At 45.1% G+C, this 71,897-nt stretch overlaps 2 protein-coding genes across 7 annotated transcripts; both read right to left on the bottom strand.

The window, feature by feature from the left end:
- Positions 1-1,717: 1,717 nt before the first annotated feature.
- Positions 1,718-13,701, bottom strand: POFUT1 (protein O-fucosyltransferase 1). 2 transcript variants are annotated; one of them, XR_013621268.1, is made up of 8 exons: positions 13,546-13,701; positions 9,831-9,952; positions 8,417-8,599; positions 8,077-8,189; positions 3,199-3,391; positions 2,848-3,090; positions 2,345-2,686; positions 1,718-2,015 (listed from the first exon to the last, which is right to left on the bottom strand). XR_013621268.1 is itself a non-coding variant. In XM_068134817.2 (7 exons), exons 1-7 carry the CDS (start codon positions 13,667-13,669, stop codon positions 2,498-2,500), a joined length of 1,167 nt encoding a protein of 388 aa, XP_067990918.2. In that variant the 5' UTR covers positions 13,670-13,701; the 3' UTR covers positions 1,718-2,497. The 2 variants fall into 2 exon arrangements, 1 of the variants encoding a protein (XP_067990918.2); XM_068134817.2 differs by having other exon boundaries at positions 1,718-2,686.
- Positions 13,702-15,882: 2,181 nt separating this feature from the next.
- Positions 15,883-53,041, bottom strand: LOC137439114 (CYFIP-related Rac1 interactor B). Of its 5 annotated transcripts, XM_078767771.1 has the most exons (13): positions 49,712-49,833; positions 49,206-49,366; positions 46,926-46,985; positions 46,603-46,693; positions 45,558-45,679; positions 45,209-45,314; positions 44,916-45,052; positions 43,867-43,944; positions 43,488-43,601; positions 43,068-43,147; positions 32,370-32,496; positions 26,623-26,693; positions 15,883-17,552 (listed from the first exon to the last, which is right to left on the bottom strand). In XM_078767771.1, exons 4-13 carry the CDS (start codon positions 46,673-46,675, stop codon positions 17,483-17,485), a joined length of 978 nt encoding a protein of 325 aa, XP_078623897.1. In that variant the 5' UTR covers positions 46,676-46,693; positions 46,926-46,985; positions 49,206-49,366; positions 49,712-49,833; the 3' UTR covers positions 15,883-17,482. The 5 variants fall into 5 exon arrangements, with proteins under 5 accessions (XP_078623897.1, XP_067990923.1, XP_067990920.1 ...); XM_068134822.2 differs by lacking the exons at positions 49,206-49,366; positions 49,712-49,833 and adding an exon at positions 52,977-53,041; XM_068134819.2 differs by lacking the exons at positions 49,206-49,366; positions 49,712-49,833 and adding an exon at positions 52,803-53,007.
- Between the last annotated feature and the right edge of the window lie 18,856 nt (positions 53,042-71,897).

Here is a 71,897-nt window from a genome sequence, read left to right on the forward strand (position 1 = left end):
GTATATGTGTCTGTCTGTGTGTCTATGTGTGTATGTGTCTATGTGTGTATGTATGTCTGTATGTATGTATGTCTGTGTATGTGTCTGTGTCTGTCTGTGTGCCTGTGGAAAAGGTTACTCTACCTACTCAAGTCTCTTAATTATGCATTATTTGAATGTCAGGTGCACTGTGACGTCTCTTAAAATGTACCTTTTAAACCTTTGCACTGCTTCGATCCATTTGGACCCTTGACACCCTATAGATCCTTTAAACGCTTTAAGATACCTTATGACCATTGGAACATATTACCCTTTTAGACCCATGATGACTATGGGAAAATATTACCCGTGATTTATCAAAAAGCTCCTCCAGAAGCCAGACATAAAATATGAGATCCCTTTCAAGGCAGGAAAGGTTGGCTTAGTTGGTTGGTTGTTGTTGGTTGGTTGGTTGGAAAGGTTGTTGGCTTAGCGGTTAGGGTGCCGGCTTGGGATCCTAGGATCCTGGGTTCAAATCCCGGTCTGATCGCCGAATTAACGCCAGGGGGGTTGACTCAGCCTGAACCATCCTTCCGAGGTCGGCAAATTGAGTACCAGTTCACTGGTAATTCCCTGTGTGTCGCAAGAGGCGACCAACAAGGTTGGTGGCAGGAAGGGCATCCAGGCCATAAAACATTGCTTCAAAAAGGGGACCACGGTGCCCGAAAAAGGCCAACCCCTGCTCTGTGGGGAAAAATGGCCTCAAAAAGGTTTTTTTTGTTTTTTTTTTGGTTTCAAGGCAGGAGGAGACCATTAGGCCCATTGAGCCTGCACAATGTTTGCCAACCTATGGTTGCTCTTCCGTACTCCCTTTTTAAGTGCCAGTGTGAAACAAAGACGTCGACCGGGGTTCAAACCGCCAACCTCCCAGATGGAGAGCAGACGCTTTAACCATGACCTCACCGAGTCTGGTCGAAATAAAATGGGCAAATCAACACAGGACATGGCATTTGAATCTTGGATCGCAGCACCGTGAGCTTCGCAATGTGTTCTCAGACGGGAACATCGAACAAGACAACCCCAATCAACAAACAGTATACTGCAGCATAAAAAAAGAAGAAAAAAGCATGCACATCTTATATCAACTACATGTAACTTAGGTAAATTGACCCTCTCGTCAAGTTTGTGACTACGCAGTAGTCTCAAACTACCGTATGCACACTCACATCCAGCACAGTGACCGATATCAACTTGATACTCCTCAGGGGAACGCCTTGAGCTTTAGGTCATCTTCTTCCTTTTTCAATCCTAATGCTTGTTGTGTACATTTTCAATCCTAATGCTGCCATACAGCTGTCCTTTTCCCAATATGTGATCATAGTTGTGGGGGAAGAACAAACAGGTAGGAGCGAGGGGAGGGGGAAGGGAAGTTCTTTGTTGGGATTCAGCACAAGGCTGCAGGTCTGATTTCCTGAGTGTGGAATTTGCAATTTGTTCATGGTGTCGCCGATAGCTAGCCTAATGTTTGCAAAGCACCCGTGGCATCTTTAACATCCACCAATGAATGGTGGCACACGGGGGTGACAATTTATAGCTGGGTCGGGATTCCAACACAGGTAGACGGCAGAAGCGAGTGTGCGTACCTCTAGGCCATCCCGTCAGTCCAGGGGGGTAGTGAAAAGTAAAAATCGAAAGCATCGCAAAATGCAAAGCCCGTCTGCATCCGCTTTGTACTCAAACTGAACTGGAATAAAACAGGTTTAAAAAAAATGTACAATTTATTCATCAGTGTTCTTCATATTCTCATAATAAAGGTTTTTTGAAAATTTGATGACAAAAGGTCACATGGTAAAACAAGAAACACGGAAGTGATTACAAAACGCAGCCGTCTCGCACTGCACAGCGGCGGACGGGCTAATAAGGCCTATTTGTAATTACTGTCACTTTGGCATTTTGACACAATTTTTAATTATTTTCTCCACAATCTCATAATAACGGGTTGTCTGAATTTGATGACAAAAGCTCAAATGGTTAAAAAAAAAAGAAAAAGTTATGGCCTGGACAGACAGACAACCACCTTTAGAGGCCATTTTTTCCCCGCAAGCGGGGGTTGGCCTTTTTCGGGAACTGTGGTTGTTGTTGTTTTTCGGTCCCCTTTTTGAAGCAATGTTTTACGGCCGGATGCCCTTCCTGACGCCAACCCTTTTTGCCGCCTTTTAACGACAAGCAGGGAATTACCAGTGAACTGGTACTCAATTAGCCGACCTCGGAAGGATGACAGGCTGAGTCAACCCCCCTGGCGTTAATTCAGCGATTGACCGGGATTCGAACCCAGGATCCTAGGATCCTAAGCCGGCACCCTAGCCGCTAGCCCAACACCAGGGACCTGGACAGACAGACAGACGGACACAAATCTCTTGCGGCGTGGGGAGATGGGCTAACAAAAGGAACCCAAACACAAAATCTCGAGGAACCTGCCATTATACAAAAAGTCACAATTATTTATGTTTTCTGGGCACTACGAGAACAAGATAGAGCTTCAAAGGTCTTCGCGGTCTTGGCGCACATCGTCCATGCCGAAGAAAGACGTCGGCCACCCTGTTACGTCACGATTACGCTTTACAAAGGCCGAAAATGACGAGACGCAGTTCCCGATGAAGTGGTCGGCCTTTCCCAGGACATAGAGGTCTGTCTGCGGCAGCTCTAGTTTCAGAGCCACCACTTTCACCTGAGAATCGAGACACCAATAGTCAGTGTGGTTAAGGTGAAGCTTGCAAATATTTGTGCATCGCGAAACTTGTGAGCAATGGAAAGGACGTTTATGGAGAAAAGGTGTGCACAAAAGCAAGTGTTTATGTACGAGCTAAGGTCGTGAGACGTAGGCCTTACCTTTTCCCCTAGAGTTTCCTGCAACTTCTGTGCATATGTGTGGGAATCCGACGCGATGTATAATGACCGAGCTGCCACTCGCTGGGCCCAGTACCGCGTGGCCCGGAGGATCTCATCCACACTCGGCAAACACATCTCAAGCGTAAGTGGAATCGCCGTGCCCAGATTCCAGCCCACGCACTGTGGCGATGCCATCAGGTGAGAATTCACTTTCCCCTCCTTCAACAAGTCACAAGTGTGCTCCTGAGGACATGAAGGAGAAAATGTCACATTTAGCAAAATATATGGCCCTTTTCAGACAGCGTTTCACTCTTTGCAAGGTGCGATGCAGACAAGGCCGAGGGGACAAACCCAGTCTGAGCCAATTCGTAAATGGATGGCCAGATACGGCCTAACGAGTTGCGATTTGATGACATCCTGCCCCAGCTGCTCCATGGTCTCGGACCACTCCACGTAACGCTGGATACCTTGATGCTCTGGAAGTACCGGGAACTGTGCCGGAGCACCTGGGAAGGCGAGTACAGGATGCTCCGTGGCAGGAAACCTGCAATGTGGTTCACAGGTGAAGAACAGCTATTGTGACGGTTGTGGTTTAAAAGTGTGCAATCGGAACAAACACAATATTGTATAGATAAGGAAGATAGAAGAGAAGAAGAAGAATCAATGTTAAGGTTCAATGTTATTCTCCATGATCACGACATTAAAATAAAATAAAATAAAATAACCTAAATAAAGGACTGACCACAGCGCCCCCTATTGGTATACCATGATAAATGCAAGCGGATTCAAATTCCAAGCATCCGAACTGAGCTAATCCCAGGTCGGATTACCATGTCACTCTCGGATGATCGACAAAACATGGCTGGCTCAACAATGATCGTCAGGGAGGGGTAGTCTGCCTGCCTAGCTTGCCCTATGTCCACACTTCGTGACTGACCCTCATGTAACCTCAAGGTAACCTAGGATGAGCATCAAAATGCAACTGACAAAGGCATTACCGCCGACATTCCTTGAATATAAAAAAATATAAAAACATAATCCTCCTATTGAGGCAGGATACCAAAATCACGTTCCATTTGGTTCAGGACGTTAATGCAGGGCAGTGACTGATGAGTTTCTTCAATTAATTATGAATACAAGTGTTGCAGTGAGTCCGGTGAGTCGTGTCAATACGACCGTTACAGTCGGCCGTCTTAGAAGCCTACTGCCTGATCCCTGCGTCCAGAGCAGCGTTAACCTGCAGATTGAGGTCCTCGAGACGAGCGAGTGCCGCTCTCATACGCGATCAAGTGGTTGATCTTATCAGGGCCGAGCAAAATCTGATCACGTTACGAGGACTTCTGGACCAACTTACCTTTAACACGTTTTACAGAGGCACCAGACTAAACCGTCCAAATGAACGGGATGAACAGGATGAACGGGATCAAGTCAGGCTTGTAAAATGTATTTGTACCAAAAGCACAAGGATCAAGAACAATGTACAAGGAGCAATGAACAATGGATCCAATTATATTTAACTAACTCCCAAAGTTAACCAACCTATGGTTGCTCAACCGGCATACCCGCCCAAGAACAGAACCAGCGATGGATGGCAGATCCATTAAACTATGTCTCCTTATGGGCCATCAGATACACACGCGCAAGACAAGGCAAAGTCACAATACAGCGGAGTTCTGGAGCCAAACCCGGTAAGCTGTAAGCGAACGCCTGGTACAGCTGCAATGGTCCCTACAGGCTCCGAGAGGGGTGGGGGACACGGCCTGATGGTGTGGGAGTGATGCAGCTGGACAGGGCGTGGCTTCTCTTGATTTTCAGCTCTCTCCAAAGCACAGATTTTGTCTTGTGGGTTCCACGGTCTGGCAATCGATCTTTTGTGACCCCCACCTTTATAGCTGATCCCACAAACGTCACAGATGATGATTTAAGCCCTTTGCCTCAGCACTAACATTCGTTCAAACCCTGACAGGTGGGCAGGGCTTATACCTTCCTCCCCTGTGAAGTTGAGTTGCCGTTTTCTGCACCAAGGCTGGATCTAGGTGAGGGTAATGTCGCCATGACGACCACTTGATGACATAGCCTAGTGTGGCGCTAAAAGGGAGCATTTAGACAGAAAACGGAGGGTTAAACCATCAAATAAAGGCTCATATGAATGAGGGATTTTAGACACACAATAGGATGGGTCTGACACTTCGAACTATACGAAGCAGCGGCACAAATACAACTGGCATTTATTTACTTTTATAATAAACTTTTAAAAATAATATTTTTATTAAATATAATTTAATAAGCTTTACACTTATTATAAACACTCAATATGGAAATAACTATGCTATATTAAGCATTTATTACACCCTAAGATATATTTTCTGCAACACAAGTTAAAATTACCATAAAACATTTGCTAAAAAATAATTAACAAATAACAATATGCTTGGCAGCAATGGGGCCAAGGTCAAATGTCAGATTTTGACACTCGGATACTGTTGTATTGCTGTAGTCGTTGGATTTGTCTGGTTGCCCTGCAAACCGTGTCAAAGCTGTCGGGGAGGCCAACTGATTCGGTCGTCCTAGGCTGGATTACAGGCCTAATAGTAATGGTACCAATGAGCTGATCGGTGCCGTAGGCATGCGAGCAGAGCCGCTAGTCGTAGGCACGGCCTTGTTCAGGGTGCTAAATCACCCAAATCCAATGTGTCCTTCAACAGACATGCACAATTGTAATAGCGGTTCACTCTGAGACCAAGTGGCTCTCAAGTTTATTTGAAAGAAAACATGGGGCGGGATACAATTGGAAGCAATACACTCAACAATGACATTTCCTTACCCTTACTAAAGCAAACATACTCTTAGCCCCTACCGAATACATGCACACGACAGACGAAGGGGACCTTAATTATTTATTTACTTAACAGGCCAATTCACACCTCAGGAAGACAAGCTGCACCTCGACAGGATGCAGTTTCACCCAAGCAAAAATGCAACCCAGCATTGCACAGTTCATGGCCGTTGACAGAAGCCGGCACGAAGGGGAGAGTGGGTGCAACTTGCTGTGTGGAGCATAATAATAATAATCTTTATTGTTCCATATCCAGGAAAATTATTGTTACGTTTGTGGGGGTAAACGAAGAAATACCTTAGTCAATATAGAATCGTGTAGATTAGCATGCTCAGTATGCCGCGAAGCCATCTCAATGTATCTAAGTCGTGTCAAATATCCAGGCAAGTGTTTAGGTGTCTCCACACGGAGGAGTGGAGTTGTGCTATCTACGTAGGGTCTGTAAGGTTAAATTCCCCTGTACGTATTCACCTCCTGTGATCTTCCCTCCATCTTTATTACAATTAAAAAGCCCACCAAACAACAACTATAATAAATGGACTCATTTGCTCACAACGCCACCAGGGATAACCACCACCCAGCACATTTGCGGATCGGCACGTAAATCCCACCTCAAGACCGCCGACGTCATCTGAACATTCCCGAAAAGAGGTTGGACTCCATCCCCCGGCGACTCATAACGAGGAAGCCACACCCCGGTTTCGTGATTGGAGGCGCGATGGGATTATTGAGTAGAGCTCGGTGAATGGACAGAGTGTGATGTCAGCATGGAACATTCGAGAGCTGGAGGAAAAGGAACGCGCTCTCGCCATCTTGGTCTCTCTTGTCCCAGGTTTGGTTGTGGGCGGTCGCAGTCTCCTCTTCTGGTCCTGGTCTTGATCGCGGCGGTCACTTAGTTCTTTTGTGTGGGAGGACGACGGGCACTCGTCTGTGTGTGCCAGGGAGACCATCGGAGCCGTATTAGCAAAGAAAGATCCTGCCTGCTTGCCTCACGCCGACGGCTGGCTGCGGGCGCGATTCCGCGCCATCTTGTGCGTTTCCCGCACGGCGGTTCGAGGTGACGACCAGCAAGCCTTACCAGCCATTTGGGGACGCAAAGCTGAGTGCCGTCCGATTACCAAAACATTATTTATTTTCTTTCATTATCTTTTCCCCTTGTTTGTATACGAGTCTGATGGAGACATCTCAATTAGGAATTTTAGTTTTTACCTCACCTTACAATGTTATTTGCATTTATTTTCATTAAATAATTAATTTGTCGAATCTTACTTTTCTTGTATTGTGGATTTTGCTGTCCCGTATTTGTGTTTGTGGGTTCGGATTAACCCCTACACGTGTTTACAATTAGATAAGGCTCGGGCCTTCCCACGCGCGCCAAAGACAATCCCGCCAAGGTTCGGAGTACGCTTCGGAGTGTAAGCTAGTTTTGGCCATTCGTCCTCTTGGGGTCTTAACCCCGGGGACACGACATTAGTATTTGGTGACACCATAAGTTTACCATCATAAAAAACATAAAACACAAAGGGAATAAGAAAACAAAATAAAAACATAGGGGCAATACCCCTGGGTGCTCACCTGGTAGAATAAACAGTATACTGCACTGAGTAAAGGTATTTAAAACCAATTTCAATGGTTGATATGACAGGGCAGCATGTAGAATCATACTAGCATAATCATAAGACTTTAAACAAACAAAAAAATACCTATTTTGGGAATATTTTGAAATATTCCTGTCTGCAATTATTCCCTCCACGCATTTGCACCCACCTGCCTCTGATTTACCATACCCTGTTACGGTTCCCCCTAGGCCTGGATACTCAAACCTATTTCCCTGTCTGATCTCCTTCCCCTCCAACCTGATATTCGTTTCTTTTCTCTGCTGCCCGCACAACCCACATAACCTCAATCTTCTTCATGCTCATTTTCAGCTCATGTTTCTCAAATGCCTCCTTCCACTCCCCCAGTACGCCGAGCAAAAAAGTTCCAAACCACTGGCTTAAAAGAACATAGAACAACAACTTGTACATGAATCGATATTTTGGACAAGGAAATTGGGAGCCAACGGTGTACTTTTCCATGATTTACTCATGAACGTTGTAGATTATGGAAAATTGGCACAGTATTGGGGATTTGAACCTGGTAGATCCGGCATCATGAGCCACGTGCTCAGATGGCAACACAAAATAGGCCAACACCATAACCGAATTTTCTTTGGAACAACTCCAGGAATGCCAAGTTGTGTGCTGCCTCACAAAGGGGCCTACTATGAAGGGTATGTGAGAGTAGTTGCTACGGTACCCAAATGTTTATAAAACCGTGACTTTACTCCAATGTATTGTGCGGAATTCCAAAGTAAAGTTTGCCCTCCATGTTTGTGCAATTATGGACCATACCTTTCCAGCCAATGGAGGACGCCCGATGGATGGTAAGACAGGCTGCTGTAGAGCTCGGATCGATCAAAATCAACGCCAACATGATCCCAAAACGGGCCAAACGGGTTCCCGTCCTGGCTCCAGAACGTCAAGAGGTAGATCGATCAGGGATACCAGAAATTTTAAAATTTCAGGTCATCTACATATAAAACTGGTAGCAACTAAATACTGGTGGAGGAATACAGAAAGTATTGACATATTGTTAAAACAACACAGCACATCACGGAGGTATCCAAATCACCAAATCAAGTTAGGGTCCACTCTATAATGAGAACAAGGGTACATCCAAATGGAGACCGACCTTCATGGGACACGACTTTTTGTCTGCGCTCCGTGCTGCCGCCATTTCGTAGCAGTAAGCAACGTGGGAGCCTGGCTTCCAGTATTTGGGGGCCAACTCTGTCATGAAAGACTCAAGGCTGATGACACGGTGATACCTTTGGAGGGATTCCAACCGGAAGAACTGCGAGTAGGGTACGTGCATCTGGACATGGAGAAACACACGGGACTACGTCAGGCAGGTGGTCTGGCAATCCGACATGTCGTTAAACCAGGGTTCATTAGGAAACTTTGAGCATGGTGAATATACATTCAGAACAACTCGGCCGCAGAACATTTTTGTCCGTTACGGTGAGATTACTGCATTTGTATTAGTGGAATATGACAGTCCCATTAAGACGAACACCTGACAGCCAAATCTCGATAAAGCTGAGCAGCACTTTTCAGTGATCATTTGGTGTGCAGCACGCGGATGCTGGTTTGCGTCGTTGCTGGGAGCGCAGCGGTGCTGCTGATGCAGTTCTCCTTGTAGACAGGAGCTAGTATTTTCAATTTGTTCAAAGTGCTGGCGATAACTCGCCTCCATTTCATAAAAGACCCCATGGAATTTTTAACATCCACCAACTCTCGGAGATAGGTCCTCCGGTGTAACGTCGATGACGGACGGCGAACATATCAATGCCCTGCCCTGCATGCGGAACACCAGGATGACAGTTGGTGGCTGGGTCAAGATTCAAACGCAAGCTAGACAGCTCATAGGTGAGTGTGCATACCTCTAGGGGTCAACTCCAGCAGAAAACAGCCATAAGGTTATCATGCCAGCTCTTATTTGGAACTACCGGATGGAAACGTTGTGGTTTACAGGAATGTATGGAATGACGGTTCTGTTCATTATTTTCCCAGTTGAAGAGGTGATCACCGTGTGCTCGTCCTTTCCCAATACAGTCCTTTGTGCTTTACCTCGTGTGTGTAGTCGGGTCTTCAGTTTTGCAAGAAAAATAAAATGGATCCAAATTTTACCAATCTTTTGCTAAAAAGACCAAGGTGTTGGTTCAGGATTATCAGATTTCCTCGATATCTACATATAATAATAACAATAGCAATAAATATTTAATCAGACACTGTGGTGGAATGGTTAGAGAGTCCGCTCCGAGACTCGGAGGTTGGTGGTTCGAACACTGTGGTGGAATCGTCGGTGGTGGTGGCCGAGCCATACCAAAGACATTAAAATATGGTACGTGCTACTTCCTTGCTCGACACTTAAAAAGGATAGAGCATGGACAAACAACCATAGGTTGGCAACCATAGCACAGACTAACAGGCTTTTATGGGCCTAATGGCCGCCTCCTGGTTTGAAGGTCTTTGTTTGGGACTTTATATTACATATCAATATAAACAGCAATAATAGAACATGCTATGGAACATCATGTACATACATTGGTATATGGTGGCGAATGTTGCCGATACACAACCCAAGGGGGCACGGCAAGGGTCCGGTTCAGGGATTTTGCAAAGGCCAGGGCACCCAGCAGGTGGTCCGCTTGGTTCCCGAACCGTCCTGAGGATACAAATATACAGAATAAACAACATGAGACTTTCAAAATGATGTATGAATGCTCGATGAGGCCTTTTGCGCATGCGCTGTGTGTGCGTGTGTTTACAGCGACTCGCTTCTGCTCGCCGGACACTTGATGAGAGCGCGAAATCTGTGATTAAAATCATCTTTTAAGTACAATTTTCAGCATTTAGACAAAAAAACCACCTTTAGAGGCCATTTTTCCCCGCAAGGTTGGCCTTTTTCGGGGACCGTGGTTGTTGTTGTTTTTTTGGTCCCCTTTTTTTGAAGCAATGTTTTACGGCCGGATGCCCTTCCTGCCGCCAACCCTTTTTGTCGCCTTTTTACGACAAACAGGGAATTACCAGTGAACTGGTACTCAATTAGCCGACCTCGGAAGGATGACAGGCTGAGTCAACCCCCCTGGCGTTAATTCAGCGATCGACCGGGATTTGAACCCAGGATCCTAGGATCCGATCCTGAGCTGGCACCCTAGCCGCTAGCCCACAGAACAGTGGAAATGTAAAAATGGTAAACCAAAATTGTTGTGTCCCGAATGGCAAATCAGACTCGCCAAAATCATCATACTAAAATACACAATTTGGTGTCCGTCTGTCTGTCTGAACAGGATACTGTCGCGTTCCCGGGGTGAACACCCCTGGGGACGGATAGCCGATCGAGCTTAAACTCCGAGGTGTTCAGTCAACAATGGCGAACCTTCCTTATACGCGTGGGGGAGGGCAGCGAAGCTCTTACCTTCACTGACCCCATTGGACGTCTTCGAACCTGGATAATCAATTCAACCGACACTGAATTATAATGTAAAAATACCGGCTTTATTGAAAGAAATGCCGGTATCAAAATAATGCACGGTAAACTAAAATTACTAATCGAGGGACCCTCAACACGGACTTGTATACAACACAAGGGGGAAAATAACTGGAAAATAATGCGTGTGTTTGTGTACTTAGATCTGAGCAGCTCTTGAACCCCGTCAGTCCGTTACCGGGTCCCGGAGGTCCGTAGACGGGAAACGCACTCGCCCTGGTGCGAAGTCCGTGCGCGGTAAGCAGGCCTTAGCGCGCCGTTCATTCACTCCAGCCACACTCGTCCTCGCCGTCTGCTTCACACAGCACCCAGACGACGCACAGCCAGCACCGACGAGCCAATGAAAGGACAATGTGGTGGCTCGAACTGATGAAAGCCAGGGACCATGAAGACAAAATGCACAACTGTGCCCGCCTTTCACGAACACCAGGAAGCGAGGGTGTGGTGTGCGAATACCACCGCCAAGAGCTAGCCCGAACTCCAACCGCACACAACGAGGACCCAACGCAATAGAGCACCGTATATGTGACCGTTCGCTTGCAATGTCCCTGGCGCAAGAGAGAGTCGTATATGCGACCATTCACTTTCAATGCCCATGGCGCAAGAGGACAAAATGTCGGGACTCAAGTCTTTTATTCTTAAGGCTCTGACGATCCCAGTGCATGCTCCTATCAGTGGGTCCCTCTTATCGCTTGACAATACCGGACCAATCACTGCTCTTCGGTGCATGGCCTCACGGACCTGCCTGCTTGATGTTGCGATGTGGCAGGTGGCGGCACCAGCGTTATTGTTCGATGTCCTGTTCCGGTCGGTTTTTATTTACCGTTTTAATGCACGATTGCTTGGCTTGGCTATGTGTGTGTGCTACAATGTCATAAGGAACACATGAAAATATTACAGAGGCACTTACATACAGGGGATTAATTACCCTTAATCCCTAACTAATTAACATAATCCCAACCCTCATCATGGGTACAATTATACACTTACGCTTACGCGACATCCGGTCGAACGGATTCCCTAGTTATGGTACATGGGGGTTCTTCTTCTTCATCACGAGATTAGGAGCATGGCAATCTACACACTTCTACTTGGACTAAGGTATTTAATTGCCTACCCCCCACAAACGTAACAATACATTCAGTCGTTACTTAGCCAATCTCAACAAAACTTGACAGGACTAAGGGTCACACGACGGAGGTTGTAGCGACTTTATTTGTCCCCTCACTTCGGGTTTTTTTTACCCAAGGCAAAATCAATGTTAAAATGTTTCGATAGCTTATCATGGCATTTTATGGGGCACCCCTTCTGGAAATAAAAATATATTATACACCACAAACACATACAATTACCTTTTTAAACAGTCGCTATTGCTGTTTAACATGAAACTGAAAGTGAAGAAACCCGACGTTCTTGAGACATCCTATGCTTATCACGTCCGTCGCAGACCTGAACCTAGATTTAACATTTTAACAAATTTGGGGGCCATTTTGAAAATAATGGCCACTATGGAGAATTTTGGGTTGGCTAATCGACTGAATTTAAAGAGAATCTACATAAGAACATCGTTGCCAAGTTTTATGCTTGTATCCCAATATGAACGGTTTTGAGCTCACCTGGAACGAAGTTCAGGGGAGCTTATGGATGGAGCGTTGTCAGTCCGTCCGTCAGTCAGTTCGTCAGTCCGTAAACGTAAACACTTGAAACTTCTTCTCCGAAACCACTGATGGGATTGTGACCAAATTTGGCACATGATATTTGTTGTGTTGTGACTAAAGTTTGTTCACGGCATAAAAAACGGGGTCTAAGGGGGTCTACCGGGGTCAAAGTGGATCCAGGTTTGACCCCCCCAAATATAGGTATTTGCTTTCTTCTCTGAAACTACACACACTATTTCGATGAAACTTGACCACAACCTTCACCACCCATTCTGTACCAAAGTTTGTTCACGGGATAAAAAAAAAATCTGCCCCTTTGGGGGTGTATGGAGGGGGGGGGGGTTGCCCCCCAAAATAGGTATTTGCTTTCTTCTCTGAAACCACACACACTATTTCGATGAAACTTTACCACAACCTGCATCACCAGTGATGTACCCAAAGAATGTTCACGGCATTTTAAAAAATTCTGCCCCTTTGGGGGTGTATAGAGGGGGGGGTTGCCCCCCAAAATAGGTATTTGCTTTCTTCTCAGAAACTACACACGCAATTTCGATGAAACTTCACCACAACCTTAATCACCCGTGATGTACCCAAGTATGTTCACGGCATTAGAAAAATTGGGGTCTTAGGAGGTATATGGGGTTGGGGTAAGGGGGCTATCCCCCCAAAATAGGTATTTTTTCTTTGCTTGTTTAAAGTCTTATGATAATGCCAGTATGATTCTACATGCTGCCCTGTCTTTTAGCAACCATGGTAATTGGTTTAAAATACCCTTAGGCGGTGCAGTATACTGTTTATTCTACCAGGTGAGCGCCAGGGGTATTGCCCCTGTTTGCGTTTGCCGCCTAGCTATTACAAGGACAGGGTATTGCACGATACATGTCTCGTTCACATATTACGTACAGATTTGACGTTGCCTTTGCATCTTCCTCCGATTTCTCATGAGATCTGATGAGAATCTCCTGAGATTTTCTTGTCCAGGTAGGTTCCACCATAACAAATGAAAGCTTATGCAAGCAATTCATTATATTTATCGATTTCAATTAACTTTGGTGCCAGTTTCAGTTTCGTTTTAAAGTACAAATGAGAGTTCGCGGAAGCACGACTCACCCATGCACGGACAGTACAAAACGTATCCATTGTGATCCCAGCCGTGCGGAGATGCTGAGACCGTGTACGAAATGAGGACGAAAGGCAGGAAGAAAAGCCGATCCGGCAACCAATGCGGCCTCATGAGGAGGAAATGGAACCAACCAATAATCCCGAGTTGTGATTTGCTGGAGAGTATGAATATATTTGAATTCTAGTAATTATATTGCTTTTTAAAATTTACTTATTTTGCGAGATATGTGTTTATTCTTCAAATCGCATATATAATATGATAGCTATATCAGTGTCACACGGTAAATATATAAATTAAATAGTTCAAGAAAAGTTGCGCAAAATTTTCTAGGCTATACACCGCTCAACACCCAATCGACTGACATGCACAACCGAGATTTAGTTATTTTTTTGGTGTGCAACACATGGCTGCAGGTAGCATAATTTTTCCGGGGGCACGGCTATGCCACTGATGCAGTGTTCGCTGTAGGTTAGCGCAGCAATATGACCAGAATGCCGGCGATAGCACGCCTAACCTTCGTGAAGGACACCGTGGGACTGTCAGCGTACACCAACTGATGCTCGCAGACAGGACGCCCAGTTTGACGTCCATTCGAGAGATGGCACACACATTGATGAACCACCCTTATAGCTGGGTCGGGATTCCAACCTGGGCTAGACAGCTCAAAGGTGAGTGTGTGAACCTCAAGGCTATCCTAACCTCCAGTAGGTGGAGTGGAGGACAGACATCCGCATACTGACTAGTAAAAGATCTTTAGAGCATTGATCTGATGCCTAAAACCGATCTGTTTCAATTTTTAAAGCATTTACCTGCGACTGTTCCTTAACCTCAGCCCTTCAAAAAACGACGCCATTTTTTTGTAATGATGTAAGTTTTTCTAAATGTAAACAGTGCAGATTCCATGTTTCAATCACAGGCACAGATTAGTCTCCATTGGGGACTGGACTGCAAGTATCCCCATGTAAGGTGAGCAATACCTTCCCAAGGTATATACACCACGTGACTGCAAAATGCAGGACCTGCATCTGGACAGTTGTCCAAGTTGGCTCGTTTTGAAATAAGGATCTTCTTCCAAGTTAGTTGTGGTTTTTGGCAATCACATGTGACAGCATACTTCATGTGACCATCAAGGTGCTGTTTTTCACCAAAGATCCGTCTTAAAGGAGCACTCCAGGTAAGGGTGTTGCCTCTGATGCCCTGTTCTTATTTCGAAATGATAAAGAGCGAGGTTAACAAGTTCTCTTTCATGGAAGTATTGAAAGCTTTCAGCTCCCTGAATCATTGCCAGCTGTACCACTCCAACCACTTTGATAAGTGGTTGCAAAGCCACTTCACATCCAGGCTTCATTCATATGTTGCACAAGGCTGTGGGGTGGCACCGGTTGCTTGGGTGTCCTCTGCTGGTTAGGCCAAGGATTTGTAATATGGCCATGGTGCCGGCAATAGCTCGCCTACTCTTTGCAGAGTACATTATGGCTTCTTTGACGTCCACCAACTAATGCTGTCAGACAGGATGCTCATTTAACATCCATCCGAGACATGGCACACACATTGCTGAATCACCTTGCCAGCGAAACACCAGCATGGCAGTTGATATCTGGGTTGGGATTCGAACCCAGGCTAGACAGCTTCGAGGGCATCCTATCAGCCACACAACCAGGTCGATTTACAATCGAAGTCACCACCTTGATTTGCATGACCGAATATCAAACAAATCATTCATTTACATATTTGAACGAAAAACTATTGAAAGAACTGAAAAGTTGTCGTCAGTATTCAATAAATAACAAGAAACAAATGGAAAATTTATTTTAAAAACTAGATACACTCTTTGACGTCACAACGTCGACTGATATGCCTCCACCCACATTAATACATCATTATACATACCTGTACCAAGTTTGGTTTAAATCCCTTCAACTGTTCTCAAGTTATCACATTTTCACCTGACATGACCTCTGACCTATTGTCCCCAAAATCTAATCAGTTCATTTTTGCATCATAATACATATTTGTACCAACATCGGTCAGAATCCCATGACTGGCTCACAAGTTATCGTGATAAGATTTTTTTTTTACCTAACATGACCTCTGACCTTTGACCTCGTGACCCCAAAATCTAATCCCAGTTCATCTTTACCTCATTATACATACCTGCATCAAGTTTGACCAACATCCCTTAAGCCGTTCTCAAGTTATCGCGGCAATGAAAACCTATCACGGACACGGACCGTCAGACAACCTGAAAACGGAATGCTTCCGGCGACGAACAAGATCTCAGATCGACAGGCCCAGTTACAAATCAAAAGGACTGATCACACACCTTTGGTCTGCACTTAAGCCAAGATTATTTTTATTTTTGGTTTTAGAAGAAAAATGTCAGTTGAAAAAAAACAAGAACATGACAGCAAACTTCATTATTCTTTGGAACATTTCAAATGGGATGAAAATATTTTCGCATAAAAGGCACAAATTGCTGGGACAATCAAACGGAAATTATACAGATTTGTAATACAAAGATAATTGTACACATTCTAACAATCGATACGAGCGCCTCCGACACTCAGGACAAAGGCGAAGCGGAATGCTCCTACTACTCAAAATATTCAAGTCGTATTTCGTACAAATAAGGCAAACAGCATCGTAAAGCTTGCGGTCCGACGCACAACACAACTCCAGAAAATACGAACGTTTCGATAAACCATTTGTTGAGAATTATGGGCAATAACAACAGACCCAAATATACCAAATCAGGACCGATCCGGTGATGAAACCAGCGTCACTTCCTGAATCAAAAACTGATGTCCAGTTAAAAAAGTAAAAAAAAATTTTCCCTAAATAATCCCACATTCCACTTTGACAATCAAAGCTGTACATCTATTAATATAACTAAATGATGTTGTCACTTTGGTGGGGACGTCACACCTGATGTGAAGGGTGTCCGATGGTCTTTGGCCTGCGTTTTCTTGACGATACGTCTCTCTCTCTCTCTCTCTCTCTCTCTCTCTCTCTCTCTCTCTCTCTCTCTCTCTCTCTCTCTCTCTCTAGTTTATGTAATAATGCCTTCCTTTCCACAACACCACATTTATTGAGAAAGAATACAATTATGTACAGCTTGATGAGGGCACCAAACACATGGCATGTTGTACGAATGATAATATTCTTTAACTGTTCAACAAGCGCCCTTCTTTGTACCGTCAGAGTGAGAACAGCCCAGGAGTGCTTGAAATTGATCAAAAATATTATTACAAGAATAAAATAAAATAAAAACTCAACCAAATGGGAAGAAAGAGATCAGTGAGCACAGGCCCATTATTGGAAATCAAACTCTCGGACTTTAACCACATCCACACCTGTCGGGATCGATCCCCAAAATCATTCAAAATGGTCAACAAATGTTTGTTTTTATTTCTGCAATGGTCTACACTGTCTACAGGATGTTCCGTGTACCTGGATAAATAAGTAGAAGTCGAAGCCAAGGTCACTCCCAGAGCAGCCGCAGTCGCACCAAAAACCTGGCTTGCGGTGCACCAGCAGGTACGCTGTGTCCGCTTGTCATCTCATGCATAAATGCCCAACTTTGGAAAATTGCTTCCGAAGAAATGACACCATTGATCACAAAAAGACAAAACTAACCGATGCAAAACCAATGACTCTGCGGTTTCCCAAACAGATCATATATTTAATACTAGCTTTTACTTTTATACTTCAATCTTCAACAACAACAATTGAACATCACTTCCGGCATGTAGAAGTCAATACGTACAACGCGGTAATCAAGGCAGTCGTTAAAACGATATGCATAGGCTTCAAAATAAATTGGCTTTCTCTGTGGCAAAATTCTCATCTAAATGATAGAAAAAGGGCAGTGTGGACTGAAGGGACAAAAAAAACAACAGGAAGTGGCGAGGCTGGCCTTTAGCTTCAATTGGCTTGTAGCATGGCTCGTAGGTGCTTTGGTGTGGCTTCATCGTTCAAGTGTTTGGTTGTGTACCTGAATGGATAAATAATCCGAAATCAACATAGTCATGGGTATATTACCTCCTTTATAGTCAAATTAACGACCCTTTTTATCGTTGCAAAAACCACTTTGCAAAACCACAGCTTTAATAATAATAATAATAATGCATTTATTTTATATAGCGCTTTTCAGGAAGCCCAAAGACGCTTTGACAGAGTGAAAAACATAATGCATAGCAAAACATAAAAACAATTGCAAAAAAAGAAGAATCAATAGGGAAATATTCAAAGCACAAAGGAGGGAGAAGGAGAGGAGATAGTCAGGGGTTAGATGCTGTGGGTTAAATGTTGAATGCAGTGTTGAACAGGTGGGTCTTGAGTGATGTTTTGAATGTGGTGAGTGAGGAGGAGTCTCTGATGGTGTGAGGTAGCGAGTTCCAGAGGGTGGGAGCAGCGATGGAGAAGGCCCTGTCCCCCCAGGATCTAAATTTGGTCCGGATGGGGGGGGGGGGGGGGGGTCAGGAGGTTGGTACCAGCAGAGCGGAGGTTGCGGGTGGGAGTGTGTCTGGAGAGGAGGTCAGCCAGGTAGGATGGGGCCAGGTTATGGAGGGCTTTGTAGGTCAAGAGGAGGATTTTGTACTGGATTCTCTGGGAGATGGGGGGCCAGTGAAGCTTGTAAAGGACGGGGGTATTGTGGTCACGGGTCCGGGAATGGGTGAGTAGACGGGCAGCGGAGTTCTGAATGTATTGGAGTTTATTGGTGATTGTTGAGGGTGAACCATAAAGGAGGCTATTGCAGTAGTCCAGACGGGAAGTGATGAAGGCGTGGATGAGGGTTTCTGCAGCCACGGAGGAGAGGGATGGACGGAGACGGGCGATGTTTTTCAGGTGAAAGAAGGCTGTCTTTGTGATCTGTTTAGTGTATTTGGCGAAGGAGAGGGTTTGGTCAAAGATGATGCCAAGATTCCGGATGTGAGGGGAGGTGGATACTGGGAAACCGTCGATGTTGAGGGCAAAGTTATGGGTGGACTTGGTGAGCGTTTTTGGGCCAATGATGATTATTTCAGATTTATCACAGTTAAGTTTGAGGAAGTTGATTTGAAGCCAGGATTTTATTTCAGTGTTGCAGTTTGTCAGGATAGAGTGGGTGGCGGTGGAGATGGACTTGGTGGAGATGAAAAGCTGGATGTCATCGGCGAAGCAGTGGAATTGGAGACCATGACGGCGGATTAAGTGACCGAGGGGGGACAGGTAAAGGATGAAGAGGAGGGGGCCAAGAACTGAACCTTGGGGGACACCTTGGGGGAGGGGAGCAGTAGGGGATTTGCAGTTATTGATGGAGATGAACTGACGTCTGTCAGAGAGGTATGATTTAATCCAAGAGAGGGCAGTGCCGGTAATGTTAAAGGTGGTTTCAAGTCGGGTGAGGAGGATGGTGTGATCGATGGTGTCAAAGGCGGCGCTGAGGTCGAGGAGGATGAGAATGTTGAGGTTGCCAGCGTCAGAGGAGAGGAGAAGGTCGTTGGTGATTTTGAGGAGAGCAGTTTCAGTACTGTGGTTGGAGCGGAATCCGGATTGGAATGTTTCATACAGGTTATTGGCAGAGAGGTGATGTTTGAGTTGAGTGGCTACAGCGCGTTCCAAAACCTTTGACAGAAAGGGTAGGTTGGAGATGGGTCTGAAGTTATTTAGGGTGTCAGGGTTTAGTCCAGGTTTTTTCAGAATGGGGGTAACAGCAGCAATTTTGAGGGATGGTGGGACGATGCCTGTAGACAGGGAGGAGTTTATTGTTGCAATGATAAGTGGAGAGAGAGCAGGAAGGGAGGCCTTGACAAAGCTGGAGGGGATGGGGTCAAGAGTGCAGGTGGCAGTTTTCATTCCGATGAGGAGTTCAGAGAGGTCAGTAGGGGAGACTGGGGAGAATTGAGACAGGGGATGGCAGGATAAGGGGGGGCAGGTGGTTTGAGGGGGAGCGGGTGCGGCGGTGGTCAAGCTGTTGTAGATGTTTTCAATTTTGCGTTGGAAGAATGAAAGGAAGGAGATGCAGTTGTCTATTGTGAATGACTGGGTGGTGGTGTTCAGGGGGCTGAGGAGTTTGTTTATTGTAGAGAAGAGTGCTTTTGGGTTTCCGGAGCCAGAGTGGATAATTTGAGAGTAGTAGGCGGAGCGGGCGCGGGAGAGGGCATCTTTATAGTGTTGTATGTGGTCCTTGTAGGCCTGGGAGTGAACTGTGAGACCTGTTTTATTGCGGAGTCTTTCAAGTTGGCGAGCACGAGTTTTCATCAGGCGGAGTTCAGGGGTAAACCAGGGAGCAGAATGGGTGAAAGAAACTGTTTTGGTTTTTATAGGCGCAAGTTGGTCAAGGCAGGAGGAGAGAGTGTGGTTGTAGTAGTCAGTGAGGTCAGAAGGGGTGTGGAGGTCAACGAAGGGAGAAGTGGACATTTTTTCAGAGAGGGTCGATGAGAATGAGGTAGGTGAAAGAGCGTTTAGCTTACGGAAGTTGATAGTGCGATAATGCCTTGGTGCTGGGGTGGGGATGTTGATGGTCAGAGTGATGGCTAGGTGGTCAGAGAGAGTGAGGTCGGAGCCAGAGAGATGGTGCAAAATTAGTCCAGTAGAGCAGACAAGGTCCAAAATGTGACCACGGTTATGGGTAGGAAAGTTGACATGTTGAGTGAGGTTAAAGCAGGTGAGTAAATCAGTGAAGTCAGTGGTTAGCGTGGAGTCAGTGGAGTCCATGTGTATATTGAAATCACCAAGGAGGAGGATTGAGGGGGAGAGGGAACATAGCTGGGTCAGAAAGTAGGAGAAGTCAGACAGGAATGATGGGTGTGGTTTGGGAGGGCGGTAGACAACAGCCATGACTGACTGTGTGTGACCAGAGAGTTTAAAAGCCAGGTGTTCAAATGATGGAGCAGATGAGATGGAGATGAGGTTGGTCTTGATGTCTTGTCGGTGAATAACGGCAATTCCACCACCTCGGCCCTCCGAGCGTGGTTTATTGATGTAAGAATATCCATTGTGGTGAGGTTGAGCGTGTAGTTGTCCAGTGGTTGTTGCCAGGTCTCAGTGAGACAGAGAAAGTCCAGTTTATTTTCCAGGATGTAGTCGTTCAGGATGAGGCATTTGTTGTTGAGGGACCGGGTATTGAACAGGGTGAGCTTGATGTTGTTTTGTACGGCGGGTATGAATCCAGGTGATTTGGCCAGGGTTCGCAGACAGGAGGTGCGATTTTGTGCGTTGTTGTGACCAGGTGTGTTGGGACGATGAGTGGGAGTGCGCTGAGCCGACCAGAGGATGGGGATGGAGTGACCTGATTGTAAATAAACAAACTTACGACCGGAGCCACGGTGAATGTACCTGGGTCGACGCAGGAGTCCATTCGATTTGATTGCAGAGATGCATGATGGGGTGGAGCGGGTTTTAAGCAGGAGAAGCCTTGCGGCGGAGTACCGCAGAGCCATGCCAGCAGGAGCGAAGGGACGAGCACGAGGCCAAGGGTGAGGAGGCGAAACAATCGTCACAACCCACGGGAGTGGGCCCGAGGAAACAGCGAAGGAGCCGAGCAGGTGAAGCCAGGAGCAGAGCCGGGACCATGCAGAGGGCAGACAGGAGCGAAGAGACGAGCACGAGGCCAAGGTTGAGGAGGCAAAGCGGCAAATGCAGCGGCAAACGACCGCCGCCGCTAATCAAGATCACGGCGGCAAACCGCCACCACCGCCGCTGCAAACAATGGGCACAACCCACGAGAGTGAGCCCGAGGAAACAGCGAAGGAGCCGAGCAGGTGAAGCCAGGAGCAGCAGAGCAGAGCCGGAACCGTGCAGAGGGCATTCTCAATGGCCAAAAATCCGCCACGACCACCAGGAAAGCAAGATATGGACAATGGTCCAGTCAGAGAAGCGGCGAGCAAGTGACGCCAGCGTCCTCTCACGACCGGACCGGAAACGGAATGAAGGTGCCAACATGATATTGCTTCACAGGCAGGTTGATTCACCAATGTGTGTGCCATCCCATTAAACTGTGTGTCCAATTTGCCAGCGTTACAGATCCCATGGTGTCTTTCGCAAACAGTAAGTGAGCTATCGCTGGCGCTCTGACCAAATTACAAATTCCTGCCCCAACTACTGCTGGGAAGGCAATGGCGAACCACCCAGTATACCCGTTGCCAAGAAACTGCTTTGGCAGCCCCAACGCTCCATATGAGTATGGCACATCAGAATCAGAATCCAACGGAGACAGCATACCGTCCATGAACCTACATCTAATACGCAACGACATAGTAAAAAGTGTGCCATCGAACCTTTAGACTTCGGCGAACTCGCCACGATATGTAAAATCCTATAGTGTGAGTGTTCAAAATGTGACACCAAGAGAGCTTGATAAAAGCAAACAAGTACGCTGGGAGGGCTCGTGTAACAAACCTGAAAGGGATTATTACAAAGTATACTCCATATTCATCTGGCATCCTTTGGCAGTCAATTCGGTTGAAAGGTAAACAAAGTCACTTAACAGCTGTTTGCAAAGGTAAGCGAGATGCCCATATAGTCTGTTGGGAGCCGTTGGTGAGGTAGGTGGATGGACAAAAGGACCACCGAGGCACTCGGAAACATGGTGATGGGATGAGGTAATTGGAAAGAGGATTGACGAGAAGAGGGAGAAGTTCAAGGAGTGGCAGAAGGCGAAGGGTACGGGAGAAGAAAAAGCAGAGCATGAAAGTTATAAGGCAGCCAAGAAGGCTGCAAAGAAAGAGGTACCAAAGGCGCAGGATGCATGCAGGAAAATGTTCGGAGAAAGCTCGGATTCGGAAGAGGGTCAGAGAGCGGTATTCAGGATTGCAAAGCAGATAGCGAAAGAGAGGTGTGATGTGATGGGGGTGAGTTGCTTGAAGGATGAAGTGGGACAAATCGTTGTGGACCCAGATGGAATTAAAGGAAGATGGAAAAGATATATGGAAATGCTGTTGAATACAGAGAATGAATGGGATGGCAACATAGAGAGTAACCCAGTTTTAGGACCGGCAGAGAAGATAACTGAGAAGGAAGTTGAGGAAGCGATAAAAGCAATGAAGAGTAGAAAAGCGGGAGGGCCGACATGAGTTGTGGGAGATATGTTGAAGGCAGCAGGAAGTTGGGGTGTGAAGAGAATGACAGAGATCTGTAATCTGGTGGTGAAAGAAGGCCGCATTCCAGTGGATGGGGAACCGAGTACCCTCGTCCCTCCATACAAGGGGAAAGGTGACCCTCTGGAGTGTGGCTCGTACCGAGCGATAAAGTTATTGGAGCATGGAATGAAGGTATTGGAAAGGGTGTTGGAGAGGAGGATAAGGATGAAGGTGAAGATCGACGAAATGCAGTTTGGATTTATGCCAGGAAGAGGAACGACAGACGTGCTCTTTATTGTGAGGCAGTTGCAGGAGAAGTACATGGAAAAGAGGAAGAAGTTGTTTCTTGGGTTTGTTGATCTGGAGAAAGCATTCGATAGGGTTCCACGCAAAGTATTGACATGGGCATTGAGGAAGCTAGCAGTGGGGGAATGGTTGATCAGAGTAGTGATGGCAATGTACAAAAGAGCGCGCACAGCTGTAAGGACGAACGACGGGAGCAGTGGTGAGTTTGAGGTGAAGGTGGGAGTGCATCAGGGTTCGGTACTAAGTCCACTACTATTTGTAGTTGTGATGGAGGTGCTGGCTCAGAACGTAAAGGAGGGTTTACCGTGGGAGTTGTTGTATGCAGATGATCTGGTGTTGATTGCGGAAAGTATGGATGTACTGAAGGAAAAGATGAACAAGTGGAAGGAATGTATGGAGACAAAAGGTCTGAAGGTGAATATAGGAAAGACAAAGGTGATGGCAAGTGGTAAAGCATGTGGTGAGGTGGAAAGAACTGGGAAGTGGCCATGTGCTGTGTGCAGAAAGGGTGTCGGAGTGAGCTCCATTCAATGAACAATGTGCGCTGAGTGGGTTCATCAAAAATGTAGTGGTCTGAGAGGGCCATTGACCAGTGTGGCAGCTACATTCAAATGTAAGGTGTGCACAGAGGGAGCTGCAGATGGCGGAAATGTTGAGTTGGATCTTGGAGACGGCGTGAAGCTGGAAGGTGTGAAAACATTTTGCTACCTCGGAGACATGCTGAATGGAGAAGGTGGATCAGACTCGGCAACGGTTGCAAGAGTGAGATGTGCATGGAAGAAGTTTCGGGAACTGAGTGGCGTGCTGATGACGAGGGGAGTGTCGTTGAAGCTGAAGGGAAAGGTGTATGCTGCATGTGTGAGAAGTGTTATGATTTATGGGAGCGAGACATGGGTAATGAACGTAGAGCAGCAACGAAAGCTGGAAAGGGTGGAAATGCGAATGGTTCGGTGGATGTGCGGAGTATCGTTGAGCGAGAGGAAGACAAATGATGAATTGTGAAAGATGATGGGAATAGAGCCTGTGATTGATGCTGTGAAGAGGAACAGGTTGAGATGGTTTGGTCATGTGTTGAGGAAGGATGAAAGTGACTGGTTGAGAAGAGTGATGGAAATGAATGTAGAAGGAAGTAGAGGACCGGGAAGACAGAGAAAGACTTGGCTAAAGATGGTGGAAGAAGAAATGCGGGCAAGGGGGTTAACAAGGAGAGATGCAGAAAATAGGGCAAAATGGAGAAGATCGTCATGGGGACCGCAAGGCTAACCCCCGCTCTAGCAGGGAAAATGGCCTTAAAATGCATGTTGTTGTTGTTGTTTGCCCCATTTGGCATCCCTCAATTTGTTACGCTTTGGGCTACCCGCAGCAGTTTGTTACGCTTTGGCCGCCAGCAGCGTTCGCTGCCCTTGGTTTCGCTCGAAACTAGTCAAATATTTCTTTCCTCTTCAACGAAACTTGTCCTACCAACACGAGGTAGGCCTGGAAAGAGGGAGGAGCGCGAGGACGAGGTGTGGCCGAGTCAAGCAGTGCGTCAAAGGCAGTGACGGTAAGGGCAACAGCCAACCAGAGCTCGGAGGGCGTGGCATGATCGGGCGTGGCAAGAAACGTCTGGTGAGTTCCAGAGGGTTCCAAGGGCATGGCAATAAAACCCTTGGCACGAGGCCCCCACCGGAGATGAGAAAGGGATGCGTGGTGTTGAATTTGGCAGATGAGAAGGGAGAGGCGCTTACGAAGGAGTATATGAGAACCTGAGGAGGACTTGATGAGAACAGGAGCCAAGCGCTGGTATCAAGAGGACTGGTTGGAAAAGGACACGGAGTTGAGGAGGGAGAAGCGCATTGCTCGCGTTGATTGAACCATTACGAACTATTTGTTTATTACGTACGCGGCTGAGCCGCGAGTGTAACCGCCGAAGCCAGCCTACTGTCCGCCCTATAATAATCCCGTGTGCGTCAATTGACACGTGGAGAGCTCCTGGTCGCTGCCGTCTGTTTCATCTGCTTCGCGGTGCGAGTTGGAGACCGGAGAGAGAGCTGCCTGGACGCATCCCTGGACCATCGACCCGTTCGTCTGCAACCCCGTGTGAGTGTGTCTGAGTGTGAGTGTGACGGGCCCGTTTGTCCAGGGATAAGTTAAGACTGTATAAGGCTGCACTGTGTATTCTGCTTCTTCTTTATTGTACAAAGTGTAAATAAATCGTGTTATTCCTTTCTTCCAAATTCGACCGTTTCAGTCATTTCCATCATTGGGTAAGCGTGGCACGATTATGAACCGCTTGGATCGGGTTTAGTCCTTGATAACGGCTCGGGTCACGGGTCGCTACCGCTCGGCGTTTCCACTAACACCCGTGATTTGGGTAGGGCTTATTTCCTCGTTTCTGGGCGGCGTTAGTACTTAGGTAATAGCGAATCCCTAGTCCTAAAACCCTACCTAACGCTGTCCGGGAAGGACGTCATAGGTCCCGGATCCCGTCGGCTAGTAAAAGACAAAGGGACTAATCCCCCCTTGGTAAGGGAAAAGGCCGGCGCTGAGATCCGCAACAATATGATAGTGGCGAGTCCGTTGGTCTATCTGGGCCCATCATCATCAGGCACATCCTTTCATTTTAAGGCCCGGTTACCAATGGTGCTTTTACGCGATGGGTTTTCGATCTGCTTTTGGGGACACGGATCCACTCGCCACTGCACTGTTATTGTCATGTGATCGTTTGACATATGTTGAGACTTACACAAGTGCTGTACCAATCATGATCAACTTGCCCAAACATTTTACAAAGAACCTTTTAGTCAGGTTCACTATGTTAACAAATGTAATTTCATTCAAAATTTTTGGAGATAAGCAAAACTATACATTTTTGGAATATTCAGAGCATGAGGAATCCAAAAATTAATGTTGGCATTTGCGTAGACACCTTTGCGAAAATGACACTCAGGATAGTGATGAAGATAGTCAGGTTCACTATGTTAACAAATATAATTTCGTTCAAAATTTTGGGAGATAAGCAAACCTGTGCATTTTTGGAATCATCAGAGCATGGAGAATCCGAAAATCAATGTTGGCATTTGCACAGACACCTGGATTTTCAAAATGGCCACCGTAAAATACATATTTTGCGCTATCTCGGCTTCTAGTCAACCTATAAACTTAATTAAATATGCTAATCCTATGTTTTCTGGGTAAAGGAATCCAATAAAGGCCTCAAAATAGTGCTCAGGATTATATAAAAGCAACAAACAAAGGTAATTGAAAACCATTGTCTATATATTTGTGATATAACTGTATTACATAATACATGATATTGCAAGTCCTTTGAAGTTATAGGTATGGGTTTATAAAGCAAGAAAGCAGCCTCGTTAGTATCAGATTGAACTATAAGTCCTATACACAGGATCTACTGGGTCTACACCGTTCAGGAATATGCTTTTACAGATCTTCATCACTGTCCTGAGTGTCATTTTCGCAAAGGTGTCTACGCAAATGTAAACATTAATTTTTGGATTCCTCATGCTCTGAATATTCCAAAAATGTAGTTTTGCTAATCTCCAAAAAATTTGAACGAAAAAAACATAGTGAACCTGACTATTCTCTCACATGACATTATCACTGTGAGATGAAACGTTAAGACATGAGCGGAGTTATTTACGACATAATGAGCGTGGGTGTTGCAAGCGCATCACCCACGTGCTGGCGAGTACATACCGGAGTGCATTCAGCAAACATTCCACACTGGGTGCAGGTTGCTCTTTGATCACTTTGATACAGCCTTTTACCTGCAAACAGGAACAGATTTCTTTGCATCGTCATGATATTTTAAAGTTGTAATGGCGACGCTTGGGGTTAACTTCAATGAAAGTGGTACCATTATAAACTCCCGTCCTTTTCATACGTAGGCAGCGGCTACTAAAAAGATAACAGTGATGTGGCCCACCAAACAAATTTATCATTAAAAATGATTTGTATAATCAAATGTCTTGAGGGATTGACATCAAGGTAAGGAAACAACCAAATAGGTGAAAATAAATAAACAAATACATGAAAAGCATGGTAACCCGAACCTGAACCTCGTGTCTCATCTCGGTTATGTCATCAATTGCAAAACTTAAATCTGTGCTTACTTTAACTTGAATCATATAAAACTAGACATAATTTGACATCGTGACGTCGACCGATATGCCTCCGCCCACATTAAGTCTGTGCTTAATTTAACTTTGACCTAAAACCTCAAGACCATTTGACCTCAATATCTACTGACAAAGCCTCGAAACATATGCATTATGGTACATGTTCAAGTGTACTTAGTTTAGTTCAAATCCCTACCTCAATAACAACATTTTTACCTGATATGACCTTTGACCTATTGATGCTAACATCTAATCAGTTCATCTTTATATCATTATACATACTTGTACCAAGTTTGACTTAGATTATTTCAGCTGTTCTTACGTTGTCACCGTAACAGTGCACCCTAGCATAAGGAAAGCATTTGCAGGTGAGAGAGAGGACAGGACCTCAGGAGGTGCAGTAAAACTATGACGTACATATGATATAGACCATGCGGAGGTGGTGAGTAGCAGACTTACATTCCTGGAAGGAAAAGCCCTTCCTTGGCACAACTGAGCTCCTATCCACCTCCAAGGCTTTCATCCACATCTTGATGAAGCACTGCTCTCCCCTCTGGGCTGGCTCTCCTGCCTCACATGTTTACTCTGATTGATGCCATGGAAACCAAGGCTTTCAAGATCATTGAGATCTCTAGCGATGAGGCCGAGTCTATGGGCCTATCACTTCACCATCACCGACAGCTCAGTGGTCTCTCTGTCTTCTTCTGCCTCATTTCTGGTCTTGCACCTTCCGCCCTCTCCGTGCTCTGTTCCTCCCTCCCTCCCACTCGCCCATCCCCAACCACCCATCCACCTCCCCCAAGTATCTGCAGGACTATCTAGCGAGAGTAGGACTAGTGAGATTAGGTCCACCAGCAGCCCACTTCGAGTGAAACAGCGTAAATGAAGAACCACTGCTCACCTCCACACATTTATTCCTCTCTTTTCCCACCTGTGGAACCACCTTCCACACACTCTTTGATCCAATTCTTCTCACCGGGACTTCAAGGGAGCTGTTCACCACCATCTCAGGTCATCCCCCATCCAAAGCCATGATCTTTTCTACACCCGTTAAAACACCATCCACCCCCTCTCAAAATTTCCTTATGTTTCCATCTTGTCCACACATTGCGTTACACCACACCTCCTCTACCCCTCATCGTTACCTGCATCCCTTGTTTGTCCATCTCTGTCTACCTTCTCCCTCCACCCTGCTATTGGCCTTTCCCCTTTCTCCTGCTATTCCATTTGCTTTGTTGTGTCCTGATCTTTTATGTGTCCTAGCTCGAGAAGACGGTGTCACACGTGAGAGAAGAGGGGTGATGAATGAATGGAGGTGAGCATCAAGCTTAGACTTGAACAGCATCACAGGGTTATGGTTTCTTGTCGAGCACACGAGACCTGGAAAGGCAGGTGGCCTGTATAAGCAGGAGTGTTAGGGCAGGAGCAGTAATACCAGATCAGATTATTAAAAAGACAGCAAGGCCATCAATCTGCCATCAATGACTAAAGAGGAGACCCTGAGATTCAGCCTACTGTCACAAGATACTCAAACCACAAAGGCCCTTAAATTATAGTCTCAAATGGAGCAAGATGGGAACCAGTCCAATGCGTGGAGCCACATTCATGATTACTACCGATTAAACTTAAATTAAACTTAAAAGGGCGTTGGGCCACCACGTATAGCCAGTACGGCCTGTATGCCCCAAGGCATAGGGTCCACCAGCGTCTGGGAAGGAAGGATGCAGCACCATTCTTTCATGAGAAAGTCAATCAACTCACACCTGTTTGATGGAGGTGGAAAACACAGTGTCAGGCATCATTCCAGAATATCCCATAAATTCTCGATTGGGTTCAGATCTGGTGACTGAGAAGGCCATGACATATGGATAACATCAATGTCATGCTCATCAAACCATTGGGCGACCACACTTGCTCTGGATGGGGGCATGTAACAAAAAAGTACGACCAAATTGCCACCGTTTTTGTGGATGCTGAAATACCTGTGTGTTCTGACCTCAAGTGAGTCGGATGTTGAGCTCCGACACATCAGAGGTAAAAGAAAAACCCCAACTGATTGTATGCTTTATAGGGGGACTGCAGATTCCTATTGGTGGGGCTCGCTTTTCATCAGCCAAAGGGAGATGTCTCACCACATGAATGGCTGTACTAGGGACAGGATGTTGTGAAGGTATGCAGTGATGAAGGCGAGCGAGATTAGAGTATTGATAAATGACTCCCAAGCACTGACCTATGTCCAAGGATTAAGAGGTGGTGAACCCGTCAGTAGGAGAGATGGCAGACTGCAGGTGAGATTGTGTGCCAAATGAAACTGCCATCATGGCACACCAGTGGTTCCTCCCTGAAGACTGCCAGAGAGACAGACACTTCCAACAAGACATTATCTGAGCAGTTGTGGGAAAGCTAAGTATGAGGATCGGGGAAGGGGGGGGGGGGGGCATTGAGTGTCTCAAAGTAGTAGGAATAACCAAGGAGGGGGAACAAGCAAATCTGGGATATCCTGTGAAGGTTTCTGTTTATTTGACGACATTTGGGGATGAAGCAGCAGCCTGTAAGTAGAGATCGATGACATCCCTGCATAAGCGTCTGTGGTGGGGCAAATCAGATGAGTGAGGTTTGAGGTGCAGGCATGAGTTCAACAGGTAACGTGGCCAATAGGTATGCATACACAACCACACACAGGTCGGGGGTGAAGAACAAGGTTAATAAATGCTTTGATACCCGAGAGATGCATTGTTATGATGAAGGGCTAGTATATATACTACCTATGGGGACTGAGAGTGAGTTGGGAGAATGGCACAGGGTCAGAGATTGAGGGAGGTGAGGGGATGAATAAACAGCAGCAGATTTGTCATCGTTTGTGTGGGGAGGCAGCGTGATTAAATACACATGAAGGATGAATGAAGAAAATGAAATCGTCCTTTTAAAGTGAGAAAAGAGGGGGAAAGGATGAGATTACGTGATGGGGAGAGAAGCATGAATGCTGGAGAAGCAGGAAAGGCAGGAAGAGAGTGAGAAGGCAGTGGGGACAGAAGTGCAATTGGAGAAAGTACAGTTATTTTTCCATTTCCTGGGCAGACATCCTTATGGCACTATTCATGACACTGCTCCTGGCCTTGCTACCTTTTGCCACTTAGTCCCTCTGATCCCCCCCCCCCCCCCCCCCCCGCCCACCACCAATCTCCTACAGGATTCTTTCAGTACCTCATCTCTCTCCTTGGTAAACTTCCTCCCCTCATCTCTCTCGACTTTTCCTGCTCATTCATCCTCATGCTTGTGTTGTCAAACTGTGGATCCACTGCCAGTGCGTTACTTTTTTACCCAATGTAAACTCACTCTTCCCTGAGCCTAAATCTGATAAATACATAAATACGCACCCCATTAAATATACAGTAAATTAAAAAGATCATTACTTTTATGCCCTTCACTCTGGTACAGGTATGTTTTGCACCTGGTGAGATGTCCATCTCATGTAGGATCCCCAAAACGCCATTCATTACAAGGTAACTTTTCTAACCACTCATTGTTAAACTCACACTGTCCTTTAGGCCTAGGCACTGCTTATCAAAGTAGATAAGCAGCTGATAATTAACACAAGTTAAAAAAACAAATGGAACAAGCAAACAGAGCATGGCAATCTTGATCAAAGCCAGGTATTCTTAATGACGAAACGGAACGAAATGAAGCAAAATTCAAAAAAACTAGAAAGCATCTCAAAATACAAATCCCGTCCACATTAGCTTTGCACTCAAACTAAACTTGACGAAACCAACACCTAACAAAAAAAAAATGTACCATATATATTCTAATAAAGGTTTGTTGAAAATTTGATGACAAACTCAAATTGTTCAAAACAATGATGGCCTGGACAGACACGCTGAAGCTCTATGGTAAATAAATAAATAAATAAATAAATAAATATGGAAGCAATAAAAACGGCTTGTCTTGCACTTGCAGTGTTGCGGTGGGGCTAATAATGGCTATTTACTGTTACTATGACTCGCATTTTAACCCAATTTTTAACTATTTTCTCCGTATTCTCATAATAAAGGTTTGTTGAAAATTTTATGACAAAAGCTCAAATGGAACATAAATAAATAAACATGGAAACGATTTAAAAAAAAACAAAAAAAAAAAAAACAAACTAGCTGCGCATCTATTTCTACATCTTTATAAAAATAAATAAATAAATAAAAACGTCGCTTGGATGGGCTGTTAAGACCTATTTCTAACAACACGGACTTTGCCCTTTGACATTTTGATCAAATAATTAATTATTATTCTCCATATTCTCCTAAGGGTTTGTTGAAAAATTTCTGACAAAAGCTGAAATGGTTAAACAAAGTTGTGTCCTAGACGGACACACTGACACACACATACACATATACATACATACACGATTGTGAAACCTTGTCTCCCACTGCGTGGGCCGACGGGCTAACAAAATGCAAGCGTGTTTTTCATTCTGGGAATCTCCTTAACCACTCATCTGTGAATGTTGAACCTGATAAAAGGGCCAGCAGAGCCAAAGAGGAGCTAATAATGGATGTGCAGACTCTTGTACGTCAAAGCTGCTCGGAGAGCACCCGATATGAGTCGACCAATACTTTATGGCAGAAAGTTTCCCCAGTGCGTCAGCAACTCACACGATGTACCGCCAACTAGGCATCTGGAGTCGCAAACGCGAGTTACGAGCCAATCAATCAGCCACCGTCACACGTGTTAATTTTCAGAGGATTTGTCTGTGTCTGTACAACGATGCGTCACAATGTCAGGAACACCAAAATTTTGGGCAATATTAAAGGGTTTTGGAAGACAGGATACTTGATGATTTTCTTGTACCCATGAAACTGAAAAAGTCATTTAAAGGGTTTCCCTGGCTCAGTGTTAACCCTGCACAACCCAACAAGCAACAAAAGTAGATACTGTAATTTGATTGAGCAAAAACGACGTCTTCACGGCCTTCTCAATCATTGCCCCCTTCAAAGCTTCTCCTCCGCCGGCACTCCAAAAAGGCCGATTACCCTTCGTTCCCTCATAATTCTCCACTTCAGGTCACATGCAGCTTACCGTCTCCTTCGAAAAGCTAAACCGTGGGAGATTAGAGCATGTACAGCCAAGGGTTACAGAGACAACAACCAAAAATAAAAAGTCGTTGCTTCTTTGCCATGGGTAAATATCAGCAAAGCAATCAGCAAGTAGTCTCCTCTCAATTCCTTTTTAAAACTGTCGTGAGGCCCCCAGGAAGACTTGTAATGTTATCCTTTACCACCATAAAGTGATCCTGGTTTTGAAGGACATAACATGAAGGATGGATGTACTCACATCGATCTTGGAGGACTTGGCGAATGCACCGACTGGATGGACATGGTCGTAAAGGATTATGACCCCCACCATGACGCGTAGGCAGAAGAATGCGGTATCCTCATTCATGAACCGGTTTTTGTACTCCCTAACACAGCACGTTGTATAACCGGGCAAAGGTAAGTGGAGAGGGAGGGGAAAAAGCAGGAACGTGACATCATGAGAGAGAAGGAATCATTCACCAAAGTCAAATGAACTCGTTGAGAATGGCCTTTGTCATCCATTTTCCAAGATTCCAATGTCCATTATAATGCAGGCAAAAATTCTCCAATCAGAGCTCGTTCCAAAATGCTCCAAAAATGCAATTATAACTAGAATAAACTTGAGGGAGGTGCTGACTCGCGCCGTTGTGCTTCTCCTCCAACAAGCCATGATTGTTTTGTGATTTGATGTACGGTAATGTCACAAACATTTGGAAGTGAAATAACTCTCCGCATGCATGTTCCCAGTATGTAAAGATCGCACATTTCATCTATTCTGTTCATTCTCGTTACAACTTGCAGTTTTAGTTTTGAATACAGTATTGCAATTTGTTGTTATGGATATTAACGTTTCATTTCACGATGAATGGCCTCTGACTTCAAGATCGAAAACCACTTGGCCAACTTCCCTTGAATTTTGCATACCTGCTTGGGATACGGATTGGCAGGTGAAAAATAAATTTGGCCACGTATCCCTTCCCACCTGCTGAGGATAGGGAAATGACGCCGAAGTTAGGGAGTATATTAATATTTGTGGAGCTTTGTTGGTACCTTCCTGACATTACACCTAAGTTTTGGAGTATATAAATATTTGTGTAGCTTTGTTGGTACCTTCCTACCATTCCACCTAAGGAAGGGAGTATATTAATACCAGTGGGGGCACCCATGGGAATCCCACGGCCATGGATGTGTGTGATATTTGGACATTTTCATTTAGATGCTGCACATTTAGTTTTACAAAATGGTTATTGGCAATTCATCAGATCCACAAATGATGAAATCTACACAATTTATTTACTTCTACTAACATGTGAATGCGTGTGCATGCACATGGGAAACACAGTTTGAAATGTGTAATTACACGGTTTTGTTTTATATATACAAGATCGAGACTCGTGTAAGAGCTAACATTAATCACAAAAAAACAAATCGACACATAAAACATATGCTAAAGGGAGTGGGAGACAACATGGGGAGAAAGAGAGAAGCACACAAGTACAACAGTAAAGAACAGGGAAATCGGGAGATCTGTGGGAGGGAGAGGGCTTGGGGGGATGAGGAAGAGGGCTTGGGGGGAGGAGGCATGGGGAAGTGGGGGTGCGGGTGGGAGAGGTATAAAACACATGGACACCGCCAGAACTTCCAGGAAAGAAGTCGGGATTTCAAAAAAGTGGATGTGGGTTGAATTAACGGGGGTAGAAAAGATCAGGGTTTTGGATGGGGGAAGATAAGAGATGGTGGTGAACAGCTGTTTTAAAGACCGGGAGGGAGGAGTGGGATTGAGGAGAATGAGGAAATTTGTTCCAGAGGTGGGAGAAAAGAGCAATGAAAGAGTGAAGGTGAATAGAGAGTCTTGACTTTGGCAGTTTAACCATAGGAGCAGATCTTGTGCAACCTGAAGGAATATTGGGGGGGACAGAGCACAGAGAGAGCTGGGGGAGCAAGGCCGGAGAGGAGTCGGCAGAAGACAGAAAGACCACCAACCAGCCTGCGGTGAGTGAGTGAAAGGCCCTCGGAGTTAACTTCATCGCAGGAGATTCCAATGATTCTGAAAGCTTTGGTTTCAACAGCGTGAAGCCGAGCAAGGTGTGAGGCAGGAGCACCAGCCCAGAGGGGGGAACAGTATTCCATTGAGCTGCGGATGAAAGCCTTGTATGTGGTGAGGAGCTCAGGTGTGCCAAGGAAGGACTTCGCACGATGGAGGATGCCCAGTCGGCGACTGGCTTTGGAGGCCAGCTTGGAAATGTGGTTTTCCCAAGAAAGATCATGGCAGATAGTGAGACCCAAAAGCTTGAGCGAGAGAACTTCTTGGAGAGGATTGTTGAGAAAGTAGATGGGAGGGTTTTCCAGTCGGTCCTTTCGGAGAGACATTGTAAGAGTGTGAGATTTGTCAGGATTGAAAGACATGTTCGACTTGTTTGACCAGTCTGTGATTTTGTCCAGGTCTGCAGAGAGTGAGGAGGCTGCAGACTGCCGATCTGAGGGACGAGGAATGGAGCGGCAGATAGTGGAGTCATCAGCAAAGAGATAGAGAGCATTTTCCAGAGAGTCGGCGAGATCATTGATGAAGACCAGAAATAGCACAGAGCCCAGAACACTACCTTGGGGAACTCCAGCCAAAACAGGGAGGGGAGATGAGAGAAATCCTTTCAGGGCCACACGTTGCCTACGACCAGAGAGGAAGTCCGCAAGCCATGAGTGGACATTTCCATGGATACCATAGGAGGAGAGTTTGGTGAGCAGAGCTGGGTGCCAGACCGTATCGAAGGCACGTGATATGTCAAGTGAGACAGCTCTGATTTCCTGTTTGGCATCGAGGACCTCCATCCATTGTTGAGACAGCAGAAGCAACATGTCCAGAGTAGAATGACCTGGTCTGAATCCAAATTGATGATCAGAGATCAAGCCATCGGAGAAGAGTAAGGATTTGATATCCGAAGCAATGATGGATTCCATGACTTTGCTGATAAATTGGAAGCAGGCTGATTGGTCTGTAGTTGCAAGGATCTGTTTTTGCACCTTTTTTGTGTAATGCGGTAATGTTTGCTTATTTCCAAGATGCTGGCAGATGACCTTGAGCAAAAGAGAGGGTGAAAAGAACAGAGAGAGGGTGAGATAGAGCGTCAGAGCAGGATTTTAGGACCCGTGGGCTGATGCCGTCTGGTCCAGTTGCAGAATCAGAGTCGAGGTTTGACAAAAACTTCTCCACCTTGTCAGGAGAGAAGGACACAGAGTCCAGGAGCAGTTGGGTTCGACTGGGAAAGGTGGGAACAGAGAGAGATGGGTTTGGGACACAAGATTTTGAGGCAAACACAGAGTTGAGGCATTCGGCTTTGTCACGTGTGGTGTCAACTGTGTAGCCATTTGAGGTAAGGGAGGGGATGGAGGGGGAACAAACACCAGAAACGGATTTGACCAGACACCACCAGGATTTGGAGGAAGGAGACAGGTTTGAGAGTTCAATCTTGAGTGTGGAGAGATAGTGCTTCCTGGCACTCCTGAGGGTAGACACACACTTGTTCTGAGCTTGGTGGAAGGAACTGAGATTGCCTTCAGTTGGATTTGCCTTCCACGAGGCAAAGGCAAGTTGTTTCAGGGCAACTGCCTCACCACAAGATTCAGTGTACCATGGACGAGAGAAAGGGTAAGACAACTGAAAAACCACCGTTTAGAGGCCATTTTTCCCCGCAAAGCGGGGGTTGGCCTTTTCGGGGACCGTGGTAGTTGTTGTTTTTTTGGTCCCCTTTTTGAAGCAATGTTTTACGGCCGGATGCCCTTCCTGACGCCAACCCTTTTTGCCGCCTTCAACAACAAACAGGGAATTACCAGTGAACTGGTACTCAATTAGCCGACCTCGGAAGGATGACAGGCTGAGTCAACCCCCCTGGCATTAATTCGGCGATCGACCGAGATTCGAACCCAGGATCCTAGGATCCTAAGCCGGCACCCTAGCCGCTAGCCCAACACCAGGGATAAGACAACTGAAGACGAGATGGGATAAATCTGTGCATGAGAGAGAGCAGTTTGCTTTGGAAGAATTCCCAGGAAGAATTGATGTCAGAGGCAGTAGAGATGGGAGACCAGTCCACATGATTGATGGCTGCTTGCAGACCGTGCCAGTCAGCCTGAGTGAAATGCCAGACTCGTCGGCGCAGAGGAGACTCTCTGAGAATGGCCAGAGAGATGTCCATTTTAACAAGCACATCATCAGAAGAACCGATTGGAGCAGAAGAAGAGCAGCAGACATTTGCAGGGAAGTTAGTCATAACCAAGTCCAGAAGAGAAGATACTCCATTGACTGAGATCCGGGTCGGGAAATTGACAGATTGTGTCAGTCCCAATGAGTCGCAGAAGTCCTTTGCTGAGGTGCCATGGCTGGTGAGAGATGAACCCACACCCAGCCAGCTGGCATGATGACAGTTGAAGTCGCCACATATGAGGAAGAGAGAGTTTGGATGAGTTGATAGAAGTTGGTCCATGTTGTCCGACAGCGAAATGTAAATGGAGTCATCACTGTTTGGAGGACGGTACAGAACACATATGAACAAAAGGTAGGAGCGGAGAGGAAGCCGTAGCCAGAGGTACTCCTGGGGGTAGGGTGGAGAGAGGGCAGTGCAAGGAAAGTGAGGAAGAGAATTTTTGATAAAGATAGCCACCCCACCACCAGGACGAGGCTCAGGTCTATCATACCGGAGGAGGGAGTAACCAGGAAGAGATATTAAGGAATCAGAGACATCTTGAAGGAGGAAAGTTTCTGTTAAGCAGATCAAGCTGTTCCCTCATTCTTTTATTCATTTTGGAAATGGCAGTTACAAATGACCCTCATGCAACTAATTGAGACAGAGCTGACTTAAAGAAGCAGGAATGACCACCCACATGCACCACATTACGCAAGCTTGAGCTAAAGACAGCTGGGACTCACGCAACACATATGGAATGGAGCGGTGTATATTCAGACGTCGAGAGCAACTCGCACCAAGAACCTGACAAAACAGCGTGCGCAACACGTGACTGCACATCATCACGAAGTACTGCAGCAGACCAGATTCAATCTGTTCCAACATGAACACCTCGACCTGTTCTGCAGGTTTGGCACCGGCCTTTGGAGAACGAAGCTCTGCCCCTCTCCCTACGTGCAGCCTACCTAATAATTGCAACTTCTCATTGTGACAACATCTAAAGAATGAAACATTCCGACTATATAAAGAACACAGCTAAAATGGAAAAGTACCTGGGAAAAAGTTATGGGCAGTGTATAGTGCAGCGAAAACCAAAATTACTCTTTTCGTCACAGCATACAAAATGACATCTTTTAAATTAAAGATTTCAAATAAACGTATTTTTTTTGCAACCGAGTCTAAAACCATCTTAGCAACTGTGAAAAATGAAATGAGATGGTGAATTAGAGTCGAGATAAAGCCACGAGGGAGTCTCAATGGACAGGCCTTCATTTCATTTAAAATGCATTTTGTTCGATAAACGGTAACTTTCATCGAATTTTCTTCCCGTTTTTTTTCAACCGAGTCTAAAACCATGTTAGCGACTGTGAAAAATTTAATGAGATATCGAATTAGAGTTGAAATAAAACTGTGAGAGAGCAAGACACCGCGGGCCTAACAAAAGAAGCCTCAAAGCTATGCGAGGAAACAAAATGGTGGCGATTTGTTTTTGAAGCCCCTCCCAGACCGGGTGTACCCACTCCCACGGACAGACAGACAGACAAACAGACACTCGCCTACGGAGAATATTATATAGATTTGTGTAGCTTTGTTGGTACCTTCCTAAAATTACACCTAAGTTAGGGAGTATATTAATATTTGTGTAGCTTTGTTGGTACCTTAAAAACACTTAATGCTCTTCAGTCTCATTTACTCTGACCTTCAATCCATGGTTGGTATCACCTGTTTCTGCTGTTTGGTCACCGCTGCTACTGGTCTGAATATAAATCACCTCTCCCTCCAAAATTGGGTCTCTTGAGCTCTGTGCCTGCTCACTCTTTCGATGCGCTTCCCGTCTATGTGTGAGTATTGTGATCAACACGTCTGTGTGTTTGTCGGCAGAATAACTTGACAATATGAGCAGCTAGAATCTCCATGTTTGGGACAGAGCTTCATATTGCACACACCGACGTGATTGTACCATAGTCATGCTCTGTCAAGAATGGCCGTGGCACGAGTAAATATAGTCCTAACTGCAAAAGATTATACATTTTCTTTCTGATGAACTAAAAATAGAACTTGTTCAACATTCACTATATAAAGGTCTGTGCCAGATTTTGGCAATTCCAGCTGCTCTCATTGTCCTGTTGTTCTGCCAACAAACAGAGAAAGCCACAGACCCAGGATCATCGTGCCCGACCTACAGCCACAGCGTAGGTCATAATCCATAACATTTTAAATGAAAGAAAACAGACCCTATGTTTAACTACTAAAAAAGTAACTGATGACATTTTAATTCAGTTTGGCAGAAGCAGAAGGAAGAGCATAAGAAACGTAATTCCCAACCTTTCCTGATGACCTCAATCCCCCACCTCTCCCCTCCACCCCTTATCCCCCACCAACCACCACAAAACATCAACAATCATGCCAGCTGCTCCTGGACTCTGTGTCCTTTCCTCCTGACAAGGTGGAAAAGTTTCTGTCAACCCTCGACTCTGATTCTGCAACTGGTCCTGACGGCATCAGCCCACGGGTCCTAAAATCATGTTCTTCTGCTCTTTCACTCCCTCTTTCTGTTCTCTTCACCCTCTCTTTTGCTCAAGGTCATCTGCCATCTGCTTGGAAATCAGCCAACATCACCGCTTTGCACAAAAAAGGTGCAAAAACAGATCCCAGCAACTACAGACCAATCAGCCTTCTCCCAATTATCAGCAAAGTCATGGAATCCATCATTGCTTCAGATATTAAATCTTTCCTCTTCTCCAATGGCTTGATCTCTGATCATCAATTTGGTTTCAGACCTGGTCACTCTACTCTGGACATGCTGCTTCTGCTTTCTCAACAATGGATGGAGGTCCTCAACGCCAAACAGGAAATTAGAGCCGTCTCCCTTGACATTTCACGTGCCTTCGATACGGTCTGGCACCCTGCTCTGCTCTCCAAACTCTCCTCCTTTGGTATCCATGGAAATCTCCACGCATGGCTGGCGGACTTCCTCTCTGGTCGTAGTCAACGTGTGGCCCTGAATGGGTTTCTCTCATCTCCTCTTCCTGTTCAGGCTGGAGTTCCCCAAGGTAGTGTTCTGGGCCCTGTGCTTTTTCTGGTCTTCATCAATGATCTCTCTGACTCTCTTGAAAATCCTCTCTATCTCTTTGCTGACGACTCTACTCTCTGTCGCTCCATTCCTCATCCCTCAGATCGGCAGTCTGCAGCCTCCTCACTCTCTGCAGACCTGGACAAAATCACAGACTGGTCAAACAAGTGGAACATGTCTTTCAATCCTGACAAATCTCACACTCTTACAATGTCTCTCCGAAAGGACCGACTGGACAACCCTCCCATCTACTTTCTCAACAATCCTCTCCAAGAAGTTCTGTCGCTCAAGCTTTTGGGTCTCACTATCTGCCATGATCTTTCTTGGGAAAACCACATTTCCAAGCTGGCCTCCAAAGCCAGTCGCCGACTGGGCATCCTCCGTCGTGCGAAGTCCTTCCTTGGCACACCTGAGCTCCTCACCACATACAAGGCTTTCATCCGCAGCTCAATGGAATACTGTTCCCCCCTCTGGGCTGGTGCTCCTGCCTCACACCTTGCTCGGCTTCACGCTGTTGAGGCCAAAGCTTTCAGAATCATTGGAATCTCCTGCGATGTAGTCAACGCCGAGGGCCTTTCACTCACTCACCGCAGGCAGGTTGGTCGTCTTTCTGTCTTCTACCGACTCCTCTCCGGCCTTGCTCCCCCAGCTCTCTCTGTGCTCTGTCCCCCCAATATTCCTTCAGGTCGCACAAGATCTGCCTGCAACCCTCTTATGGTTAAACTGCCAAAGTCTAGGCTCTCTGCTCACCTTCACTCTTTCATTCCCCTTTTCTCCCGCCTCTGGAACAAACTCCCCCACTCCCTTCAATCCCACTCCTCCCTCCAGGTCTTTAAAACAGCTGTTCACCACCATCTCTTATCTTCCCCCATCGAAAACCTTGATCTTTTCTACCCCCTGTAATTCACCCCAGAGTCCTTGCAGTGTTCATATGTTTTAATCCTCTCCCACCTCCCCCCCAAGTCCTCCCGATGTCCCTGCTCTCAAATGTTGTGTTTGTGTCCTTCCCCTTCTTCCCCCTCTCTTTTGTGTCCTCCCCCCTCTCTCCCCATCTTGTCTGCCGCTCCCCTTGTTTTTTGTGTTTTGTGTGTCGGTTTGTCTTTTTGTGTGATTAATGTTTGCTCTTTCACGAGCCTCGATCTTGTATACAAAACAAAAAAAAACAAAAAAAAAAAATTCAAAACTAGAATGTCACTCGGTGGAGAGCATACGTCCGCCAGGCTAAACAGTTTACATTTTGTATCCCACTGATAGGCCAGATCGGTATCCGGACCTGAACTAAAATTTAATCGACTTGTTCTTGTCGCCGAACCAACTCATCCACTAAGTTTTGTTTTGGTCATAAGCCGTCCTCAACTTTTTGAAATATCATGCGATATATCGTTTTTGGCTCCATCACTCAATGGTGAAGAATCACTTGCAAAATTCTAAGATTAAGATCTAGATCTGGATCTTCATCAAATTCTAATCATTTCGTCTATGTAACATACACAACCTTTCCACCAAGTTTCATCCGAATCCGTCCACAACGTTTTGAGATATAATGTTCACAGACAAACAGACAGAGGTGAAAACATAACCTCCATCCACCTTTGGTGGCGGAGGTAACTAGCTAATAAAAAGGAAGCACGACTGTTCACTGCCAGATATTAAAGGTAAAAGAAAAGCAAATTATATTTCGATGGGCGAGTGTTTAACAGCTTCATCCAGATATCCAATGACAATTAAAAATGATCGACAAGTTGATTTTACAGCGAGAAACCCCTTTGATTCCAACAAATTGGTACAAACATTGGGATTATTTCGTTGGTGCAGTTGAATGAATGAATGAATACATACATTGGTACAAACATTGGGATTATTTCGTTGGTGCAGTTGTCGAAATTAAATCTCAATTCAAAATATAAGAGCTTGTTTTACTGAACTAAACGACTGCAGCGTACAAAAGACAAGGCATGCAACACAAGGCATCTCAAGGTCATCTGCCATCTGCTTGGAAATCAGCCAACATCACCGCTTTGCACAAAATAGGTGCAAAAACAGATCCTAGCAACTACAGACCAATCAGCCTTCTCCCAATTATCAGCAAAGTCATGGAATCCATCATTGCTTCAGATATGAAATCTTTCCTCTTCTCCAATGGCTTGCTTGATCTCTGACCATCAATTTGGTTTCAGACCTGGTCACTCTACTCTGGACATGCTGCTTCTGCTTTCTCAACAATGGATGGAGGTCCTCAACGCCAAACAGGAAATTAGAGCTGTCTCCCTTGACATTTCACGTGCCTTCGATACGGTCTGGCACCCCGCTCTGCTCACCAAACTCTCCTCCTTTGGTATCCATGGAAATCTCCACGCATGGCTGGCGGACTTCCTCTCTGGTCGTAGTCAACGTGTGGCCCTGAATGGGTTTCTCTCATCTCCTCTTCCTGTTCAGGCTGGAGTTCCCCAAGGCAGTGTTCTGGGCCCTGTGCTTTTTCTGGTCTTCATCAATGATCTCTCTGACTCTCTTGAAAATCCTCTCTATCTCTTTGCTGACGACTCTACTCTCTGTCGCTCCATTCCTCATCCCTCAGATCGGCAGTCTGCAGCCTCCTCACTCTCTGCAGACCTGGACAAAATCACAGACTGGGCAAACAAGTGGAACATGTCTTTCAATCCTGACAAATCTCACACTCTTACGATGTCTCTCCGAAAAGACCGACTGGACAACCCTCCCATCCACTTTCTGAATAATCCTCTCCAAGAAGTTCTGTCACTCAAGCTTTTGGGTCTCACTATCTGCCATGATCTTTCCTGGGAAAACCACATTTCAAATCTGGCCTCCAAAGCCAGTCGCCGACTGGGCATCCTCCGTCGTGCGAACTCCTTCCTTGGTACACCTGACCTCTTCACCACTTACAAGGCTTTCATCTGCAGCTCTATGGAATACTGCTCTCCCCTCTGGTCTGGTGCTCCTGCCTCACACCTAGCTCGTCTTCACGCTGTTGAAACCAAAGCGTTCAGAATCATTGGAATCTCTCGCGATGAAGCCAACTCCAAGGGCCTTTCACTCACTCACCGCAGGCAGGTTGGTGGTCTTTCCGTCTTCTACCGACTCCTCTCTGGCCTTGCCCCCCCAGCTCTCTCTGGGCTCTGTCCCCCAAATATTCCTACAGGTCGCACAAGATCTGCCTGCAACCCTCTTATGGTTAAACTGCCAAAATCAAGACTTTCTGCTCACCTTCACTCCTTCATTCCTCTTTTCTCCCACCTCTGGAACAAACTCCCTCACTCTCTTCAATCCCACTCCACCCTCCAGGTCTTTAAAACAGCTGTTCACCACCATCTCTTATCTTCCCCAAACCAAAACCTTGATCTTTTCTACCCCCGCTAATTTCACCCAAAATCCAACACTTTTTTTTTTTTTTTTTTGGGAAATACCAACTTCTGTCCTGGAAGTCCTTGGTCCCCTTGTATTTTATACCTCTTCCCCCCCCCCCCCCCCCTTCCCACGCCTCCTCCCCCCAAGCCCTCTCCTTCCCACACTTCTCCCTGCTCTCAAATGTTGTTTGTGTGCTTCCCCTTCTCTCCCCATCTTGTCTTCCGCTCCCTCTTTTTATATATTTTGTTTGTCTGGTTGATTTGTTTGTGAAATAAATGTTAGCTCTTTCACGAGCCTCGATTCAGTATACAAAAAATACAAAAAAAACACAAGCTCCACTCACGGTCTCTCCAGCATGACTTTGCAGACACTAGACATCGTACTGAGACAATCTGTTGTGTTGTCAATGGACAGCGACCTCGCCTAGGGAAAAAACAAGGACAACTGCAAATTATACAAATGCCAAAAGAAAAGCTCAGGTAAGCTTCCAAAATTTACCAAAGCACAGAACTATTTTTATTCTTTCCTCTGCGGAAGTCAAGGCTCAAGGAAGAGCTGAAATTGGTTGGCAGGTTAATGGTGTGGCAGTTGGGGAGACATGCAACAGTACACCAAGCAGGCAGGAAAAGGGGTACATGATGAGGGACAGGAGAAGAATAGCAGGAATGGGTATTGGGCACACTACGAGGTGGCCATGGGCCGCGATTTGTAAACAGGACAACAAATTCAGGGAGTCAGATCAACAAGAGCCAAAGACCTGTACCTCTGTGACAAACTTCATCATGACATCCGTTAGCTTTTTCAGCATGGGTGTGGCGTTAGCGTAGAAGAGAGACATTTTGTTTGCCATTTCGCTATTTACCTCCACTTCCTCCATCTGCAGAAAAACAAAAAAGAAATTGGAATCACAGTCAGGGGCGAATGTAAATGCCCATGGAAATAAACCGAGAAGGGTCCCAATACTTTTGGTAATATAGAGTGCACATTAAGATCTCCTTCGGATCTTAGTTATATATCCCCATCTCCTTGGTGAACATTATTAAATAATTTGTTGTACTCCGAGCAATGATGTTTTTCAAAGTGAACAGAATAGCCATTTGTATACGGACAAGTTTCAGACATCACGCACAACACGCTCTCACATCAATACTGCCAATCCTCCTGCGTTGAAGTACTCTTCGGTAGAAGCTGAAGTCATTCTGGATTGAGGGATTGGCCATCTGCAAGATAGGTCATCAAAACATCCATTCTTCCAAGAAAACAGGCTACAGGTCGACAGCATTACCATTAACAGTTGTGAAAAGGAGAACCGATGAAATGGTACAATGCGATCATATAGTAATAGTATGTGGAGACAATAGCTGGGGTTAGCGGTGTAGGTGGAAGGGGGAATCGAGAGGGCCATAAAATATTCATTCAATACACCGACCTAACTTCAATAAAGTAAAATGACCAGCTTGACGATTTACAGGGAAACTCGTGGAACGTGGCATCTGCAGGCCAAAGATACAAAAGACAAGATAAAGATAAAGAATCTGGACTCAAATCCCACACCAAACTTGCAAGGTTCCCTTTTCCAAAGCCAGGAAACAAATTCACCCTTTGGAACCACAATTCCCCAGAGAAACAATGAAGCAGGCTAAAAGTCGAATTCCCGGAAAGGTCACCACGGACAAGAGGCCAAGGAAGAATATCAGGGGTCCAGAGGGCCGGGAAAATATTGTGCAGAAACATCTGTTTCTCTCTCTCTCCATCTTTTTCTTTCTCTCTCTCTCTCTCTCTCTCTCTTTTTTTTTTTTCTCTCTCTCTCTCTCTCTCTCTCTCTCTCTCTCTCTCTCTCTCTCTCTCTCTCTCTCTCTCTCTCTCTCTCTCTCTCTCTCTCTCTCTCTCGCTCCACTCCCTCTCTCCACTCCCTCACTCCCTCACTCCCTCCACCTCTACTCACTCCCTCCTTCTCTCTCCACTTCCTCACTCCATCTCCACTCACTCATTCCCTCTCTCCACCTCCACTCACTCATTCCCTCTCTCCACCTCCACTCACTCATTCCCTCTCTCCACCTCCACTCACTCATTCCCTTTATCCACCTCCATTCACTCATTCCCTCTCTCCACCTCCACCCACTCAACCTCCCCCCCCCCCCCCATCCCCATCCCCATCCCCACCCTCTCTCTCTCTCTCTCTCCACCTCACCTTGAGCTCATCAAACTGTAAGGTAAAGTGCAGGATGTCTGCAAACTGCTTAGCAAGAGCCTGCTCTCTCTCAAGGTGCTGTGTGGCTGTAAGTGGTGGACATGTTAGTGCAGTCAGAAGGCTCTGCAGGGCTCCCTCTGCGAACAACAGACAAACAGCAGACTGGTGTCACAACATGAAAAGTGGAAACTCGGTGTGCATAGGACAACTTAGCATTTTAATTAGCAAGATCATTTTATACAACCGATTGCAAACTGGAAGTTTAAAAGCAAAGTAAATAAAGTAAAACTCACCCAGCCTGACGGAGAAATCGTAGAAACTTTTTAGTTTTGAGACAAGAGGACAAACCGCCTCCCAAGCCTCTTCTTGAAGTCTCTCGCTGCTGGCATCTGCGATGGCCTGGTGGACAAGGAAGCGGTGCCGATAATTTTTGGTACCGAAGTTTAAAATAGCTGAAAAACTCAAAAAGTGGAAGATGTTATCCCCGAAAGAGGGTTTTTGCTGTTTGGCAAATATGATGTCATCAAAGCACGCAGTAAAAGTCGAGTGATAATCAGCTCAACAAAACACATGAACCACAAAACATTTGATAACAGCTGAAGAATGAAAAAAAAAAATTGTGGCCAAACGTTTCCAACGTACCGCGCGTATCTCTATGTTGGCAGATTGGTAATTTTTTAACTCGACGAGTATGCCGTCTGCGTCCCGTAGAACCGCATTCACGAGTTCCCACGTCTCCTGCTCGCTCTCCATAGGTCGGGCATCTGTCAAAGACAATTCCCCATCCATGGGTGTCCACACATCCCATAACATTCTTATGGACTGACGGAGTGGGCTTTTAAACAGACCGTCAACCAGAAACAGGATGGCCACCTTGACACAGTCATCTCATCATTTTGAAGCACACTTCCGATGGAGACTTCCAATGAGAAGCACGTATTTAATCAGGCAATGGTAGACGGGATATTTAAAGTGTGCCAGCACGGGCCGGCCTTTTATCATTTTGGTAGATCTGGCATTTGCAGACCTCGACGATGCGGACACCTTGATGAGGCCTATACAATTTGGTGGTATTCAACAAATGGGTTTTGAAGCCATTTATTTATTACATACACAGGGAAGATGATAGGAGAGGAATGAGGGTATGGGGATATATAGAGTCGTCAGCAGATAATGGAAAGGTTTGAGATGCGGCAGAAACATGATCACGCATCGCGCTTGAGGAGCATATTGACCGATGCAGGCCACGGTTTAGCGGATAACTCAGAGGAACTCACTCCCAGCACTTTGCTGCTGAAGATACCCAGAGATACATCAAGCCGGCCATCCTGCTCCCAGCCTCGACACATCGCTAAGCTTCCAAGGAACGTTACGATGGGTGAAAACATTGTTCTTCAGATTGTTACAAGAAGTCCCCACAATTTCACCGGTTACAAGAAAGAAAAAATACAAAAACAAGTACACATACATTCAAAGTACACCGCCCCCTTGCCAAATAATTAAATATCCTACAGCGCGGCATTGCCGGGGCGCCTCTGGCGCCCGGCAATACCGCAGTGCAGCTCATAGAGGCTGCATTGGGAGGGAGAGGTGTACACTAATTGATTGATTAATTGTCGAAAAGCCAAAACCATCAACAACTTCACGGCAGCATCTCACGCGTCAAGAAACCGGACGAGTCACTTACTTTCAAAGTCTAAGAAGAAGTTTGGTCCCTGGTCAAGATCGGTGCAGGTCAGGACTTTTAGAAGGTTTCCCATGGTAAGAATGGAGCAATTCTACAAGTGCGGGATGTAAACAAGTAATTCGTTACTTGCAGAAAAAAACAAATTCCTGACTTTCATCATCGGCTGCCCTCCATTACTGGAGGGAGCAATGAATGGGCAAGTGGGCAAACAGTGAGTGAGTGGGTAAAGGTGTCGGACAATATAAAATAAAATACCAATGAAACCACCGACTCCTACCCCAGTAAAAAAAAAAAAAAAAAAAAAAAAAGATTCCAATACTCACCGTTAAATAAGGATTGCATGCAGGTCGTATCCAATGGAAGCTCAAAGATCCCTGAGTAGTCTAAAGAGAAGAAGGAAAACACGTCACAACACTGAGGATTGTCCAGTTACTTTGGTAGAACTTGATTTAGCATCAACCCATAATCATGTAAGTTGGCTGACAGGGTAGATCGGAAGCAGTGGCACCGAGCAGTCTAGTCTTGGTTCAATTCCTGATTGGACCATGTCATCCAAACGTGTCACAGGAAAAGCGTTGCATCAGAGAGTGTCGAATTTCAGAGAGAGAGAGAGAGGTCTTAAGCCATGTGTCCCATCTGCTGGCTTGCCCTGGAGGGTTTTAAACATCCCACGGTGCCTATTGCAAGGAGTAGGCCATCATGTGCCGGTACCCTGGAAAATATCTCAATCACTGACCGGAACTATTGCAGACTGAGACAGAGTAGTGATCTGTCCTGGGATCAACCATGAAAACGTTTACAACTTGGTGGGCAAACTGAGGTCTTTATGCACGGTGGTACGTCTAACAAACAACCAATATAGGGATAACAAAGCACCATTACAGGCTAATAAATCAACCTGAAGGGTCTTTTAAAGACCGAGCTCTAATGGCAGCAATGGCAGCATAAAGTGCAACTTCCACTTGGGTGGTACGACATTTTGTACAAGTGACACATGGAAGTGGTCCAACTTGCGGTCAGCAATCCACATCTCACAGCAGAACAGCAAATGCTTAAAATCACTGTTTAAGCCTCCAGGGTACAAAATGCGCAGCAATTGTTTTTTTTGCCATAGTCAGGGCCCTTAGGGATATTTTGGGGCCGTTTGGTTCAAATTCTTCCAAAAGCACCAAATTTGGCCCAGATGTTGCCCATGCCATACTCTTTCGATTTTTGACGGGCGCCAAGACGGGCGCCCCCCCCCCCCCCCGGGGGACCCATATTGGCGAAATACTCAATGGCCACCACCCGGATTAGAGGAAAATCAGTTAAATAACCAAAAGGGTTGGAATCATGTATGATACCACTTTTCAGGGATTTTCGAGGTCGAGGAATCAAATTATGATGTTATTTTGATGATTCGAGGTCAAGGTCAACCCTCAAGGTCATCTTAAAGGTCATTTTTGAGTCAAACATGTCGGTTTTTGAGTTTTTTGTCAAGATTTACGCGAGGTTCACCATTTTATGTTTCTGGGTTGGGTAATCGAACTCTGACCTTATTTTTGACAATTAGAGGAAATATTTACATGTCTATTTCCTAATTTTCAGGCATATGCAGTTCATCAGTCTAATTACAAAGGTACGGATTTGATGTTTTATGAACTGTATGCCATATCCTTGTGTTTAATTTTTGCGCGATCATGATCCGGGTTCATGTATACATGATTGTATACATGTCATAAATATGACGTCATAGGTCATGTGACCTGGCGGCCATATTGCATTTTATGAAAACCTTAAAAATGGATCCCTGCCTTCATTTTTCGATCGATTCATTTTGAACTTTGACCACTTATAGTACGCCATGTGATTGGATGCATATCCTAATTATGACGTCGTAGGTCAGGTGACATGGCGGGATGGACCGGTACGGTCCCCGGATCATACCGCCCTTGTCGCCCGTCAAAAATCGAAAGAGTACGGCATGGGCAACATCTGCGCCAAATTTGATGCTTTTGGAAGAATTTGAACCAAAATATCCCTAAGGGCCCCGACTACCACGACTTTTGCAACTAGAGGTACACACAAAGATCGGGGCACCCTCCGTGCACGCATCGCTCGGTTTTCAGGTGGTCGAGCAGTCACTTTGGGAGATATCTGTGAATCGACGAAAGAATATATGTACCGAATAAACCACAATAATCAGATTTATAATAAAAAAGAAGTCGAAGCAATCATTCCATCACGGTAAAAAAAACACCTTTAGAGGCCATTTTTTCCCCGCAAGCGGGGGTTGGCCTTTTTCGGGAACTGTGGTTGTTGTTGTTTTTCGGTCCCCTTTTTGAAGCAATGTTTTACGGCCGGATGCCCTTCCTGACGCCAACCCTTTTTGCCGCCTTTAACGACAAACAGGGAAGTTCCATCACGGTAAGAGTAAACCAAAAAGGTCGGGTCACTCTTTAATGATTAAAAAAAATCAAATAATTACAGCCACCAATGAACAGCGACTAACATTTATCCGATAGAAAATAATGCTCGTTGCCAATGGTCGTGAGAATGGACGTACAAGTGGGGAAAAGCTTGTGGTTTCCGAGAAGCAATCCTAGTGGTCTTTAACAACATACATGCCCAGGAAAAGCGAGGGAGAGATAACTTGTTTTCTCGTTTTTTAACCTAAGACTCGACAAAGTTCCGACTCAAACGTGGTCTCGGCATGCACCGCCGTTGAGTAATCCAATCAGGATCAGGTGCACCGTAGTCTCATCCTCAACTTCAGTAGTCTGACCTATGGCGGGAAAAGACCGAGTAATGAATGTCATCGTGCTCCCTCCCCAAACAGAGCGGTTTCTGCATAATAATGCCAAAGACTACTCGCACGATAAAGAACGTATAACGCGGAGCACAATGGTAACTCCAGCAATAACTAGTCCTACATTTGTTTTTTTTGCAACAATAAACTTCATGGTATTTTCAATCTCTTAACACTCCACCACGACCAGCAACACAAGCACCACCAAACTACCATTGAGGACACTACGAGGGAGACTCAAAGCAGACATATGCAACGTCTATATTCGGCAACTACTGTATTAATCACTACAAATGCTGAACAGACCATCGAGTATCAGACCTCAAGCCAAGGGGCCACGAATAAAGAGCAACGAAGCCATCGTGTCAGCTTAAAACCGAACTGCCGGAGAAGCAGGCGGCCACCCTCAGCAATGAATCGATCGAGTCTTCCCAGCATGCATTGCTTCATTAGGGTAGCTTTGCCCAAATTTGGGCAAAGGCCACATAGAGGGAGAAAGAAAGGAGGAAAAATAAAATAAAAAAGCAAGCGCCCACGCTTCCTGATCACCACCGCAAACTTTGCCGCACAACTTCTGCAAAACACAAGCTCCGATAGGCAAGGGTTTCCACAATTCTCTTCATCTTACTAGCCAAGGAAACCTTTAATTCCATAAATGCACGGTGGTGCAGGCAATCGTCTCACTTTGGGTAATGTTCATAAAAGTATCACAATTTCCACACAACAGCACAAGCACTGTGGTGGAAACATGCTAATGGTGACAGTGTTGGTCAAGGGTGGTGGAAACATGCTAATGGTGACGGTGTTGGTCAAGGGTGGTGGAAACATGCTAATGGTGACAGTGTTGGTCAAGGGTGGTGGAAACATGCTAATGGTGACAGTGTTGGTCAAGGGTGGTGGAAACATGCTAATGGTGACAGTGTTGGTCAAGGGTGGTGGAAACATGCTAATGGTGACAGTGTTGGTCAAGGGTGGTGGAAACATGCTAATGGTGACATTGTTGGTCAAGGGTGGTGGAAACATGCTAATGGTGACAGTGTTGGTCAAGGGTGGTGGAAACATGCTAATGGTGACGGTGTTGGTCAAGGGTGGTGGAAACATGCTAATGGTGACAGTGTTGGTCAAGGGTGGTGGAAACATGCTAATGGTGACAGTGTTGGTCAAGGGTGGTGGAAACATGCTAATGGTGACAGTGTTGGTCAAGAGTGGTGGAAACATGCTAACGGTGACTGGGTTTGTCAAGGGTGGTGGAAACATGCTAATGGTGACAGTGTTGGTCAAGGGTGGTGGAAACATGCTAATGGTGACAGTGTTGGTCAAGGGTGGTGGAAACATGCTAATGGTGACAGTGTTGGTCAAGGGTGGTGGAAACATGCTAATGGTGACAGTGTTGGTCAAGGGTGGTGGAAACATGCTAATTGGGACAGTGTTGGTCAAGGGTGGTGGAAACATGTTAATGGTAACGGAAACATGCCGATGGTGACTGGGTTTGTCAAGGGTGGTGGAAACAGGCTAACGGTGACTGGGTTTGTCAAGGGTGGTGGAAACATGCTAATGGTGACTGGGTTTGTCAAGGGTGGTGGAAACATGCTAACGGTGACTGGGTTTGTCAAGAGTGGTGGAAACATGCTAACGGTGACTGGGTTTGTCAAGAGTGGTGGAAACATGCCGATGGTGACTGGGTTTGTCAAGGGTGGTGGAAACATGCTAACGGTGACTGGGTTTGTCAAGAGTGGTGGAAACATGCTAACGGTGACTGGGTTTGTCAAGGGTGGTGGAAACATGCTAACGGTGACTGGGTTTGTCAAGAGTGGTGGAAACATGCTAACGGTGACTGGGTTTATCAAGAGTGGTGGAAACATGCTAATGGTGACAGTGTTGGTCAAGGGTGGTGGAAACATGCTAATGGTGACAGTGTTGGTCAAGGGTGGTGGAAACATGCTAATGGTGACAGTGTTGGTCAAGGGTGGTGGAAACATGCTAATGGTGACGGAAACATGCCGATGGTGACTGGGTTTGTCAAGGGTGGTGGAAACATGCTAATGGTGACTGGGTTTGTCAAGGGTGGTGGAAACATGCTAACGGTGACTGGGTTTGTCAAGAGTGGTGGAAACATGCCGATGGTGACTGGGTTTGTCAAGGGTGGTGGAAACATGCTAACGGTGACTGGGTTTGTCAAGAGTGGTGGAAACATGCTAACGGTGACTGGGTTTGTCAAGGGTGGTGGAAACATGCTAACGGTGACTGGGTTTGTCAAGGGTGGTGGAAACATGCTAACGGTGACTGGGTTTGTCAAGGGTGGTGGAAACATGCCGATGGTGACTGGGTTTGTCAAGAGTGGTGGAAACATGCTAACGGTGACTGGGTTTGTCAAGAGTGGTGGAAACATGCTAACGGTGACTGGGTTTGTCAATGCATCAGACTTCAGACACCACAACGCAACAGTAGCTTGGGCTCGATGCCAGATGAATGTGATGTTCACATCCCACTTGAGGCCAAGCATCTCATGGGAACCCAAGATACATGTCGAGCACTGCAGGGGGTGGTGGGGGGTGAGGGGGACACTGTGGAAACCTTCCTTGCAGTTGCGAGCGAATGGACTTCAGAAAACATCAAGCTGGATGAAGGGGCTGGGAATGTCATTAGTCCACTCATCACATCATCTCGATCATTTATGGAAGAGCTCAATGACAAGGGTTAGAAAGACAACTACATATTGTAATAGGAAGAAGTCAGGATCTGCGAGTTGTGTGGATGAATGTGAGACAGCTCCTCATGAGCATCTTGAAGGAATGGAGGGAATAGCATGGAAGGACAGACACAACCACCACCAAAACCCTCCTGCACCTGCTAAGGCCACCAGAGCTCAGGAAGCCCAGTCTTGTCAACATCATGGAATCCAGCATGTGGAAGCCTCTGTGAAGGATCCAGTAAATGAATGACTAGATCAAACTTTCACATAGAAGCCTCTGTGAAGGATCCAGTGAATGAAGGACTAAATCAAACCTTCACGTGGAAGCCTCTGTCAAGGATCCAGTGAATGAAGGACTAAATCAAACCTTCACGTGGAAGCTTCTGTGAAGGATCCAGTGAATGAAGGACGATTTCAAACCTTCATGAGGGACATTCGGTCATGACAGTCGACCAGTGCGTGCACCGGGCGGTGTGTTACTCGAGTCGCGGCTCGCATGTAAAAACACGTGTTTCACAGTGAGGACTCTTCATTCACCGAAGTTTCAACGGAATTATATCACGAGTATCCGAATATACAGTCGTTTAATGGCTTTACATTAATCATTATTCCACACTCCACAAACAGACTTTACATTATCAAGTAAATACTTATTTTAAAGTTGGTGAAGTAAACTCCATGCCCCACTCCGGAGACCATGGAATTTTACCTGTAACGTACCGCGGCCTTTCCGCTAATGTTATACACCCCGCATGCTCCCAACAATCCAACGAGTATCCCTCCTGCCGGATGGGACCAGCGGGAACCACCTTGGGGCGGGGGTGCGGAAGCGTGCGCCACAACCGAGAAAATAGCGAAAAGTGATAAAATGAGGAAGAAGCGAAGGATACACACCCTTCCCCTGTCCAGTTATCCGTGTCCGCACAAGGCGCCACCAAGCGGCAAAACAGCAGAACGACAGGGGTTTGCACGTCGGTAATCTAGGGCGGTGTTATTATGGCAGTTTCATTGGCGGTGTATCGATGCGGTTTCATTTTCTCTTCACTCGTATTCATTCCAACGGTTTAATAACATAACCAATCTACCATAACAGCCGTTTTACCACAAGCGTTTCTTCCTTCTACCACAGAATTAATTTTGCTGTTGTTTTTTTACGACGTGCACTTCTTTTTAACCATTTGTTTATTACGTCCGCACCGCACATCGAAAAGGAGGATGAAATGGAGCTTTTGTGAGGAAATGTAAGGCAAGCAAACGAAGAGAAGGGATGGTGATATGAAGGAAGAAAGAAGGAGTGGACAAAGAATGGGTGTGGTTTTCTCAATTCTTGTGATTTAGATTCTTTGCAGTCAAATCAGGGAAAGTTTTTGGCCCAAGTCTTTCATGTACCGGATAGCCATGCTTGACGTTCAACTGAAGGTGGAAAGAATTTGGATTTTGTTCGGGGTGCCGGCGATAACTTGTCAACTCTTCGCGAAAGACACTGTGGGATCTTTAATGTCCACCAACGATCAATGTTGGCGGACGGGTCGTTCTGACACGTCTCTCTGAGGGATGGCACACACGTTGATACCTCCGTCTGCATGTGAAACACCAGGATGACTGTTTATAGGTGGGTCGAGATTCGAACCCAAGCTAGACAGCTTAGAGGCGAGTGTGCGTACCTGTACCTCTAGGGCCGACGCTATCCTGTCACCTCAAATTCCAGGAGACAATAAAGGTTTAGGTCCCCAGGGAACCTAGGTTAAAATTCCAGGCAACACTGGTTCAAATCCCAATCAACCTAGGTTCAAAACCCAGGGAAATGGTTCAAATCCCAGGGAACTGGTTCAAATCGCAGGAAACTGGTTCACATCCCAGGAAACCCACATTCAAATCCAAGACAACCCTGGTTCAAATCCCAGGAAACCCACATTCAAATCCAAGACAACCCTGATTCAAATTCCAGGCCACCCACGTTGAAATTCCATGAAACCCTGGTTCAAATCCCAGGCCATCCAAGTTGAAATTCCAGGAAACCCATGTTCAAATCCAAGGAAACCCTGGTTCATATCCCAGGGAACTGGTTCAAATCCCAGGGAACTGGTTCAAATCTCAGGGAACTGGTTCAAATCGCAGGAAACCCTGGTTTAAATCCCAGGGAACTGGTTCAAAACCCAGGGAAATGGTTCAAATTGCAGGGAACTGGTTCAAATCTCAGGGAACTGGTTCAAATCGCAGGAAACCCTCGTTCAAATCCCAGGGAACTGGTTCAAAACCCAGGGAAATGGTTCAAATCCCAGGGAACTGGTTCATATCGCAGGAAACTGGTTCACATCCCAGGAAACCCACATTCAAATCCAAGACAACCCTGGTTCAAATCCCAGGGAACTGGTTCAAATCGCAGGAAACCCTGGTTTAAATCCCAGGGAACTGGTTCAAATCCCAGGGAACTGGTTCAAATCGCAGGAAACCGTGGTTCAAATCCCAGGGAACTGGTTCAAATCCCAGGGAACTGGTTCAAATCGCACGAAACCCTGGTTCAAATCCCAGGAAACCCACATTCAAATCCAAGACAACCCTGGTTCAAATCCCAGGAAACCCACATTCAAATCCAAGACAACCCTGATTCAAATTCCAGGCCACCCACGTTGAAATTCCATGAAACCCTGGTTCAAATCCCAGGAAACCCACATTCAAATCCAAGACAACCCTGGTTCAAATTCCAGGCCATCCACGTTGAAATTCCAGGAAACCCATGTTCAAATCCAAGGAAACCCTGGTTCATATCCCAGGGAACTGGTTCAAATCCCAGGGAACTGGTTCAAATCTCAGGGAACTGGTTCAAATCGCAGGAAACCCTGGTTTAAATCCCAGGGAACTGGTTCAAATCCCAGGTAACTGGTTCAAATCCCAGGTAACTGGTTCAAATCGCAGGAAACCGTGGTTCAAATCCCAGGGAACTGGTTCAAATCCCATGGAACTGGTTCAAATCGCAGGAAACCCTGGTTCAAATCCCAGGAAACCCACATTCAAATCCAAGACAACCCTGGTTCAAATTCCAGGCCACCCACGTTGAAATTCCAGGAAACCCTGGTTCAAATCCCAGGAAACCCACATTCAAATCCAAGACAACCCTGGTTCAAATTCCAGGCCATCCACGTTGAAATTCCAGGAAACCCATGTTAAAATCCAAGGAAACCCTGGTTCATATCCCAGGGAACTGGTTCAAATCCCAGGGAACTGGTTCAAATCCCAGGGAACTGGTTCAAATCGCAGGAAACCGTGGTTCAAATCCCAGGGAACTGGTTCAAATCCCAGGGAAATGGTTCAAATCGCAGGAAACCCTGGTTTAAAGCCCAGGAAACCCACATTCAAATCCAAGACAACCCGGGTTCAAATTCCAGGCCACCCACGTTGAAATTCCAGGAAACCCATGTTCAAATCCAAGGAAACCCTGGTTCATATCCCAGGCAAACCTGGTTCAAATCACAAGTACCCAGGTTCAAAAAAAAGGATGAAACCCAACTTCAAATCCCAAGCAATCGAAGTTCAAATTACAAGAAACGATCTGATTCAAATCCCAGGTAACCCATGTTAAATTCCCATATACCATAGTGCTTGTCCTTTGTCTAAACATGTTCTTGCAGTAATTCATAGTAAGGTAGACTAAATGCCTCTTAATGTCTCACCTGTATGTGATTTGTGTACAAACTATGCCAATAATGTTAGCTCAACAGGATAGTCAATTTTTGATGAAAGACTGATAAAGGTGTCTTGCAGGTCTTCATATAACTTTATATTTGTGTGGAATGATGGACCTCCAATGATCCTCGAGTGATGCTCCAATGGCAGGTGTGGCTTTGTTTAGTTTTCAATTCACCGCATGATGGCATCACATTCCAGGTGGCCCAGGCAGCGGTTTTCCAAATTCGGGATTTTAAAAACTCTCTCAATTGTGATCGAGTCAGATATTATGGCTGATGAATCGAAACAAAAGTTTAAACTATGCACAGTACTTACTACTTGACAAGGACATAATTATATAAATGTTATATAAATTATATAAATATTTTTTGTGTGTTTGCTCGTAGCCTGGTGTTGGCTTAGCGGTTAGGGCGCCGGCTTGGGATCTAGGATCCTGAATTCGAATCCCGGTCGATCGTTGAATTAACACCAGGGGGGTTGACTCAGCCTGTCATCCTTTCCGAGGTCGGAAAATTGAGTACCAGCTTGCTGGGATGAATGATCCTGGTGTGTACCCCAATTTAGAATAGGTACACCGTATCCCTATGCATCATAAGAGGTGACTATGGGTTGGCGTCAGGAAGGACATCCGGCCATAAAAACATTGCCTCAAACAGGGAACCATGATTGTCATGGGGCCCGCAAGGCTAACCTCCACTCTAGCAGGGAAAATGGCCTTAAAACGATCATTCATTCATTCATATTCACAGCGGACAATGTCACTGCTGCAGTTGATGTTGACGTTTCAGGTATATGACCAATGCCATTTTAAATGGTATATGGGATGTGTGTTGGTGGTAGTGCTAGTCTTTGGCCTGGTAGACTTCACTATGTGGTGGCCATCTTGGAAAAAATATCAAAAATCTAGAAAATATCAAATAGTAAGGTGCCCCCTCCTCCTTCTTTTTTGAAAAGCCCAGACGAGAAACTAATAATTTATTTTACTTGGCCTAATATATAAAGAAGAAAGCTTGTTTGTGTATTTGCTCGTTTATGCATTCGGACCCTGTAAAAAAACAGTGCAACCAAACTTTGTAAGGCTTCCTCTTTCATGCAGAGGAAGATCAAGGGATATGTTTGGATATAGAAAATTGAAAATTAAAGGCAGATAACTGGCCTTCAGGCCACAATTGGGTCTTGTGCTTATACACTGCCTGCATATTTCTACCGGGAACAATCTCGTAATGTTTTGTGAAGATCGTATGTTGAGGTTGGAGTGATTTGTTTTCAACAATACAAATTTAATTACAAAAGTATTTTCATGTGTGTCTGTTATTTAAAAAATTGCTTTACACAGGTTTATTATAACACTTCCGTGTTCAGGCCTCGAGTGAGTATGTTGCTTATACATTGTTTTTCATTTTCCCGTAGCGACCGAGTAATATGTTTTGTGAAGATCGTATGTTGAGGTTGTAGTGATTTGTTTTCAACAATACAAATGTAATTACAAAATTATTTTCATGTGTGTCTGTTATTTAAAAAAATTGCTTTACACAGGTTTATTATAACACTTCCGTGTTCAGGCCTCGAGTGGGTATGTTGCTTATACATTGTTTGCATTTTCCCGTAGCGACCGAGCAATATGTTTTGTGATTGTCATGCTGGAAATTTTTCAATACATATGTAATTGAATTTCCCTGGGCAATGCAGGGCACTTCAGCTAGAATGTCATAAATCCATAAAATAGCAGTAGTCAAGATTGTTTAATTCAATATTGATTGAAAACAATTTCACTTTTGATGGGAAAATGGGATAATTTGAGTTGCAGGTTAACATATTTAACAACACCTGTATGCTATACATATGGTGCTTGTGTAAGAATGGAGGAAGTAGAAATATGGTGTAGTATATGCAAATCTTCTTCTTCTTTCATATGCAGCATGAGGCTGTGGGGTAGCATCATTAGCTCAGGGCATGGCTGTGCATCTGATGCAATGCCAAGGTTAGGGTTTTCCCATCGTCTTGTAGGTCCATATTTACTTTTGCCACCGAAGGTAGATGGAGGTTATGCTTTCACCCCTTTTTGTTTGTCTGCTTGTTTATGAGCAGGATATCTCGAAAAGTTGTGGACGGATTCGGACAAAACTTGGTGGATGAGTTGGGGTTGTCACAAGGATGAAATTGTTATATTTTGGTGAAGACCTGGATCCGGATCAGAGAATTTTATGAAGTGATTCTTCACCTTTGATATATATATATAGGGCTAAAACCGATATATAGCACGATATCTCAAAAGGTTATGGACGGGTTATGATGAAACTTGGCAGATGGGTTGGTTTTGTGACAAGAACAAGCCGATTAGATTATGGTTCAGGTTCGAATCCAGATCCGACCTATCAGTGTGATACAAAGCGTAAACGGTTCAGCCTGGCGCAGGAATGCTCTCTACCGAGTGCTGTTGTAGTATCTTGTGGGTTATCCTTGGTTGGAGCAAGACAAGGAGAAGGAAAACTCCAATGCACACCAATTATGGGCTGGATAAGCTCATCAGGCGCTGGATGCCAATTCTCTGAGTGGCTGATGACTACACATCCCAACTAATCCTCGGTAGTGGTGGCAATGCTCTACAGTTATACATATAGCTTGTTGAAAACATGAAAAATATACTACTGTATATATATTTTATATAATATAAAATAAATATATACATATACAGCCGTGTAAATATACTGTATATACAGTCATGTGAAAAAGTAAGTACACCCCATGTAAAGTTTTGACTTTTTCAACATATTTCAACATACAGCTATTTGATCTTCATTTCAACAATATTGATAGATAAAGGTGATATAATATAACAAATATCATGAAACATTTACATTTTGTAGTCCATTGTATAATTTAAATAAACATAAATGCAAATTTCGCATGTGGAAAAAGTAAGTACACCCCTACATTTATCACTACTTCAAATACCTAAAATTAGAATCAGCTGCACCAGCTCAGGTGCAAATTATTAGAAGATCGTTGAAGAGGATCTTGGAGGAACCTGTCTTATTTAAACCTCAGACATTTAGTTTGGTTTGCTCTTTGTTGTTGAAGTGTGCGGCGTCACCATGCCGAGATCAAAAGAGCTCTCTTCAGAAAGAACGTTATAGATGCCTACGAGTATGGGAAGGGATTTAAAAAGATCTCCAAACAATTTGAAATCAATCAGTCGACTGTTCGGAAGATCATCTGCAAGTGGAGAAGATTCCAAACAACTGCCAACTTGTTCAGGCCAGGCCGCCCCAGCAAGTTCAGCCCGAGAGCAGACCGCAAGATGCTGAAAGAAGTCTCGAAGAACCCCAGAATGTCATCACGGGACCTACACGTAGCTCTTGCCACTGTTGATGTCAAAGTGCACAAGTCTACCATTAGAAAGAGGCTGCACAAATTTGATCTACATGGGAGGTGTGCCAGGAGGAAACCTTTGCTGTCCAGAAAGAACATCAGGGCAAGACTAAAGTTTGCAATGAACACCTAGGCAAAGAACAGCACCTCTGGAACAATGTGCTCTGCACAGATGAGTCAAAGGTGGAGCTATTTGGCCACAGTACCAGAAGACATGTTTGGCGAAAACCAAAGACAGCATTTGAGCACAAGAACCTGATACCAACTGTAAAGCATGGTGGTGGAAATATTATGGTTTGGGGCAGCTTTGCTGCACCAGGGCCTGGGCAGCTCACCATCATAAAATCCACTATGAATTCTTCATTGTACTAGAGGGTGCGTGAGGATAATGTGAGGCCATCTGTCGGAAAGTTGAAGCTCAACCGAAGGTGGACCTTGCAACATGACAATGACCCTAAACATACCAGTAAATCCACCAAGGAATGGCTGAAAAGAAAGAAATGGAGGGTTCTGGAATGGCCAAGTCAAAGCCCAGATCTAAATCCCATTGAGATGTTGTGGGGAGATTTGAAACGAGCTGTGCATGCAAGAAACCCCTCAAACATCGCACAGCTGAAAGAATTCTGCATGGAGGAGTGGGCAAAAATTTGTCCCAGTCGATGTCAGAGACTGGTAGACAGTTATAAGAAACGACTACTTGAGGTTGTTTCTGCCAAATGGGGCAATACCACCTATTGGAGCCAAGGGTGTACTTACTTTTTCCACATGCGAAATTTGCATTTATGTTTATTTAAATTATACAATGAACTACAAAATGTAAATGTTTCATGATATTTGTTATATTATATCACCTTTATCTATCAATATTGTTGAAATGAAGATCAAATAGCTGTATGTTGAAATATGTTGAAAAAGTCAAAACTTTACATGGGGTGTACTTACTTTTTCACGTGACTGTATGTGTATCCTGTAACATTGTCATTCTTGGTTAATGTATTTAAGTGTCCACATACTGGCATTTTGAACATCTTTATGGAAATTCATACTCTCGCAGCAGTTGTTAGGAATAATTGCTGGAAGAAATGTCTCAATTCATCCCAGTTTCCTCTTCTTGCCAGTCTTAAATTGAGACTGCACACAGATTGAGACTGCACTGCACACCCAGTTTCCTCTTCTTGCCAGTCTTAAATTATTGAGACTAGAACGGCACTCTTTGACGTCACGATGTCGACTGATATGCCTCCGCCCACATTATTACATCATTATAATACTTGTATGAAGTTTGATTTAAATCCATTCAGCTGTGCCCAAGTTAGCACATTTTTACCTGACATGACCTCTGACCTTTGACCTATTGACCCCAAAATGTAATCAGTTTATGCTTACATCATTATACATACCTGCACCAAGTTTTAATTTAAATCCCATCAGCTGTTCACAAGTTTTCACATTTTTTCCTGACATGACTTCTGACCTCCTCTGACTTTTGGCCTTTGACCTCGGGACCCCCAAAATCTAATCATTTAATCTTTACATCATTATACATATCTGTACCAAGTTTGAATTAGTTCCCATTAGCCATTCTCAAGTTATAGACCTACTACAGACTTTGACCTTTGACCTCTTGACCCCAAAATCTAACCAGTTCATCTTTACATCATTCTACATAATTGTGCCATATTTGGTCAGAATGGCATCACTGGTTCACAAGTTATCGCGGTAACAGGATTTTTACCTAACATGACCTCTGACCTTTGGCCTTTGACCTCGTGACCCCAAAATATAATCAGTTCACCTTTACCTCATTATACATACCTGCACCAAGTTTGACTAAGATCCGTATAGCCGTTCTCAAGTTATCGCGGTAACGGAAACCTATCACGGACGGATGGGCGGACAACCTGAAAACATAATGCATAAAAAGGAAGGATGATGGGAGACTGGGAGAGTGTGGGAGGATTGGGAAGATATGGGAAGGAAGATGAAACTGGGCTGCATTTCTTAGCCAATCTCCAGCAACTATTCTTGGGTAATTATATTAAATAGCGACTCATTGGCACTTACAACTTACAGTACGTTATTATGAAAGTGCCAATGAGTCGTACTTAATAGCAGTGGTCAAGAATAGTTGCTGGGAAGATGTCCCAATGCATCCCAGTTTCCTTTTCCTCCCATTATTTCTTTCCTCCGCTTCCCTATATCCTCCCACACTCACACAACCTCTCCTTCCTGTCATCCTCACTGATTTTCCTTTTCTCAGTTTTAATTTCCTCAATTTTCGCTCCACTCCCTGTAAGTAAATATAGATGGCCCACATGTGGATAAACCACAGCCATTTCAAGATTGACCCCAAAAAGGTGTATTTAATGGGCGTGGCTTTCATGCCCACTGGCCACAAGCTGTGGGCGGGGCATTCAATCGCACTGGCAACGAGCTGTGGGCGTGGCTTTCATGTGGGCGGTACAAAAATGTCCACTTACTCCTGCGTGGATTGGTGCGGTAAGCTCTCGTGTTCGCCCTTATAACCCGGACATAGCGAAGGTGTTACACTTACAGGCCTATTAAGAATTGCTGTTCAGCTTTGTACTGAATCCGTATATACCCATTTGGCGTGACATCACCCTCCAATGATGAAAGGCAGGTCTAGAGCTTACATGCAGTGATTTAGGTAAACATGGTCGAGGTAATAGCTTAATAGCCCTGGGTGGGTTTCGTTCCTCGTGTCAAATCGTTGCAATCGAATTCCGCGGATGGAACATGGCGTTAACAACAAGTCAATTAGAGCGGAGTGAAAAACGAGGCTTGTGCAAGAATCAGGGATTTGTCCACACAAGCTGCGAGTCCCGTGTTCGCGTCCCGTGGCTGATGCAATCCAGTAAAACCACAATGACAGAGAAAGTTTACTTTGTTTCCACTTCATCCTGGTCCGACGTGCCCTGTGCCCAGGTGCCCTCAACACGAGCCGAGTCAGTGCGTGTTCGTCCTCTATTCCAGCGGAGAAGCAAATAATAGCCTACACTGGGTGGTTTGCCATTCCTCTTTTACACTGGGTGGTTTGCCATTGCTCTTTTACACTGGGTGGTTTGCCATTGCTCTTTTACACTGGGTGGTTTGCCATTGCTCTTTTACACTGGGTGGTTTGCCATTCCTCTTTTACACTGGGTGGTTTGCCATTGCTCTTTTACACTGGGTGGTTTGCCATTGCTCTTTTACACTGGGTGGTTTGCCATTGCTATTTTACACTGGGTGGTTTGCCATTGCTCTTTTACACTGGGTGGTTTGCCATTGCTCTTTTACACTGGGTGGTTTGCCATTGCTCTTTTACACTGGGTGGTTTGCCATTGCTCTTTTACACTGGGTGGTTTGCCATTCCTCTTTTACACTGGGTGGTTTGCCATTCCTCTTTTACACTGGGTGGTTTGCCATTGCTCTTTTACACTGGGTGGTTTGGCATTCCTCTTTTACACTGGGTGGTTTGCCATTCCTCTTTTACACTGGGTGGTTTGCCATTCCTCTTTTACACTGGGTGGTTTGCCATTGCTCTTTTACCCTGGGTGGTTTGCTATTCCTCTTTTACACTGGGTGGTTTGCCATTGCTCTTTTACACTGGGTGGTTGGCCATTGCTCTTTTACACTGGGTGGTTTGCCATTGCTCTTTTACACTGGGTGGTTTGCCATTCCTCTTTTACACTGGGTGGTTTGCCATTCCTCTTTTACACTGGGTGGTTTGCCATTCCTCTTTTACACTGGGTGGTTTGCCATTCCTCTTTTACACTGGGTGGTTTGCCATTCCTCTTTTACACTGGGTGGTTTGCCATTCCTCTTTTACACTGGGTGGTTTGCCATTCCTCTTTTACACTGGGTGGTTTGCCATTCCTCTTTTACACTGGGTGGTTTGCCATTCCTCTTTTACACTGGGTGGTTTGCCATTCCTCTTTTACACTGGGTGGTTTGCCATTGCTCTTTTACACTGGGTGGTTTTCCATTCCTCTTTTACACTGGGTGGTTTGCCATTCCTCTTTTACACTGGGTGGTTTGCCATTCCTCTTTTACCCTGGGTGGTTTGCCATTTCTCTTTTGCACTGGGTGGTTTGCCATTCCTCTTTTACACTGGGTGGTTTTCCATGCCTCTTTTACACTGGGTGGTTTGCCATTACTCTTTTACACTGGGTGGTTTTCCATTCCTCTTTTACCCTGGGTGGTTTGCCATTCCTCTTTTACACTGGGTGGTTTGCCATTCCTCTTTTACACTGGGTGGTTTTCCATTCCTCTTTTACACTGGGTGGTTTTCCATTCCTCTTTTACCCTGGGTGGTTTGCCATTCCTCTTTTACACTGGGTGGTTTGCCATTCCTCTTTTACACTGGGTGGTTTGCCATTCCTCTTTTACACTGGGTGGTTTTCCATTCCTTTTTTACCCTGGGTGGTTTTCCGTTCCTCTTTTACCCTGGGTGGTTTGCCATTCCTCTTTTACACTGGGTGGTTTGCCATTCCTCTTTTACACTGGGTGGTTTGCCATTCCTCTTTTACACTGGGTGGTTTGCCATTCCTCTTTTACACTGGGTGGTTTTCCATTCCTCTTTTACCCTGGGTGGTTTGCCATTCCTCTTTTACCCTGGGTGGTTTGCCATTCCTCTTTTACACTGGGTGGTTTGCCATTCCTCTTTTACACTGGGTGGTTTGCCATTCCTCTTTTACACTGGGTGGTTTTCCATTCCTCTTTTACCCTGGGTGGTTTTCCATTCCTCTTTTACCCTGGGTGGTTTGCCATTCCTCTTTTACCCTGGGTGGTTTGCCATTCCTCTTTTACCCTGGGTGGTTTGCCATTCCTCTTTTACACTGGGTGGTTTGCCATTCCTCTTTTACACTGGGTGGTTTGCCATTCCTCTTTTACACTGGGTGGTTTTCCATTCCTCTTTTACACTGGGTGGTTTGCCATTCCTCTTTTACACTGGGTGGTTTGCCATTCCTCTTTTACACTGGGTGGTTTGCCATTCCTCTTTTACACTGGGTGGTTTTCCATTCCTCTTTTACCCTGAGTGGTTTGCCATTCCTCTTTTACACTGGGTGGTTTGCCATTCCTCTTTTACACTGGGTGGTTTGCCATTCCTCTTTTACACTGGGTGGTTTGCCATTCCTCTTTTACACTGGGTGGTTTGCCATTCCTCTTTTACACTGGGTGGTTTTCCATTCCTCTTTTACCCTGAGTGGTTTGCCATTCCTCTTTTACACTGGGTGGTTTGCCATTCCTCTTTTACACTGGGTGGTTTGCCATTCCTCTTTTACACTGGGTGGTTTGCCATTCCTCTTTTACACTGGGTGGTTTGCGATTCCTCTTTTACACTGGGTGGTTTTCCATTCCTCTTTTACCCTGGGTGGTTTGCCATTCCTCTTTTACCCTGGGTGGTTTGCCATTCCTCTTTTACCCTGGGTGTTTTGCCATTCCTCTTTTACCCTGGGTGGTTTGCCATTCCTCTTTTACCCTGGGTGGTTTTCCATTGCTCTTTTACACTGGGTGGTTTGCCATTGCTCTTTTACACTGGGTGGTTTGCCATTGCTCTTTTACACTGGGTGGTTTGCCATTCCTCTTTTACCCTGGGTGGATTTCCATTGCTCTTTTACACTGGGTGGTTTGCCATTGCTCTTTTACACTGGGTGGTTTGCCATTCCTCTTTTACACTGGGTGGTTTTCCATTCCTCTTTTACCCTGGGTGGTTTGCCAATCCTCTTTTACACTGGGTGGTTTGTCATTCCTCTTTTACACTGGGTGGTTTGCCATTCCTCTTTTACACTGGGTGGTTTGCCATTCCTCTTTTACACTGGGTGGTTTGCCATTCCTCTTTTACACTGGGTGGTTTGCCATTCCTCTTTTACACTGGGTGGTTTGCCATTCCTCTTTTACACTGGGTGGTTTGCCATTCCTCTTTTACACTGAGTGGTTTGCCATTCCTCTTTTACACTGGGTGGTTTGCCATTCCTCTTTTACACTGGGTGGTTTGCCATTCCTCTTTTACACTGGGTGGTTTTCCGTTCCTCTTTTACCCTGGGTGGTTTTCCATTCCTCTTTTACCCTGAGTGGTTTTCCATTCCTCTTTTACACTGGGTGGTTTGCCATTCCTCTTTTACACTGGGTGGTTTGTCATTCCTCTTTTACACTGGGTGGTTTGCCATTCCTCTTTTACCCTGGGTGGTTTTCCATTCCTCTTTTACCCTGGGTGGTTTTCCATTCCTCTTTTACACTGGGTGGTTTGCCATTCCTCTTTTACCCTGGGTGGTTTGCCATTCCTCTTTTACACTGGGTGGTTTTCCATTCCTCTTTTACCCTGGGTGGTTTGCCATTCCTCTTTTACACTGGGTGGTTTGCCATTCCTCTTTTACACTGGGTGGTTTGCCATTCCTCTTTTACACTGGGTGGTTTGCCATTCCTCTTTTACACTGGGTGGTTTGCCATTCCTCTTTTACACTGGGTGGTTTGCCATTCCTCTTTTACACTGGGTGGTTTGCCATTCCTCTTTTACACTGGGTGGTTTGCCATTCCTCTTTTACACTGGGTGGTTTGCCATTCCTCTTTTACACTGGATGTTTTGCCATTCCTCTTTTACACTGGGTGGTTTGCCATTCCTCTTTTACACTGGGTGGTTTGCCATTCCTCTTTTACACTGGATGTTTTGCCATTCCTCTTTTACACTGGGTGGTTTTCCATTCCTCTTTTACACTGGGTGGTTTTCCATTCCTCTTTTACACTGGGTGGTTTGCCATTCCTCTTTTACACTGGGTGGTTTTCCATTCCTCTTTTACACTGGGTGGTTTGCCATTCCTCTTTTACACTGGGTGGTTTGCCATTCCTCTTTTACACTGGGTGGTTTGCCATTCCTCTTTTACACTGGGTGGTTTGCCATTCCTCTTTTACACTGGGTGGTTTGGCATTCCTCTTTTACACTGGATGTTTTGCCATTCTTCTTTTACACTGGGTGGTTTGTCATTCCTGTTTTACACTTGGTGATTTGCCATTCTTGTTTTACACTGGGTGGTTTGCCATTCCTCTTTTACACTGGGTGGTTTGCCATTCCTCTTTTACACTGGATGTTTTGCCATTCTTCTTTTACACTGGGTGGTTTGTCATTCCTGTTTTACACTCGGTGTTTTGCCATTCTTGTTTTACACTGGGTGGTTTGCCATTCCTCTTTTACACTGGGTGGTTTGCCATTCTTGTTTTACACTGGGTGTTTTGCCATTCTTGTTTTACACTGGGTGGTTTGCCATTCCTCTTTTACACTGGGTGGTTTGTCATTCCTGTTTTACACTCGGTGATTCGCCATTCTTGTTTTACACTCGGTGATTCGCCATTCTTGTTTTACACTGGGTGGTTTGCCATTCTTGTTTTACACTCGGTGATTCGCCATTCTTGTTTTACACTCGGTGATTCGCCATTCTTGTTTTACACTCGGTGATTCGCCATTCTTGTTTTACACTGGGTGGTTTGCCATTCTTGTTTTACACTCGGTGATTCGCCATTCTTGTTTTACACTGGGCAGTTTGCCATTCCTCTTTTACACTGGGTGCTATGCCATTCCTCTTTTAAACTGGGTGGTTTGCCATTCCTCTTTTACACTGTGTGGTTTGCCATGCCTCTTTTGCACTGGGTGGTTTGCCATTCCTCTTTTACACTGGGTGGTTTTCCATTCCTCTTTTACACTGGGTGGTTTGCCATTCCTCTTTTACACTGGGTGGTTTGCCATTCCTGTTTTACACTGGGTGGTTTTCCATTCCTCTTTTACCCTGGGTGGTTTGCCATGCCTCTTTTACACTGGATGTTTTGCCATTCCTCTTTTACACTGGGTGGTTTTCCATTCCTCTTTTACACTGGGTGGTTTGCCATTCCTCTTTTACACTGGGTGGTTTGCCATTCCTCTTTTACACTGGGTGGTTTTCCATTCCTCTTTTACCCTGGGTGGTTTTCCATTCCTCTTTTACCCTGGGTGGTTTTCCATTCCTCTTTTACCCTGGGTGGTTTGCCATTCCTCTTTTACACTGGGTGGTTTACCATTCCTCTTACACTGGGTGGTTTTCCATTCCTCTTTTACCCTGGGTGGTTTGCCATTCCTCTTTTACCCTGGGTGGTTTGCCATTCCTCTTTTACCCTGGGTGGGTTGCCATTCCTCTTTTACCCTGGGTGGTTTGCCATTCCTCTTTTACCCTGGGTGGTTTGCAATTCCTCTTTTACCCTGGGTGGTTTGCCATTCCTCTTTTACACTGGGTGGTTTGCCATTGCTCTTTTACACTGGGTGGTTTGCCATTCCTCTTTTACACTGGGTGGTTTTCCATTCCTCTTTTACCCTGGGTGGTTTGCCATTCCTCTTTTACCCTGGGTGGGTTGCCATTCCTCTTTTACCCTGGGTGGGTTGCCATTCCTCTTTTACCCTGGGTGGTTTGCAATTCCTCTTTTACCCTGGGTGGTTTGCCATTCCTCTTTTACACTGGGTGGTTTGCCATTGCTCTTTTACACTGGGCGGTTTGCCATTCCTCTTTTACACTGGGTGGTTTGTCATTCCTGGTTTACACTCGGTGATTCGCCATTCTTGTTTTACACTGGGTGGTTTGCCATTCTTGTTTTACACTCGGTGATTCGCCATTCTTGTTTTGCACTCGGTGATTCGCCATTCTTGTTTTACACTCGGTGATTCGCCATTCTTGTTTTACACTGGGTGGTTTGCCATTCTTGTTTTACACTCGGTGATTCGCCATTCTTGTTTTACACTGGGTGGTTTGCCATTCCTCTTTTACACTGGGTGGTTTGCCATTGCTCTTTTACAATGAGTGGTTTGCCAATCCTCTTTTACAATGAGTGGTTTGCCATTCCTCTTTTACACTGGGTGGTTTGCCATTGCTCTTTTACAATGAGTGGTTTGCCAATCCTCTTTTACAATGAGTGGTTTGCCAATCCTCTTTTACACTGGGTGCTTTGCCATTGCTCTTTTACAATGAGTGGTTTGCCATTCCTCTTTTACACTGGGTGGTTTGCCAATCCTCTTTTACACTGGGTGGTTTGCCATTCCTCTTTTACACTGTGTGGTTTGCCATTCCTCTTTTACAATGAGTGGTTTGCCAATCCTCTTTTACAATGAGTGGTTTGCCATTCCTCTTTTACACTGTGTGGTTTGCCATTCCTCTTTTACACTGGGTGGTTTGCCATTGCTCTTTTACAATGAGTGGTTTGCCATTCCTCTTTTACACTGTGTGGTTTGCCATTCCTCTTTTACAATGAGTGGTTTGCCAATCCTCTTTTACACTGGGTGGTTTGCCATTGCTCTTTTACAATGAGTGGTTTGCCAATCCTCTTTTACAATGAGTGGTTTACCAATTCCTCTTTTACAATGAGTGGTTTACCAATCCTCTTTTACAATGAGTGGTTTGCCAATCCTCTTTTACAATGAGTGGTTTGCCAATCCTCTTTTACAATGAGTGGTTTGCCAATCCTCTTTTACAATGAGTGGTTTACCAATTCCTCTTTTACAATGAGTGGTTTGCCAATCCTCTTTTACAATGAGTGGTTTACCAATTCCTCTTTTACAATGAGTGGTTTGCCATTCCTCTTTTACAATGAGTGGTTTGCCATTCCTCTTTTCCACTGGGTGGTTTGCCATTCCTCTTTTACAATGAGTGGTTTGCCAATCCTCTTTTACACTGGGTGGTTTGCCATTGCTCTTTTACAATGAGTGGTTTGCCAATCCTCTTTTACAATGAGTGGTTTACCAATTCCTCTTTTACAATGAGTGGTTTGCCAATCCTCTTTTACAATGAGTGGTTTACCAATTCCTCTTTTACAATGAGTGGTTTGCTATTCCTCTTTTACAATGAGTGGTTTGCCATTCCTCTTTTACACTGAGTGGTTTACCATTCCTCTTTTACACTGGGTGGTTTGCTATTCCTCTTTTACAATGAGTGGTTTGCCATTCCTCTTTTACAATGAGTGGTTTACCAATTCCTCTTTTACAATGAGTGGTTTGCCATTCCTCTTTTACAATGAGTGGTTTGCCATTCCTCTTTTACAATGAGTGGTTTGCCATTCCTCTTTTACACTGAGTGGTTTACCATTCCTCTTTTACAATGAGTGGTTTGCCAATCCTCTTTTACAATGAGTGGTTTGCCAATCCTCTTTTACAATGAGTGGTTTGCCAATCCTCTTTTACAATGAGTGGTTTGCCATTCCTCTTTTACAATGAGTGGTTTGCCAATCCTCTTTTACAATGAGTGGTTTGCCAATCCTCTTTTACAATGAGTGGTTTACCAATTCCTCTTTTACAATGAGTGGTTTGCCAATCCTCTTTTACAATGAGTGGTTTACCAATTCCTCTTTTACAATGAGTGGTTTGCCATTCCTCTTTTACAATGAGTGGTTTGCCATTCCTCTTTTACACTGGGTGGTTTGCCATTCCTCTTTTACAATGAGTGGTTTGCCAATCCTCTTTTACACTGGGTGGTTTGCCATTGCTCTTTTACAATGAGTGGTTTGCCAATCCTCTTTTACAATGAGTGGTTTACCAATTCCTCTTTTACAATGAGTGGTTTGCCAATCCTCTTTTACAATGAGTGGTTTACCAATTCCTCTTTTACAATGAGTGGTTTGCTATTCCTCTTTTACAATGAGTGGTTTGCCATTCCTCTTTTACACTGAGTGGTTTACCATTCCTCTTTTACACTGGGTGGTTTGCTATTCCTCTTTTACAATGAGTGGTTTGCCATTCCTCTTTTACAATGAGTGGTTTACCAATTCCTCTTTTACAATGAGTGGTTTGCCATTCCTCTTTTACAATGAGTGGTTTGCCATTCCTCTTTTACAATGAGTGGTTTGCCATTCCTCTTTTACACTGAGTGGTTTACCATTCCTCTTTTACAATGAGTGGTTTGCCAATCCTCTTTTACAATGAGTGGTTTGCCAATCCTCTTTTACAATGAGTGGTTTGCCATTCCTCTTTTCCACTGGGTGGTTTGCCATTCCTCTTTTCCACTGGGTGGTTTGCCATTCCTCTTTTACAATGAGTGGTTTGCCATTCCTCTTTTACAATGAGTGGTTTGCCATTCCTCTTTTACAATGAGTGGTTTACCATTCCTCTTTTCCACTGGGTGGTTTGCCATTCCTCTTTTACACTGGGTGGTTTGCCATTCCTCTTTTCCACTGGGTGGTTTGCCATTCCTCTTTTACACTGGGTGGTTTGCCATTCCTCTTTTACACTGGGTGGTTTGCCATTCCTCTTTTACACTGGGTGGTTTGCCATTCCTCTTTTACACTGGGTGGTTTTCCATTCCTCTTTTACAATGAGTGGTTTGCCATTCCTCTTTTACAATGAGTGGTTTGCCATTCCTCTTTTACAATGAGTGGTTTGCCATTCCTCTTTTACAATGAGTGGTTTGCCATTCCTCTTTTACAATGAGTGGTTTGCCATTCCTCTTTTACACTAGGTGGTTTGCCATTCCTCTTTTACACTGGGTGGTTTGTGCATGGGACACAGTTTAACGTTCCTCTCATTGAAGCCTGCGAGGCACCATGATGACAGTTTACAGTCGAGTCTGGAATTGAACCCAGACTAGACAGCTCAAAGTTGACTGATCTGAAACCTCTGAGTTACATCCTGCTGACCTTAAAACGCAACCTTACAAATGGTCCTGACGGTCTTCCCAGGTATCTTATTCTTACCTCGCACTTCATCTTTGTTTGAAGTTCATTAAACAAAGCAAACATCGATTTCACGTGAATCGGTTACATATACATATCACTCAATAAGAATTTCAATTGTGACGTCACGGTGCTTTTGTGATTTGAATTAATGAAAAAATCGAAACCAGTGCATTCCACCCGAATACCGTATTCGAATCTCAGATCCCTAATGTTGCACCAATGTGTGAAACATAAAACACTTTTAAATAAATAACTTCATACCGTTTTGGTCGCCAATGACGTCACCATTCATGAATTCTTCAATGGGAAAACGAGGAGGGCTGGGGCTTAATATTGGATCACATTTATTGATCTTTGATGGTCTTTAACGGAATACTTTGATTCATACAAAAGCTTCGAGATCTACAATACCAAATGAGAGCAGAGTCCCTGAGCCCCTTCAATGACATCCATCCCAAGAGGTTTTATAAACCTATTACAATAAAGAAACAATATAATTACACTAAACTGTAAAATCATCAAATAATCCGTCTCGTCACTGAACGTTCTCCATATCCCACAAATAACCATAGGTTGGTGGTATTAGCGCAGTCTTTTATGGGCCGAAGTTTCTTGTAAGGGAACTCCTATTATTATTATATTAAAGGCGGGAAACTTCTGAACTGTCCAGACATCTCAACAGGCATTTTTTTTTTTGACATTTAAAATATATCCAAAAAGGATACCTTTCAGGTGATGCACATTGTTTCGTAAATCCTATAGTATATCATATTATCACCGACACAACTCATCCACCAAGATGTCATAATCCGTCCACAACCTTTTAAGATATCCTGATCAGACAGACAAGCAGAGGTGCAGACAACTTCATTCCACCTTCTGTACAGGAGGTACTAAGGTGTAAGGTACTTTGCCTTCGCATCCTCTGATATACAACAGGTTGTAATTTTTTTTACAGCTTGGATAATGTGAAACACGTTTTGCTGCAATTGGTGAAAGTCGTCATCACTCGTCCTGCTGACGTCACAATGCAAGCCCGCATCGAGCAGAACTGGGGGTCATGTATGCGCATCATGTCCG

The sequence above is a fragment of the Myxine glutinosa genome, chromosome 13, assembly GCF_964187855.1.
Source record: "Myxine glutinosa chromosome 13, kmMyxGlut1.1, whole genome shotgun sequence".
NCBI lineage: Eukaryota > Metazoa > Chordata > Myxini > Myxiniformes > Myxinidae > Myxine > Myxine glutinosa.

Coding starts and splice junctions, on each gene's coding strand:
- POFUT1 (XM_068134817.2), bottom strand. CDS start 13,669: ATGAGGCCGCATTGGTTGCCGGATCGGCTTTTCTTCCTGCCTTTCGTC. Junction 8,190..8,416: donor AAAAGTCGTGTCCCATGAAG/GTCGGTCTCCAT, acceptor TTCTGGAGCCAG/GACGGGAACCCGTTTGGCCC. Junction 3,091..3,198: donor TACGAATTGGCTCAGACTGG/GTTTGTCCCCTC, acceptor TCATGTCCTCAG/GAGCACACTTGTGACTTGTT.
- LOC137439114 (XM_068134818.2), bottom strand. CDS start 49,840: ATGAAGCAATGCATGCTGGGAAGACTCGATCGATTCATTGCTGAGGGT. Junction 45,680..46,602: donor CTTCTTCTTAGACTTTGAAA/GTAAGTGACTCG, acceptor TGTCTTTGACAG/ATGCCCGACCTATGGAGAGC. Junction 43,945..44,915: donor TACAGTTTGATGAGCTCAAG/GTGAGGTGGAGA, acceptor CCTATCTTGCAG/ATGGCCAATCCCTCAATCCA.